We start from the raw sequence: 72,089 nt of genomic DNA, 5'->3' as shown, positions 1-72,089 counted from the left end.
TTTCAAATATTTGACGAGGCAGTGGTGAGTAAATTAGATTGTTTGCATGGTAATCTGAATCTGTCCATTCACATGTGTTATACCTGTTCTGTTATGCTTATGATTGGACTACAAGCTTGTTTCCGTTGCTATTTACTATCTCATGGCTATTCTTCTCAGTGGACTCAATTGCCATTAGTCCCGTTCGATAGAGGAAAGTCGAGTTCATTTGATTTTTTAGATTCGAGGACGAATCTTTTTGAGGAAGGGGGGAATGATACGAGTCACAAAAGCCCAAATTCTTGAAGGCGAGGCCCAATAAGCAAATTCCCAGCCCAATCAAGAAATCCATCCATACTTAGTTGAAAATCAGGCCAAATTGTCAAAGTGGCCCAAGTTGTAAAGTTTTATTTTTATTTTTATTTTTATTTATTTATTTACTTAGTTTAAATTTTTATGTCAATATTCAGTCCAAGAGTCCCAGATAAAATGACCTTTGACCGAATTTCCATATTAAAATAATTAGGAGTTTTTTTATTTTAGTTTTCTAATTAGATTAGGACTAGTTATAAGGCCTATTTAAAGGCATGGCTGTCCACCTTGTAAAACACTTATCATTATTATTAAAATTTCAGATTTGTTGAGAGCAGAATTTTCTTTGAGTTTTCTCCAAGATTTCTCTCTTGAGTTTTCTTTAGAAGTTGTTTTAACAATCTTGTGATTGTGGGAGCCATCTTCAACCTTCTTATTGCCATTGATATTCTTTGGAGGGGAGATTAGAGCCGTTTGAAGGGAGTTGTGAGATCTTTTGAGATTTCAAGGCTTCTTAGGACTTATCTTTTAATTTCTTACTGTCAATTCTTTCTTTATTTCTACTTGTGCTGAATCATTATCTAATCTATTTTCTGTTCTTATTGTGTTTTCAGCCTTTTTCTATCTTAAGGAATCATCCCAAAAATCCCCAATTTCTAGGGTTTTTCCATACTCTTTTTGGGTGAAATTAGATTGTCGAAATTTGGGGAAAACTATCTTGGTGTTCAATTGGGCAGAATCACAATCTCCTTGAGGGTTTCAAGAACCCTAACACTTATTTCTATTCTCAATTTGATTCTTTGCTGATTTGGGGATTTTATTTCAGATCTGAAAATTCAAAAATCTAATCTTTTAATTTTCTGTTTCGTTTCAGATCTAATTGTTTAGGGTTTTCGTAGGAGTTTCCCGTGACTTGGCAACTCGATCTTGGTCCGCGCGCAACCCCGTATCAGTGAAGCTCCCGAAACAATTGGAAGACCGATGCAAGTGGTTAGAGGAGAAGTTTAAAGTGATGGAAAGTGCTGACTATCACTGTGGGATCGATGGTAAAGATTTGAGCTTGGTTCCGGACCTGGTGCTTCCCCCCAAGTTCAAGACTCTTGAGTTTGAGAAGTATAACGGGACTAGCTGCCCCAAGGCTCATATTACCATGTTTTGTAGACGAATGACTGGGTACATCAATAATGATCAGCTATTGATTCACTGCTTCCAGGATAGTCTGGTTGGGGCGGCATCCAAATGGTACAACCAATTGAGCCGTACCAATATCAACTCGTAGAAGGACCTAGCTCAAGCTTTCATAAAACAATATAGTCACGTGACGAATATGACCCCTGATAGAATTACCTTGTGGAGAAGAAACCAAATGAGAGTTTCCGACAATATGTCCAAAGGTGTAGGAAAGTTGCCATACAAGTCCAACCACCTCTCCTAGAAAAAGAAACCATAATGCTATTCATCAATACCTTAAAAGCTCCATTCATCACTCATATGTTGGGGAGCGCCACTAAAAGCTTCTCAGATATAGTGATAACAAGTGAAATGATTGAGAACACAATAATGAGTGACAAAATAGATGCAAGGGAAAGCATCAAGAGGTCAGCCCCAAAGAAAAAAGAGAATGAGCTAAACAAAATGAGCACGTACAGCAAAGGTCATTCCAAGTCGTTTATAGTGAGCTAACCATCAGAGCACCCCAAGACAAGAATCCAATACGAGGACGAACACAGAAAGATTATAGTTCACGCCTGTACTTATGACATATAAGGAACTGTACCAGAGTTTATTCGATGCCCATGTAGTATCCCTATTCTATCTCAAACCCATGTAACCTCCATTCCCTAAATGGTATGACGCAAACGCTCAATGTGAATACCATGCAAGAATAACAGGGCACTTGATCAAGAACTGCACTACGTTCAAGAAGCTGATTGAAAGATTCATTAAGATGGGGATCATAAAATTCGACGACCAATCAGGGCCTAATGTAGCAGGAAATCCGTTGCCTAATCATTTTGATAAAGTGGTAAATGCGATAATCGAGAATGGGGGCAATAGAATCAAGGCTGACGTGGCGGAAGTGAAAACCCCACTAAAATGGGTTTGGAAATAAATGATAAATGAAGGTTTAATCACACAAGATTCGGAGGAAAGACCTAGAGGAATAAGAAAATACTGTGAGTTCCATGCCAAGGAGGATCATGACATCCAAGAATGTACGGAATTCAGGACCACAGTTTAAAATTTGATGGACAATAAAGAGATGGAATTTTATGAAGAGATCAAGGGATCAGAAGAAGGAGAGGTTTATGCCTCAGAGAAGGGATCATCAGAAGAGGTTCAGAAAGTTAACCACCCGGTAGTGATCATCTCACAACCAAAAAACGATGAAGCAGGAGTACAAATGGCGCCAAGAATCATAATCCAAAATCCTGTATCCTTTCCCTACAATGACAGCAAAAGGGTTCCTTGGAACTATGACTGCAACGTGACAATCCCGGGAGAGAAGAACCCAATTAATGCTTCAGAGGATGGTCAAAATGTGGGTTTTTACATGCGTAGTGGGAAATGCTACGATCCAACAAATTCAAGAGCGGAACCTGAAAAAGAAAAGGCCTTGACAGTAGAACGAGGAAAAGAAAATATAGTTACAGTTGAATTACCTGTTAATGAGCCAGTGACTGAAAAAGAGGCTAGAGAATTATTAAAATTCTTAAAGAACAGTGAGTACAGTGTTGTAGAATAATTATATAAGCAATTGGCTCGCATTTCAGTGCTAGCTTTACTTTTAAGTTCGGAGACACATCATAGCGCGTTGATGAAAGTACTAAACGAAACCTATGTCACGAACGATATCTCTGTCAACAAGCTGGAGCATCTTGTCAATAATATAAGTGCCGACAATTTCATATTTTTCAATGACGAAAAAATACCGCCAGGGGGAATGGGGTCTACAAAGGCTCTGCACATCACCACTTGCTGTAAGAGATATACATTACCGGGAGTATTGATCGATAGTGGATCTGCACTAAATGCCCTGCCCCTATCCACACTGAACAGGCTGTCTGTGGATAGCTCTCATATGAAAACATGTCAAAACATAGTGAGAGCATTCGATGGAACCGAAAAGAGGGTGATGGGGAGGATTGAAATACCCCTTTTGATCGGCCCAAGCACATATGAGGTGGATTTTTTGGTGATAGACATCAAGCCTTCTTACAATTGCTTATTGGAGAGGTATTGGATTCATTCAGCTAGGGCAGTACCATCATCACTGCATCAAAAGCTAAAGTTGGTAACTGAGGGTTGGCTGGTAACAATAAATACGAAAGAACACACCATCGCATCTGTAATATCCCGAATCAGGGCCTAATCGGAATAGTGGTTTCGTGACCATAAATTCGAGATAGAAATAATTATTTTATAATTATTTTGAGGTTTATGATATGATTTCATGATTGTGTGAAAATTTCGTGATTAAATTCTATGCCTAAAGTGCTTAAATTGAAAGTAGGGACTAAGTCGAATAAGTTGCAAAACTTGCATTCTAGAAGTTTTTAGTATGAAATTGCTTTGAAATATTTATTAGGAGGTCTTAAATAGCAATTTTACCAATTTTAAGTTCATGGACAAATTTAGGACATGGAAGGAATTTTTGGAAAGTTTAGTAGTAAGGGTATTTTGGTCATTTAGTTATTAAAATGAATTAAAAACAAAATTAAAAACCAATTTTTGTCCATCTTCTTCATTAGGCCGAAATTTCAAGGGTTCTCCATATCTAGGGTTTGTTTCAAGCTTCCAAGCTCCATAGTAAGTGATTCCAAGCCCCGTTTTTAATGATTTTTACGTTTTTGAGATCCCGGTAACTCGATAAAGCTTATGTTAGCAATAATTTAACCTAGGGTTTATATTTGGAAAAATACCCATAGGTGAAATTTGTGTATTTTGATGTTTTATGATAGAATATGAAGTTTTAAATTATGTTAGACAACTTGTACTACTCGATTTTAAGCAAAAACGAGTAAAATGCTTAATCGGTAAAAATACCTAATAGTCACAAGTACATGTTAGAGTGAGAATTTGATGTTGTCATAGAAGAGAAAAGTGATCAGCATGTTGTAAAACATAAGAATAAGGAATAAAGTTTAATCTCGAGCCTAGGGGCAAAAATGTAAATATGCAAAAGTTTAGGGGCAAAATTGTAATTTTGCCAAAATTTGAGTTAAGGATTAATTTGATAATGTGAGTATTAAATGAGCTAAATGTGTTATTTTAGATCAAGAAAGACGTGGAATCGACCTCAATCGAGGAAAAGAAAAGATTGTGGACTAAATTGCAAAATCTTTATATTTTGGTACCAAGGTAAGTTCATATGTAAATGTTGGTAACATAGTTATTATTTTAAATGTTTTAATGTTATTTAAATGATATGATAATTATTATGAAATATCATACTTGTGACAATTGTTTGATAATATGTCAAATTATGTGATATACTTGGAAAATGTGAAATACTACCGAGTATCGGTATCGGCATTCCGTAGAAGATGGTTGAGACACATGATTGGGTAAAAGGTCCTGTTGAACCTTAGGAATGGATTAGGATACAAGTGACATGTCACTAGGATGGTTGAGCATCCGAACTCGTTGAGTTGAGTCCGAGTTCATTTATGGATGCGAATGTTCGAACTCGTTGAGTTGAGTCCGAGTTCGTGAAATGTAACTAGGCATCCGAGCTCGTTGAGTTGAGTCCGAGTTCACTTATGGATGCGAATGCCCGAGCTCGTTGAGTTGAGTCCGAGTTCGCTTATGGGCGGGTTACATGATTGCTTGATTGCATATATGGCACTTATGTGCAAGTTATCCATGTATCCGAATTATATTCCGATGTGTTCAACGGGTAAAGTTCTACTCAAATGGAGGAATATTCGAGATGTAAAGAGACGTATTGGTAAGTGATGTGAAATGGATATTTTGGACAGGTATGTATTTAACCCTCGGGTTGAGTATTGATACAACCACGATAAGGTAATAAGATGATGAAAAATGATTAAAAAAGTGATATGTGTTTTAGTGATACATGCTAATGTTGATTGGTATGACTGTTTGTTATGTTACTTATTATTTGCATATGAGCTTACTAAACATTTATGCTTACTCCCTCCTTCTTACTCATTGTAGTTTTGGACAAGCCAGCTCAGGAGTCGGGATAGGTCGAAGGCTCAGTCACACTATCCGGAAGACTTTTGGTAATGGCTTGTAAATTTAAGTATGGCATGTATAGCAACATACCTTTTTTGTGTAAATGATCTTATGGTATGGTGATGGAATGGTTGAGGAAATGTTTGATAATGATAAATTATGAAAATAGTTAGTTTAGATTATATTTGATGTTAAGGAAAATTATTAAGATACTTAGTGCATAAAAACTCATAAAAAGGATGAAATTTACCATAAACAGAATATCGCAGCAACACTAACGCGAGTTTGAAAATTTACTAAAAATCATAGAAATTGAACTTGGTGATGTACTATATATCAAATTGAAGCTTATTATGTCTAGTTTCACATGAAACAAATGAAACAGGTAAAGGAATTATATGTTACAAGATATTTGAATTTTAGTGAAACAGGGTCATAGCAGTTTCTGAATCCCCTGTTCCAACTTTAGAAATTCACCATAAATTTTAAAGATATAATTAGGTAGTGTATTTTATATTATCAGAATCCTTATTGAGTCTAGTTTCAGGAGAAATAAACCTCATAGTCATATGGATTTTTTACAGAGAGAAATGTGGTTCGTAGTAAACAGAGGTCAGACCAGTCAAGTCCTGAAACAGGGGTAACTTTAACTAATAAACTGTACTAATTGGCCCAACGAAAAATTCTAGAAAAAAATTAGTAGATAGGTATATGAGTCTAGATTTAGGGAAAATTTACGGATCTTGATTTCGAGTTTTGTAACTCGAGATATGATTTTTCTTGTGACTGTGATGCAAGTAGCTTAAAAGCTGTGAATGTAGAAATAAATAATCCAAAGTTCTAAATATGTTAAATTAAGCTTAGTAACACCTCATACTCGACTCCGGCGACGGTTTCGGGCGTGGGGGCGTTACAGCATCTGTAACCAGCGACGCGCCTTATGTGGGAACAGACGATGAAGTGATAGAATGTTCTTTTCGATCGCTGGAATTTGTGAACGCAACCTTCATTTTCGAAGGGAACAAGATCCTGGTGCCAAAAATATCCAAAATTACAAGGATGAGCTTACAATTGACGGTGGGGAAGGAGCATTGCCTGGAAGAAGACTTGAAAAATGCTTACAAGGAAGAGTTGAGGCACCTATGCTAAAGGACAAATGAGACCGCTTTGGCTTAGGGTTCAAGCTAAATACGAGGCAAAGAAAGAAGGAGCTATAGAAAAAATAAGAGAGGAGGAGAGCATGCTTGAGCGGAGAGGAGATTAAATGGGGACCAATGATCTTCCTCCATATATCGAAGACTTTTGCATCAGGAGGAACTATTCATCTTGAACGAAAGACGAAAAGAAAAGAAACAACAGAAGAAATGTTGGGAAGTTTGAGCATTAATGCCATATCTGAAGAAGGAAGGGGAGAAGAAAACCTATTAGGCATTCGCCCTTGCGTACCAATGAGTGTTTTGAACAATTGGATGTAGATGAGATCCCTGTAATCTTTAAAATTAATTCAGAGTAATGTTCAAAACACGCTTATTGCTCTAAGCCTAAGAGTAATAAGAACCCTTTTGTGAAATAGGCTTATGCCCAACGATCTTTATTTTAATAAAATGCATCATTTGTCCCACTTTGAGCAAATATTCTTTTATTCTTTCATTCATAAGCATACCATACAAATATTTATTTTTGGATTCTTTTGTTCTTTGGATTTTTCCCTTGTTCCTATAGCAAGTCTCCAGATATTAATGATATGAGTGACGCTTCTAACAGCTCAGGATACCTTTTGAGCAAGACATGTGTCCAGAGGGAACCCAAAGTTTTGAGGATGGGCAAGAATATGGTCTATGTCTTGATTTGTTAAGGATGGTTGAACAAGATGAAAAACAGATCCTACCTTACAAAAAATCAGTGGAAGTTGTGAGTTTAGGGGAAGACAAAGAGGTGAAGATCGTAAATACAATCAATAATACAATAAAATAATTATTCAAACATACAAATATGTCATAAACACATTTACAATATGATACATTGTAACACCCCTCACCCGTATCCAACTCCGGGACAGGGTTCGAGGCGTTACCGGACTTAAACATTCACAAACATACAAAACTGTGTTACCAAATTTTGCCCAAAATTAAAAAATTTCAAACACATGCATATTGTCCCTTATACAGGCCTTCGAATCCTATAACATACATCGGGGTAGTTTGGGACTAAACCAAGAACTTTTGAAAGTCTTTGGGTAACTTAACAATTTTCTAACTTTGGAGAGTCACACGCCTGTGTGGGTTAGGCCGTGTGGTCACACACATCCGTGTGGCTTAGGACACGCCCGTGTCCTCAGCCCGTGTAACTCTCTGTTTATGACGTCAGCAATCATTTAAGGGCACACGGCCAAGGCACACACCCGTGGCCAGAGGCCATGTCCTCCACACGGCTGAGACACACGACCATGTCTCTACCCGTGTGGTCAAGACTTAGGCTAATTTCCAAGCCTTTTTGTCATCTTTACATATAAACATATACACGATTTCAATGGCATTCATCATGTACATATGCCATATACTTCTCATACATAGTGAACAAGAACAATCACATAACCACATCACAAGATATTAACACATATCATGAATATAAGACTTTCAAGTCAAAATCATTATAAGCCATATCTCATGGCTATAAAAAACAAACCAATATAAACCAATACCTTTGGCTAATCACAACAATAGTCATCATAGAAAAACTAAGTCCCTATACATGCCACTCATTTGAAAACATTTAACATACATATATCAATACTCCACGGATAATGGCTCGATAGTGTGATGCTGCCTCCGACTATCTCCAACCCCGAGCTGACCTGACAAAACTAAAAGAAATGGAAATGAGGGAGTAAGCTTTACGCTTAGTAAGCTCGCATGAAAATAATAAGCAATGCGATAACATACTATTTTCATTTTTTTTCTATTTATTCAAATTCCAGCTAAGCTATTTTCCCGAGTCACAGTCATTAAATTATTTATATCTAGAGCTACGAAAATTAAAATTAAAGATCTGTTAATTTTCCCGGAAACTAAACTCATATATCTTATTATCATAAAATTTTAAGAATTTTTGGTTTAGCCAATAAGTAAAGTTTATTATCCAAAGTCTCCCCTATTTCGCTGTTTGACAGCTTCGACCTTTCTTCACTAAAATTTATTTATCTCATAGTACAAGACTCGGATAATATTCTCATCTCTTTATGTGAAAGTAGACTCATTAAGGATTTCAATCATATAAATTTTAACTCATAATTATTTTTGTAAAATTTCTAGTGATTTTCCAAAGTTGAGACAGGAGAGTCTGGAATCACTCTAACTCTATCTCACAAGAATTCAAATATCTCATGATACAGAATTCTTTTGCTTTCACCATTTCCATTATGTGAAACTAGACTCATTAAGATTTAATTTCATAATTTATTAAGCTTTTAACTCAATTTCCACTATTTTTAGTGGATTTCAAAGTCGGACCAATGCTGCTGTCCAAATCTGTTTTGGTACAATATAATGATCACTATCATAAGATCATTTCCAACTATCATGAACTTACCATTTCATGGATCCCTTACTCATTTTTCCATAATAGAGCTCAATATAAAAGTTATTATTTCTCATGGGCACACTTAGTCATACATTTCAAGTATAGGATAATTCCCTATCACATGCACTCAATCATCAAATTTGTCTCATGACAATGCACCATGTAAATTTGTCTTAGAAGAGCTCATCATTTATCATTTCATTGATATACATCATATTAATCCCGTTGAGTTTCTAGGAAATTCCGATGGATTTTCTATTTACCGTCAATTCATAAGAATGATCATTTCATGTATGCACTCCCGCGAACCTCACATCTTATGGTGGGATTACCAGTCCAGGTTAAATCCCCCGTATCGTAAACTCATAAGGTGATGTTGGGATTACCAGTCCAGGCTAAATACCTTATTGCGACAAACACCCTTACTGGGTTTGGATTTGAATTGCCAGTCCAGGATAATTTCAGACCCTAATCGGATTACCCGTCCGGGCTAAATCCAATGCACATATATTTTTTAGGAGGCTCGATCATCCAAAGGAACACCCGTCCGGGCTAAATGCTTTTCATAATTGAGATCAACAGATTATCCGTCCGGGCTAAATCCTTTCTGCAACACATGCAGGATCTCAATTAGCTTGTAAATCATGGTTTATCCATTGAATTCCCTTTTTAACCTCAATCGAGATATTTTTCAACAAATCATTTTCAAAGATGCATTTCATGTAATTTCGTGCATCAATAAATGCACTTATCATGCACTCATAAATCATACAATTAGGCATGTTAGGAGTTTACTTTATGTTATTCGAACTTACTTGTCAAAATCTCGTCAAGTACAACCGTGTAGCAATTCATACAACCCAGGTAATAGTAATTTAACAGTCAATTCATGTAACAATAATTTGCCATTCAATTTCACATGACACAACAAGCATTACATTTTTCCATATCATACACACCATCCATCAACTTCTCTTAAACATATTAACCATACAATTTATGCCATATCAATAGAGAATTACAATTCATGCATGGTATTGTATTATTATTAACACACGAACTTACCTTGATCCAGAAATGACAATTTACCATTTCAGTCCATAACCTTGTATTTTCCTGATTTAAGCCCGAATCTCGATTTTCTTGATCTATAATATCACATTTAGCCTACTAATTAGTCAAATTATTCATATGGGTCCAAAAATTATATTTTTACAAATTTTAATTTTAACTCCTAAACTTTTGCATATTTGCACTTTTTCCCCAAGGCTCGAAAATTAAACTTCATCCTATTTTCTTATGTTTTATGACATGCTGATAATTTTTTCCTTCTATAGCAACATCAAATTCTCACTCTAACATGTACTTATGAACATTAGGTATTTTTACCGATTATGTCATTTTACTCGTTTTCACGTAAAATCGCTTAGCAAAAGTTGTTTAACACAATTTCAAGCTTCATATTCTACCATTAAACAACAAAATACATGCATATAATTCATGGTTAAATTTTTAAACACATACCCTAGCTCAAATAAATGGTAGAAATAGCTAGAATATGTTACCGGGACTTAAAAAATGTAAAGAACATTAAAAAGGGGCTCGGGATCACTTAAAAATGAGCTTGGAAAGCTTGAAAACCCTAGCCATGGTATTTTTCATGAGACATTCGGCCATGCGGAAGAAGATGAGCAAATTTGGCTTATTTTGGCATTTTTAATTCATTTAATTACCAATTTACTAAAATGCCCTTAATGAAAAACTTTTAAAAACCTATCATGCCATGTCCATTTTTGTCCAAAAACTTCAAAATGGTCTAATTACCATTTAAATACCTTTAATTTAAAAACTCATAACAATTAGACACTTCTAATATGTGGAACTCAACTTTTGCACTTTTTACAATTTAGTCATTTTGACCAAATTAAGTGCCCAAACGTCGAAATTTTCGATCGAAATTTTCACGAAATCATTCCGTGAAATCGTAGAACATAAAAATATAAAAAATAAAATTTTCCTCATCATATTTATGGTCTTGAAACCACTGTTCCGACTAGGCCCAAAATCTGGATGTTACATTTCCCCCTTTAGGGATTTTCATCCCCGAAAATCTTACCAGGAAAGTAGTTTTGGTTTTTCACTTGGATTCCTCAATCCTATAATCGATGTCAAAGAACTTTCACTCAAGCTAAGCTTTTACTGCCTATCTCTTTAAATTCTACATACAAAAATCATAAGTGGTATTCACTTTACAATACTTTCACCGAAACTTAATCTGCACCAGAAAGCTAATGTACTCAAAAGTCTGATCCATACCATCATGTTACATATACATTCGCACCCGAATCTTTTCGGATTCAAATAGCGAAATTAGTCAGTTCATCTCAGCCTCATACTCTTTATAATTCCACACAGTCCAATTCAACTCTTAGTTACCTTTCATTTCAAAGCCTCCTCTGGCTTTCCCAAGAAATCATGCTATGAATCCCGGATCTCAATCCGATTAGTGAATATTAAAATTCCATGATATCCAATATTTATAAAGACACGAAATCCTATGAATCTGGTGAGTAGACATTTGGGTATACCAGTATAATTTACACATCTCATAATGTTTAACAACACTACATATTACTTTCCTCTTTCAAGGACAGGAACGATCCAGACAAGAAAAACCATATTAACTTGGTTATAGGAAATGTCTTAGTTATCATATCTGCAAGCTTATCATGAGTATTAATTTTGCTCACAATAATATCACCATAAGCAATAATATCACAAATAAAATGATACTGAACATCAATATGCTTTGTTCTATCATGAAACATTTGATCCTATGTAAGAAAGATGACGATTTGACTGTCACAAAATATTGTACTGATTTAAAGGTCTTTATTGAGTATACTAAAGAGCCCATTTAACCAAATAGATTCTTTACAGGCCTCAGTAATCGCCATGTACTCAGCTTTAATGATAGACAAAACTGACAATAGTTTACAAAGTGGCTTTCAACTGATTGCACAACCCTCAATTGTAAAGACATAACCTGTGAGAGATCTTCTTTTATCAAGGTCTCCAGCAAAATCAGCACCAACATACCCAATGACTCCATCTCTATTTCTTCCAAACTGTAAGCAAACATTAGTAGTACCTCGTAAGTATCTCAAAATCCATTAAGCTACTTTCCAGTGTTCTTTACCGGGATTTGCCATGTATCTATTAACTATACTGACTGCATATGATAACTCTGGACGCGAGCAAACCATAACATACATGAGAAATCCCACTGTACTAGAATATGGAACATGTGACATGTAGTTAATCTCATCATCTAATTGTAGAGACAAAGCTGATGAAAGTCTAAAATAGGCTGCTAGAGTGCTAACTTAGCACTCTACATATTGAACCTGCAAAAAACTTTCTCAATGTACCTTTTCTGACTTAGGTACAATTTATTTGCTTTTCTATCTCTGAGAGTCTCCATACCAAATATCTTCTTTGTTGCTCCCAAATCATTCATCTCAATTTCTTCAATTTCTTTCATCGCTATCAACATGTCATCAACATAAAGGAGTAGATACACAAAAGAATCATCACTATTTTTCTTAAAATAAACACAACTGTCAAAGCTGCTTCTTTTGAAATCATGAGTAGTCATAAAAGAATCAAACCTCTTGTACTACTTGCCTTAGTGACTATTTCAAGCCATAAAGGGACTTTTTTAACAAGCAAACATAGTTCTCTTTTTCTGTGACTGTAAAGCACTCTGGTTGTTGCATGTAAATATCCTCCTCAAGTTCTCCATGTAAAAACACTATTTTTACATCTAATTATTCGAGCATCAAATCATACATGACCACAATACCAAGCAAGGCTTGAATCGAACTATACTTCACAACTGGAGAAAACACGTATGTGAAGTCTATACCAAGCAAGTCCCTTTTTTTTCCTTTTGAACACCCATTTACAACGAACAACCTTTTTACATTTAGAAAGCTTCACAAAATCCCATATTCTATTTTTGTGGAGCAATTCCATCTCTTCTTGCATGACAAACATCCACTTTTTTTTAGTCTTCATAGCTAACTGCCTTGGAATAAGTAGATGACTCTTGATTTGCATCTGTATCTTCAGCCATATTTAAAGCATAAGCAACTAGATCAGCCTCGGCATACTTCTTTGGATGTTTAATTTCTTTTCTAACTTTATTTTTCACAAAAGAATATTGTGGTAAAGAAGTGACTCTATTCTAAATTTCTGTACTAACTTGAAGATTTAACTCTGTTGTAGATCCTAGATCAATCTAAAACTCCACCTGCTTTTGCTATTCTTTATTGGAAGAGTCTTTAAGAGATAAGTTAGGTAGCATAACAGTTTCATAAAAATAACATCTTTGCTAATCACAATTTTTCTATTTTCAAGATACCATAACTTATACCATTTAACACCAGCCAACACATTTAATGGATCACTGTTCCAATTTCCCATTATCAACATGAGAATAAACAGGACACCCAAAAATTTTCAAATTAGAATAATCACAGGATTACCAGACCATACATTTTGTAGAGTCTTTTTTTCAATGGCAACGGATGAAGATCGGTTGATCAAAAAAATATAGTAGAGGCTATTTCATCCTAAAACAACTTCGATAAATTAGCATTTGACAATATACATCAAACCTTCTCTGCAATCATTCTATTTATTCGTTCTACAACGTCGTTCTGCTGTAAAGTATGGCAAACTATCAAGTGGTTTATAATCCCTTCTGATTTGCATAATTCGTTAAACTCATTAGAACAAAAGTTCAAACCATTATCTGTGCAGAGGTGTTTTATCTACTTTACTGTCTATTTTTCAACCATAGTTTTCCAAGACTTGAATGCAGAAAACACATCACTTTTCTACATCAGAAAGAACGTTTAAAGTTTTCTAGAAAAATCATCAATAATAGTTAGCATATAATTAGTTTCACCTCTCAAAAGCACTCTAGATGGTCCCCAAAGATCAGAATGAATATAATCTAACATTCCCTTTGTGTTATAGATTCTCCTGGTGAATCAAACTCTCTTTTGTTTCCCAAAAATGCAGTGCTCACAGAACTTTAGTTTGTAAATTCCTTACCTATCAAAAAGTCCTCTCTTGTTCAATTCTGCCATGCTGTTCTCACTCATATGCCCTAGACGCATATGCCAAAGTCTAGTAACATTATCATCTGACAAGGAAAAGGAAGCGACAACTGCATCACCAATAATAGTAGAACCTTGCAAAACATATAATTTGACAGTATTTCTCTACCCTTTCATCACAACAAGTGAACCTTTGCAGATCTTTAGAACCCCACTTTCAGCTGAATATTTGTACCCTTTTGAACCAAGAGTACTCAACAAAATAATATTCCTCTTTAACTCTGTACTTTCGAATGCCATTAATTTTTCTAATGACTTTATCGAACATCTTGATTTTTATCGTACCAACATTTGCGATTTTATATGAAGCATTATTTGTCATCAAAACGACACCTTTAGACATTATTTCATAAGTTGTAAATCAATCCTGATTAAGACTCTCATGGAAGGTACAACCAGAATCAAGAATCCACTCCTCCCTCACTTTAGAATTGTTGGCAGAAGCAACTAGAAGTTCACCATTGCTGTAGTCTTCTACAACATCAGCTTTACTGAATTTTTCTGGTTGTTTTCCCTCTTGATTCACAGCCTCCCTTTTGATCTTGTTCTGTAATTTATATCACTCAGATTTAATGTGCCCTTTCTTCTTACAAAAGTTATAAGTTTTACCTCTATTTAAAGATCTCAATCTACCCTTAGATTTATAGTGAGGATTTCGATCATTTGTCCTCCCACGATCATCATTGATATTTTATTCTTGTCTCTCACGAACAGTGAGACTGTAACAACCCATTTTTAGTAAAATTAGAATTGTGGTTTTGGGACCAAAAATCCGAGCTAGAAAGAAAATTTATTTTAATAGTATTGCATGGTTTGCATTATGATATGAATGTTATATGAAAAATTCTTATAAGAAAATTTTACCTATTATGTGTTAAATTAGGGAAAGAACCAAATTGCATAAAATACAAAAGTTCAATTCTAGTAGCTATAAGTATCAAACAGCTATAGAATTTAAAACTTAAGGTTCTTATATGGTAATTAGACCATTAAAGAAAAGTTAGTAGATATTTTTGATGAATCATCCATAGAAAAATTAAAAAAGGACAAGGACTAAATTGGAAACTAAAACAATTAAAAGATGATAATAGAAAAATATCATCATTTTATATCATCTTCCCCAAATTAAGACATGAAAACCCTAGGAAAGAGAAAAGTGTTCAAGCAAGCTTTGTTGGCTTTAATGGTGCTAGGAAGCTCGTAAAGGTTGGAGATCGGTCAGAGCATTATCACACTATCTACTAGCTCATTTTGGTATAAACAGTAAACTTATTTTGGTATAATGGCATGTATAGGTTAACTTAGCCAATTGTTGGCTTGTAATCTAGCCATTAGAATAGCTAGTGATAATTTGAATTGGTATATTTATAAGTTATATCATGGTAATTACATATGTGATTAGTATGGTTTGAGTGAGTTATGTTAAACATGAATGTTATAAAAGGTAAGATTATAAACATGTATACATGTAATGATATATCAAATTAGATGTTAGAGTTGGTTTGGTTATATTGCTTGAATTGGTTGGTATATGTTTGCAAGTATTGGTGTAAGTTGTTGGCAAATTTGGGTGAGAAATAAAGTTAGGAAATGACTTAATTTTGTCCACATAGGTAGACACACGAGCATGTGTCTTGACCGTGTATGACACACGGCATGGCACATGGGCATGTAGTTTGGTCGTGTGTCCCCTGCATCTTAAAATTGAGAAACAGAATACTCAAAATTAGGCACACAGTTAGAGACACTAGCGTGTGCCTCAGTCGTGTGTGACACATGGCCTAGAACATGGGCATGCTTCTTGGCCGTGTGAAACCTGCACATAATTTGTAAAAATTAAATTAGTCACACGGCCTAGCACACGGACGTGTGGCAAGCCGTGTGGAACAAGTTAGAGAGTTACACGAGTAAGGACATGGGCTAGGACATGACCGTGTGCCTCACATCGAATGCCCACACGGCCTGAGACATGGGTATGTCACTTGGTTGCGTGAGCCACATGGCCTACTCACACGGGTGTGACCCCTTTATATAAGAAAAAATTTAAAATTTTACGAAAAATTTTCTGAGATTCTGATTTAGTCTCGACTTATTTCTAATCCTTAAATTGGACTTTGAGGTTCCATTTAAGGGAGAATATGAATAGTTTCATATATGAACAGTAAATGACATAAATTATCTGTAATTGTTCTGTAAACTCTAGTAATGCTCTATAACCCTATTTCGGTGACAGATACGGGTAAGGGGTGTTATAGAGACTCTCTCTTTAAGAGTTGGATTCAACCGTAATATGTTTCATCTTATCATACAAGGTCAAAGAAGCATAGACCTTATCAACTGTGAGAGATTCACGGCTATACAAAATTGTATCTCTGAAGGTTAAATAAGACAGGAGCAACGAGTAAAATAGAATCAACCCTAAATTTTTTTATCATACCGAACCTCAATGGCCTCCAAATCCTAGAAAATTTCTTTAAACACATTTAAGTGTTCGTGCACAGATGTATCTTCCTCCAAACGATGAGTATAAATACATTGCTTCATATGTAACTTATTAGTCAATGTTTTCGACATGCATAGCTGCTATAATTTTGCCCATAATGCAGCGGTGGTCTTTTTCTTCATCACATCCTACAGAATTTCATTAGACAAATGCAGATGTAATTGTGTTAAAACTTTTTGATCTTTATGCTTCTTTTCTTCCCCCATCAACATCGGAGGCATCTTATCTATCCATAGCAGGGCATTCTACAAATCCATTTGCACAAGAACTACCTGCATCTTTATCTCTCACAACGTGAATCTGGTGTTATGATCCAACAGTGAAATATCAGACTTCAGTGACGCCATTTTCGTGATAGAGACAAGCAATCTAAAAAGCTATGATACCAATTTATAAAAAAATAGAATGTCGATAATGGCAATGTATCACAAAGAAAAAAGAAAATAAAAATAGAACACACAGAATTTTACATGGAAACTCTTTCGGAAAAAAAAATCACGGACAAAAGAGAAGTAAATTCACTATGTCGAATTCAAATAATATAAGAGGAGAGCCGAATACGTCTATTTATAGGTTTAAAAACCTTATTCTAATCAAAGTCTAATAAAAGTAATGCAGTAATGTTAAAACACCTTATTCTAATCAAAGTTTAAATCACAGCCTTTGCCCTCATAGATCTCCTTATCTTGCCACTTGTATTTTATTTTAACAAGAATTTGGGTCACACAACTCTAATAATACCATTTTAAGGTTCAATGTTTAATAAATTTAAGAAAAATTACTAAAGTATTGATACCCTTTCTAAGGCATCGATACTTAGAGCAAAAGTTTCAAAATCCACATTTTGGTACCTATTTCAAGTCAACCAAAACAATTGTTCATTTGGCGCTTATTTACCAAACTTGTACCTACACAAAACCATCCAAACATATACCAAAATATTCATTTAACCATTTGATTAACAACTATTCAATAAGCCACAATTTTGATCCAATTCAATATACTAATCCATGTTTTATAGCCATTCAAATTCATCATTTTACCATACCATTTGTAATAGCCCATTTTTAGTTGTACCAAAAATAGCAGTTTGGAAACCTCGTTTTCCTATGATAAAGTTATTAAATATTATTTATTAATAATTACGAGTCTATTATAGCGTTACATTAATTTTTGGTCTAGTAATTTGGTGATTGGATGGTTAATTAGGGTACAAGGACTAAATCATAAAACTTGTAAAAGTTAATCGGTATAGACTTTCATTAGTTAAAAGGTTTAATTAGTGTTTGTTTAAGGATTTATGTGGAAAATTACCCATTTTTAATTATTAAAGACGGTTGGCTCTTAGTTTTAAATATTTTTATGTTAAAATTTTAGTTAAAATAAATGCTAAGGTTAATTAAACATAAAATATGAAAAGAAAAACATCACCATCTTCCTCATTTGTTTATTCCCCACTGAAAAACCACCATTGAAGAAGAAAGAAAAAGCTTCAAGCATCATTAAACATTCAACCCTTGCATTTAAGTTGATTTTAAGCCCGTTTATCGTAAATTTTATGTTTTTGAGATTGTTGTAGCTTAATCTAGCTAACACGGGTACTAAATTGTAAAAAATTTAAATATTTTAAAATTTAAAATTGTTGTTTTTGAATCTTTTTGGATGTTAAATGGTAGAGTTTGAAGCTTTGTTATGAAATATGACTAATTTGCAAAGCGATAATAGTTAATTTTGAGTTTAGAGACTAAAATAGAAAAATATTAAAATTGGCATGAATTTTCTGTAAATATAGGCATTTAAGAGTTTTTTAAGTATAAGAGTTCAATCGGATTGAAAATTGGGGTTTAAATGTGTAAGTTATAGTTGTTTCGATTTTAGAGACTAACTTTAATAAACTACAAAATTTTAGAGTAACTGTAAAAAAATGGAATTAAGTTGTCATATGCATAGTATAATTGGTTTTAAGGTATTTGGAATTGAAATTTTGAAATGAATTATTATATAGACCAAGAGTTAAAACAACCAGAAAATAAACACAGAAAAGGAAAACTTGCAAAATAGTCTTTAGCGTTGTATTTGTTGCTGTTTTTGGTTAGGTAAGTTCATATAATACTTATTCTGATTTATACTTGTCATTGTAGTATGGTATGTATATAACTTGTAGTTGAATTGTTATGGAATGTAAGATATACCTGATGACTGTGATTGAATATGGGAATGTATATAGTTGAATTATATGTATATGGTGATGGTCAAATGGTTGAAATAACATGAATATGAATTGGGGTCCATACGAACTTAGTGAATGATTAGGATACAAATGACATGTTATTAGAGATTATAAGGTATCGAGTGTTGGTCTTGAATGTTTTACCGATGGTTAAGGTCCAGCATGTGTTGCAGATCCTTCACAGCTCGTGTGAGCAACATCGAGTAAAGTTATCATCACAACCCACAGCTCGTGTGAGCATACCCATTTTTATAACTCTTGTAAGCACTTATATTCATAGCTCGTGTGACATCTTTATCCCGAGTATCTGTGGTTATTTCACTATAGTTCTTTGGGTGAAAATATATTTTATGGTATGGAAATGGAAGAATGATCTAATTATGATATGAATGTTGCTACATGAAACAACTATATGTTGATGATACAATGGAATTGATTATGTTCTATGCTTAATTGTGAAGGTGAACCAACCTTGATGAATGGTGAAATTGCTTAGGTTGTTAAGGAATACCATGTCTTGTATTTATATAGATATATTCAATTCTTGAATTATGTTAATGCCGGGTAACTTGTGTAAAATTTTATGTACGAACTTACTAAGTATTAAGTAAGTTTACTTTTGTTCTATTTTTTTTCTTGTAGATTGTCAGAAACTGTGCAATCGGTTGGATCACATCGGAGCTTACACTATCCTCCTAATGACTTGGTAGACTTTTGATCGTTCTAGCTCGGTTATAAGTGACATGTAAATAGGTATAGTTGGATAGATGTTTACAAGAGATTTAGGGCTTTTGTTTTGGTCTCTTTGATGTGAATTTCGAGGTCAATCGAACTTTGTAAATATATATGTTATATGATGCTTTGAATATGCTTAAATGGTTAAGTGATGACTCTTTAATACGAAAATGGTATGGTAGTTGAATATGCTTTAATGTGATAGCATGAATGAGGTTTAAATTGGTTAGATTGAAATGGAAGTTTGAGTTGTGGATGTTTAGCATTTTGGTTAGTATTTGAAAGGTTTGAATGTTATATTTTGGGATGTTGAATTGGTGTATTCATAATGCTAAATTTTGGTACCAAAATATGTGCAATAGGTTCAAAAGCTTTTGTTGTGAAATGGTGCCATTGAGGCATATTAGTTAGTTGTTTAAGGCAATGGTTTAGGTGTGCTTTAGCATGTTTTGAAAGTAGCATTGGTACAAGTTTTGGAATGGTTGAAATAAGTATCTTGCATCTAAAGGCACATTTTGCTGCACATGGTCTAACACACGGTCGTATGTCTCTACACGGGCTGGTGACATGGTTGTGTGACCACTAAGGTAAGTTATTTTATGATATACATGGTTCCCGAATGTCAAGAGGCTGGCTACACGCTCGTGTGAGTTTCTGTAGATGTAATTTTAGTTTACACATAGTCTCTACTTGAGTTTTTGCATTTTGGCACACACGATCTCAGTGAGTTACATGCCTACCACATGGCTGTGCGACTCATTCTCTACATGACCATAGTTTTTCACACAGCCTAGGTACAAGGCCGTGTTACCCTTGTTTGCAGTTTTTTCATATTTTTTGCTAAGTTTTCAAATAAGTCATTATTTTTTCTCGGGTTGATTTAAGAGCTTTTGTAAGCTCGTTTGAGACTTGGTTTTGATTGTGAATGATTTGAAACATGAATGAACGAAATGTTTGCTATTTCTTTTTTTTAAGTTTAAGCTGATTATAAATGTGTTCATTATGTTAATTGCTATAGCATCTTGTAGCTCAGGTACAACAACTGGATCAGGTGAGGGACATTACACCATTCCATGTTCAATATACCATTTGAGTGCCATACCAAAATGTCACAACATGTTACCAAAACAAACATAGTTACATATATGCATTAGCCTTTTCAAAATAAAACATTAGATAAAATTCAAACTAAATTAACATTCCAAGCTAACACATATAAACACTTATGTACATACCATATAATCGGACTTTAGAGCATTTGAAAGACTGTTGAATTAATAATGAGATAGTGTGAGCTTCTCAACGATCCGCTTGACATGTTCTACAAGTCAACAATCTACAAGAAGAAAAAAAACAACAGGGTAAGCATATTGAATGCTTAATAAGTCATAGACATTAAACAACAACTTACCTCGATTTATAATTTAATACGATAAACTACTAGCTTGACAAGTTTGCCTAAACAAGACAACCATATATCAACAAGATGAGTTCAATATATATCGTATCATATAGTAATTTAAACATATAACATTCCAATTCACTTATAATAAACATTTTAGTATCATTCATATAATCAATCAACATTTAATCTATTCAATGTCAATTTCATGTTAATGTCCAAAGCGAATTGATTAATTTGTCACGTTCTCATATTAGTCCTTCAAACTTGTATATCTGATTTACATAATCTTTTGTATACTAATAAAATTCATATTTTTATAACTTTTCTTTTAAGCATTATTTCACAATATCAATTCAATTGACATACTATTATCAACTTTACATTTTATACCCCTACTAACACGACTCAGACTCAAACAGATATACGGATCCAACCAACACACCTATTTGGCACCTAGTGCCTTATCAAAACGTCCGAAATAAATAAATTGCGCCCAACACTTATTATTTTAACCAAAACAATAATTGTTCCCAATACTCGTAGGGACGTTCGAAAGAAAAACAATAATTGTTCCCAATACTCGTAGGGACGTTCGAAAGAAAAATGCGTCTAGCAGCTCATCGACATATAGATGAAATAACCTGTACTCAAACTATTCTATGGCACGTTAAACTATATCTAACTCTACCTGAACAATTAATAGGGTACCCAATAATCTAGTTTGATTTAAATTCGATTCCCATTCTATCGATTCAATATCATCAATTCATCAATCAATATATCATTTCATACATGGCATATCATGATTCATCTGGATTCTAAGCCAATTTCACCAAGTTATACTATTTTCAATTTAGTTCCCTATCTTGATAATTAATCAAATTCATACTAATATGATTCAATTAGTCATAATAAACTATAAGTTCATTAAATATCTCAAATTTCAATTCATCATACTCAATTTATAATTTCTTTGCGATTTAATCCATATATCACCTTTTGTACCAAATTGCAACAATTCAAATTAGAAAAGATGTAAACAATAAAAGTCTCTGAAAGGTATGTGCTTACAAGTGTTTAACTCTTTTAATAAATTGAAATGAGAATGATAAAAAAGATCTGACAATGAGTACTTAAAAGATATGTACAAAAGAAAATGAAGAATAAATAATTTGATGCTTTTCTCTTGCTTTCTATGTTTGGATATTCTTCTTTTCTGTCTTCAAGTGTTCTTGACTTGAATATATACCCTTTAATTGATTTTTGGATGTTTGGAGTCATTGGAGGGAATTTTTAGCCGTTGAGAGCATTTATTTCGAGCATTTAATGAATCCCTGCAACAGTGTGTTTCGAGATATAAATCCCTTATCTCGAGATAAGAAGAACAAAATATGACCGTTGGAGTTAGACGTCTCAAGACAATCTATCGTATGTCTTGAGACAAGGCTCCCTTGAAGCTTACCTTTGCTTCAATGTTGGTAGGTCTTCAAGAAACAAGATTAATTCGAAGCATTTTTAGCTTTGATGTTGGTTTGTCTCGAGTTAGACATGCTTATGTCTCGAGACAAGATTGAAAATCTTAAAAAATGTGGCTTAAAAACATTTTAAAGTATTTGGGGGTTCTAAATTTTTTTTGTAGAAAAATTAAGTCATTTAAGAACTTTATTTTGAGTTTGTAACACTTAAAAATATATCTAGATAAGATTAAAATAATTTATGCAAATTTAAATAAAATTTGTTACATCAAAACAATTGAAAATAAAAGCTAACAATAATTAATATAAATCAAGGACAAAATTATAATAGACACCCAAATTGGTTTTCGAAAAGTCAAAATTTTTAGTTTAATTTAAAAAGATAATTTGACAAAAATATTTAAATACTCGATAATAATTGAGACTTAAATCTTAAATTAATTTTTTTAAAAATATTCTTTACAATATTTTTAATAAATTAGGCGTAGAATAAAATGAGATAATAGTTAGAATAGAGGCGCAAAGCTGAATGAGGATAAGGGAATTCCAATTCACAACACTTGCCTTAAATTAATTGAGTTGTAGGAAGTCATCATTTATTGGAAATCAAGGCTGTAGGCTTTTGGCTGCCTGTAATGGGCTCTTTCTAGCCACTCAGAATTGGAAAATTTCCCTTCTTCTCACTCTATTTCTTATTTCCTTCAAATTCCAGATTTTGACCATCAAGTTTTTCTCCAAGTTTCTCCCAGGTTTATGAGAAAGCATTTAAATTACTTGTCATAAATATTTTTATTTTCAAAAATTTAATTATTTTACTTTATAAAATTTAAAATTTAGATTCAGTTATTAAAATTATTAAATTTTTTTGTTAAATTTATTGATGTGATAATTTGAAATAAAAAAATGACCTAATAATCATATAATTAAAAAATAATATTATAGTAAATATGAATTTAATAAAATAATTAACAATTTTAACCGTTAAACTTAAATAAATAGAAGGATTAATTTCTAAAAATAAAAATACAACATATCTTAACAGAATAAAAATTACAGACAATTTGATATAAGTTTGTAAGAATATTAACTATTTCTAAATGTTTTTGGGTAAAAAGATTAGAAAAAAAAGAGGTTATTTTTTGTAGGCCGGGAAAAACGCTTGCTTTTACTGCGGCCAATAAAATTAGTATATGACTGTAAATGTGTAGTAACCCATTTCACACTAAAATCTTCTTTGCTTAGCGTATAGCACTACTCTCAGAACACACAAAAAGAGAGAAGACAAAAAGAAAAATCGTAAATCATTGAGTGGGAGTGGGAGTGGGAATGGCGAAGAGGAAGCAAGGGTTGGGTTGGATCGAATGGTTGAGAGGATGGATGTACGTGATCTACGAGATGCTTTTCCAGAGAATAACGGCGAGTCACCTGCACAACCCATTAGAGTTGCCGCCCTTGAGCGACCTCACCTGCATCGTAACTGGCTCCACAAGCGGCATCGGGAGGGAAATTGCTAGGCAATTGGCTGAAGCTGGGGCACATATTGTAATGGCTGTCAGGAATCCTAAGGCAGCTCATTAGTTGATTAATCAATGGTCTGCCTCTTGGCATGGGCTCCCTTTGAACATTGAGGTCATGCAACTTGATCTTCTATCCTTGGATTCTGTAGTCACTTTTGCTAATGCCTGGAATGCTCGTCTCGCACCATTACATGTTCTTATTAATAATGCCGGAATTTTTTCAATCGGAGGTTCGTCATTTTTTTTGGATTTCATTAACTTTTGGAACCCAAAAAATGGAGATTTATATTTCAACTTGCTATATGCAGAACCCCAGAAGTTTTCAAAGGATGGGTTTGAGGAACATATGCAAGTCAATCATCTGGCTCCTGCACAGCTCTCAATATTGCTTTTGCCATCCCTTATTAGAGGATCTCCAAGTCGAATCATTAATGTCAATTCTGTTGTAAGTTCCACTCAGCTCATAACCCTTACTAGACTTTTACTCCCTCTTCTAGAAGAGGGAAAATGAGGAGACTGGCGGCAAAGATTCCGCTGCCCTGCTATCTTGATGCTAACCATTGCTTTCTTGTATCACTTCATGTGCAATTACTTTTGCTGGTGAAATGCACTCCCCATTTTGTTGGCTTATTGGAATGGGTATGTAGGAGGTGGTAAGTGATGCAGTAGTATTAGGGAATTCACTAAACATTATGCACTTTGTTCATTGCATTTGGTATGAGAAGAATCAAAGATGAAACTTCTGTAAGGGTCTGCAATTACATATGCGGTTGCTAAACCTCATGTTTTTTAGATTGGTTTTGTAACTTTGTTCCAATGACTGTGATTTTGTTGAGCATTATGTTCTTGAAATTGTGTTTTGTTTTGGTCAATGCTTGATTTGGCTCTTGCTGGAAGTTTGAATTTGACCATTTCTGTTGCTTTTATTTTCATGTGCAGTTTTCTTCTAAGCTTTCTTTGTATGGTAGAGTGCCTTATACTAATAATACTACTGATAGTTATCATAATCTTCATCGCCAGTATTGTGTGGAAGTTATTTCTTTCATGAAGTATTTGATGTTTCTCTTCTGTAGATGCATTATGTTGGCTTCGTTGATACAGAAGACATGAATGCTGTTTCTGGGAAAAGAAAATACTCAAGCCTGTTGGGATATACTAGCAGCAAGCTAGCACAGGTATAATCAGAAGTCACTTCAATTCCTTCTAACAGCCAGCTGGCTTTAAATTTTCATTGAATTATGATTTTTTACATCACATCTTCGGCTTCACCTGTGGACACCAAATAGGCAGCTTACCTTGTAGTGCTTTTCACATGATTAAACTTGGGTTACATGGGTAAGTTTAGCTGTCAAGCTAACCCCTTTCCTTCATTCTTTAGCAGGCTTTAAGTATACTTATTTTACAGCTTTGGCCCTTAACAATAAAATATCTAGAATTGTACATTCTTAAAACTGAAATTGCATAGAAAGAGTAAATAAGTCTTCAATGATTTCCTTGTCAAACATGTTCTTGTTCCCTGCCCTTGGTTCTTGCATCCCAGTCCCTCTTTCTGTAAACCTCATTCAGCTTTCCACTAGTTGAAATTGAGACCCCCGAATAAATGTTTCAATAGCAAATGATTGGGATGTTTCTTGGGGACAAAATCATTACAGTTAGGTCTGTAAATGATCCAATCCCAGCTGAGTTGAGTATAACTTGCTTACACCCAGCTCGACTAAATTTAGACAGGCCTGAACATGAATGAGCTCAAGCCAAATTGTTTGGACTGAGCTTGGTTGAGTTAACTGAGCATTTAACTAAACATTAGCTCATATCAAGCTCTCAATTGAAGCCACATTATAAAAACTTTTAACTCAAAAACAGACTCCAAAAATGTCATTTGCTAAAGATAGCTTCTAAAAAATAATATGGGTCCTATATGTGAAGCCATTTATGATTCCCTTGGAATAAAGGTGAGTGCATTAGGTCTAAGGATGGATTTATATCGCAGCACCACTTGCTCCTTCACGTTGCCAGTTGAATTTGACAACTCCATTTAAGGAGTGGATTTCTTCTCTTGCTCATGTTTCCAGATTTATCTTTTGTGTGTGTGTTTTTTGTGCCTAAAAAAAATAACTCTGCAATAATGTTTCACAAAATTTACAAATGAATTTCAATCTTTTTTATCCTACTTTCCAATAACATAAATGTTAAATCATAATTTGTTTGTGTAAGAAGATTTGGAATGATGAATGATAAGTTATTGTCAGACCTTTTACTTTGCTTGTTCACAAACACTTTATCAAGCTTGTTCGTGAACATAAACCAGTTAAGCTTACCCATGTTCACGTGTTGTCTTTCAAGCATGCCTAAAAAGGTTTTTTTGAACTTGTTTGTTAAGCTTTATAAATGAACATAAACAAGCTCTAACTGATCATGATCATGATCTGTTTTGTCAAGGTAATGTTACACTTACACTCCTTATTACAATTTTATTCTTAACTTCAATTCAGCGTAAAATTAAATTGGGAGGTCACTTTGTATAACAAATCCAAGGAGAGGTAATCCTCTCTCATTCGCAAACCCCTTTCTTCTTCTATTGAATTTGATACCTCCTAGTTAAAATTTTCAATTGCTAACAATTGGGATGTCTCCTTGCAACAATACAATTACAATTTTTTTCTCCCTTCTAAATTTAAATATGGAGAGAGATCACTTAGTTTAACAAGTAAGTTGGTCTTTCAACTCAATGCAACCTCTAGTGTTTTCTACAGCATACATTATTTTTCATCCTGTTGTAGTAACTGATCATCTAGAAATAAAAAGTTGGATATAAGCAAGATGTAAAGTAAAATATATTACATCGACAATGGCTTATGAAAGTGGTGCCTCTGCTTGCAGGTCATGTTTAGCAGTGTCCTCCACAAACGGCTACCTGTTGAAGCTGGTGTTAACGTTGTGTGTGTATCACCTGGAATTGTGCACACAAATGTTGTAAGTCTATTAGAGCATTTCAGTTATTAGAAAGGTCATCACTTGAATGTTTGTTATATTTAATTTATTTACCAACATGTCATCTATGTAGACCACATGGTATATGTCATTCTCTGTGAGTTTTCCTGTGGTTTGGAAAGTCGAAGTATTCATTGTGTTAAGGTAAATTGAAGGGTACATGCAACAGAGCCATAAAATACTGGGAGAGTACTATCTGCTTTCGGAAAGATTGATTGGACAACATCTTGATGGCTGCAGACCATGGTTATTGTTAACAACATGACCCTTGTCCTGTATAAAGTTGGACATGGAATCTTTTACTGATGTGCACTCAATTAGCTATTAGGCTCGAAGTATGAATGTGTTATTCTCATGGTTCCTCATGCATTTACATGCCCTATTTTTCTAACAAAAACCATTCTTGGAGAGAATATGTGTAAAGACAACAGGCTTTCTTGTCTATGTCTTGTAATAATAAAAGTGAAAAATTTATTATTCAAAACTTATGTTTTTGAACTACGGTAACCTATGTTGCTCGAACTCGGTGGCGATTGTCGGATAGATGTAGTGTCCCACACGAATATGTTCAATGTTTTCAAAGTTTCTCCTTATATTTTGAGTATCTTACCCCTATACACATGTTTGAGTTAGGGAAAATGAAAAGTCCTTACATAGATGGTAACTATTTTATTTATTTATTTTTGAAAAATTTGTTTGCTAAGGTAATCTAAATTATTTGATGCATGTGCCTCCATTTATTACAAACAATCTTTTGTTTTTCGTCATATCTCACTCAGCTGTGAGTTCTTATTTTCTGATTAATCATCCTTATCACATAATTGACAGTCTTTATGTTTCTGTCATTGACAATGTTGAACTTATTTTACTGTATCTTCTGTGTTTGAATGCAGGCTCGGGATCTTCCCAGAATTGTTCAAGCTGCATATCATTTAATACCCTATTTTATCTTCAGTGCTCAAGAGGGTAAGTATTCACCAATGTTAGTTCAGTTGTGTTTTCTTAATTTTTTTCTGTTAATGCATGTAGCACATTTCTTTTGGGAAGCATATCTATCGTTTGCCATATCTATCATCATCATATAAATAATTGTCACATCAAGGTAATATTTTAGGGTCGTTTTCAGAACTTTTTCCTTTCCTTTTTATTTTGTTAAAAATTTAAACTTTGTAAAACCTTTTTGCAATTTATATTCTTTTTGGCATGCCAAATGAATTCTTGGTCTATGATGTCATGCATCTTTAAGAAACTAAGATGAATCGTCATGTGCTAGTGGATTTACAGATCATCTAGAGAGGGATTGGTTAAGTTTTCTCCTTATCCGTACAAGCCTTTACTCCTAGCTACAAGTTTCATCCATGAAATCAATACCAACTGTTTAAGCAAGTTAATAGAAGGGAACCGACTCCACACACAAGAAATTGAAAATTTTCCCCATCAATAAATTCAGCTGAAGTAATCCATTCACTTTCCAAAAGCTATTTACAGTCAAAACCACTTTCAACACAAAATAATACAAGAAAGCTGTATCTCAAGCTTGCTAATCACATGCTTGTTACCCATCTTCAAGAAATTTTTTTATGATGGCATATGCTACTATGAACATACCAAGAACTTTCCTTTCCCTAGAAACATTTTGGAAGGACCCATACTCCCATAGTGGTGCCTGGTTTTTTAATCTCTTTGCTTAAAGAATACACATTAAATTTATGCACATTACTGACTAGGTTGACTGCTTTAAACTATTTTATATAGACAGTCCTAGACATTTTAGGAATAAAGGCTATTGGATAAATTGAAAATTCAACACTAAATAATTAATAATCATTTTCTTTTACAGCAGTATTGAAATAGTGCTCTACTAAAATAAAATATGAAACAGTTTTTTTTGTTGAGGTTTTTTGAAGCATTGTACAGTTAAAAGTTAAAAGTTAAAAATGTAAAATAAATAGTTAAAAATAGAGTATAATGTTAATGTAATTAGATCACAAATTTTCCTTAAATAAGAATGATTAAATTTATTACATTACATATGACTTTCAACACTTTTTTCTATATATGATTATCTCAAAAGTATATTATATTTTTTAATGACGCTTGTTTCTTAGTTTACATAGCATATGTATGTGTGAGTCTTTGGATAATAGTAGCTGGTGCATAGACTTCTTGGTATTCATATTACTATTTAGCATGTTTTAAACCATACTTAATGTTATGATTGAGTTTAAATCTTCAAAGTTATATATCTCAACCTTAAAAAGGTTGAAAAATACATTTATAATTGTATAATGAATGAGAAATACCTTTCCAAAATTTAACTTCCGAATAAAGAGGAAAAACAAGTTTATCATTGGAATTTTTTCTTACACAAGTCATTTAATTACAAGTCTTATTTTTTAAGTTTCAGTTCAGGCCTTTATGAGTGTGTATCAGATGGTCGTGGGTTGGCTTGTTTTAGATTCAGGTTATTTTGGGTTTGAGATACTCAAGTGTAGGTTCTCTCTAGTTCGGTTAGTTTCAAGTATAGGTTTATTTTGGTTTGACTGTTTAACTTTTCTGGTAATTTGGTATAGATCAAGTTGGATATCATCATTCCAGTTTTTAGGTTCAGGTATAATTTGCCACCTTTAGAAAGGAGACATTCTCTCCTTTTGGCTCCACAAGCTTTTCATAGAAACTACAAATAGCCTCTTCCAAATGCAACATTGTAGATCACCTTGCTTTGAATAGCATTTAGATATCTATGAGCATGAGCCATCAAACAATGTGTTTTTCTATCCCTATGAATCAAATTCCTTCTAACTCGTGTCTTTAAATGAGTTCTCTCCTACAGTCACATTTAAGATATCATTTGCAAGTGTCAGTATTTTGTTTCGTTCTTTGAAAGATAAGTCCCCTCATTATATGCTATCACATTCATTTTGCTTTAATGTCTTCTACCTTCGTTTTACACCTGTAAAATTCTGTTATTTTTGAGCCACAATAAGACTAGTGAAGCCAAACAACTTCCTTGAGAAGATCCATGTTAACCATTCTTAATTCGTTGGAACAGTTTTTCTTGATTGTGAGTGAGCGGAGGAGCTTTTGAAAATTTCTGAGTACTTTAGTTCATTCTTGCTCTAAATTTTTAGTGAGTGGGTGGAAGGTAAGGCTCCAAAAGGGACGAGAGAAGTTTTTTTTTCTTCAAAAGATCAATAAAAGTACGACTAATAAACTCAAATAACGATTTGGCCAAAAACACTCAAATAATGAAAAGAAAGAGAAGAAAAGGAAAGAAATGACGGGAGAAAAGAGAAGAAATTTTAATTATGACGGGAGAAAAGAGAAGAAATTTTAATTATTTTTAATAATGGTAAAAATAAGACATGATTTTAGTTGAAATGATAAAGTTAAGGCTTTGAAGACTAATTTCTTATGTTCACATCTTGTCATACATGGTATTTTTCTAGATATATTCTAGGTTTTACTTAAATTTATAGGTTTTATATAAAATATAAAAAGACAAAACTACCTTCATAGTAATATTTTTTTTTCTTTGTAAAAAGAATATGTTTTTAGTCATTTACCTACTAAATTGGTGTCTTGTTGACTTGTGAAAGAAAAAGTTAATACAAACTAGATTGTCACTCCCACAATATGAGTGAAAGAAAAAGTTAATATTAAAATTATATTTGTAAAAGGATTTTCAATAATTAAATCATAGGTGTAGTGATAAAGCAATTGCATATATGTATTCTTCAAGCATGGATTCAATCCTTAGAAATTGCGTTTTAGATTGTTTTATTTAAGCATTTCATATAAAAAGAAGAAGATGAAAACACGATTATAATAATATTCGATCCTTTACTAAAAATGGCTTTTAAGTAATTTTCCAACATTATTTAAGTATAAATTATATAACTATACTAAAAGACATTAGGACCCTTATAAGAATTCTTTTTAATTGTTTTAAAATTTAACTTTTTAATCTTTTTTTTAATTGAGCTGGTGTCACTTGACTCTGACATCAAACTTAGTCGGGAGATATATTAGAAAATTACCAAAATAGGAGTTGATCTTCAAGGCAATTGAACTTCTAATCCATTGTGCCAAAAGAATTTACTACTAAACTGTTATGGCTTTTTCTCTTTCCGTCTTAAATGTTCGCTTGATTTTCACTTTTCATCTTGAAGGTTTAATAGATTTTTAGTTATTATGAAATTGATGAATAAATATAACAAAAGTTAATATTTATGAATGAAAGAGATTTGAGCATAATTTAACGGGTTTACATTAGCAATATTTATTTGAATTAATCTTTTAATTTTTAGTTGGTTCATTTATGATCTTTTTATTTATAATAATTGAATCATATTTAATGTGTTTGTTAAAAAAAAATTTTAAAATTAAATTTCTTTAACAGCCATTTTTGTATATTTTGGTTATACCCTGTTGTTAAATTAATTTCGCAACTTGAGGATTGCTAGAAATTAACATTCACGTGAAATATAATTACTTTTTTTTTTTTGTGGAAGAAATATAAATACTTCTAAGTATCATAAAATATGTATAATTTTCGATGCTTTGATACTAACATGCAAAATATAAAAAAACTGTAACATTAATATTGAAATATATGAAATCTTCTTATTAAAGAAGAAAACCGTTTACTTTAGCATTGCTAGGTAATTTTCTTGCATGTTCTTAAAACAAAATGGTACGAGGCTTGACCTTGTACCAGCCACGACAAGCAAAATATGTTGGTGAATTGCTGGTGGACATGACAAAATACTTTAAATGACTTTTGAAAAATGCTCCTTCCTATCTATTGGTACAATGTCAAATTGACCCTTATGGAGGGGTGTTTGATGTCTAAGGGTGGACATGGAAAAATACTTTGAATAACTTTCGGAAAATTCTCCTTCCAATCTATTGACACAATATTTATTGATCCCTATAAAAAGGTGTTTGATGTAAGACCTATGTTACTTGAATTCGGGTACAAATGTCATACAAATATGTCTATCGTGGGTATATTTAATTTTTTTTCTAATTCTTTTTTAACTATTTAGAGGGTCTATAAAGGGTCATATTCCCGCATCCCTATCTAGATATGCATCTGACATTGGTGTCAAACAGAGGCATTTCTAGTAATGAAGAGTTGGAGCAACATATTGTAAGACAGCATTGAGGTTAGGGTTGATGGTGATTTTCTGCTATGATTTCTTGAGAAAACAAGGAGAAAGTTTGATAAGTTAAGAGAAAAGCTTCAAAGCTTTTTTAAGATTCATACCTAAGTTTGATTGCATAAGATAGATTACGGAAACAACAACACTAGAAATTTTCTGTGAATATTTTCTCATTAGAAAGAGTGCATTTATTTATAGAAAATCTGAACCTAAAAGAAATTCAAACTTGATTAGAAGTAGTATTTTTATTAGGCTTCTAATAAATAATTAGATTCTATAAAGAAAGTTCACAACTTAATATTATAACCCAATAAGATAATGAAAAACCTAAGTAAGATTCTAAAAATAAAATCTGCAATCTCCATTAAACCAGGAAATTATGACCAATACTATTGACACTTAAACATCAAGAAGAAGAAGAAGAAAAAAAAAAGATTTTAGCTTTCATTTTAGGGGTACAAGAACAACCTATGACTTTATTTCATTATTTCCATATACCTACTGATTAGTCCCTTGATTAGCTTAGGTTATAAAAGGTTCTACCATTGTGAAGAAAATAACCTAGGGTGTTACTTTAGCAAAGTTCAAAGCATTGTTCATACTTACATTCTCCGTGTCTGTGGAACTCTTTCATTGTATACACACTAGAGCATTTGGCTCAACAGTAAGTGCATTAGTTCCTTTCTTAAGCCTGGGTTCAAAGCTCCTTTCCCTCTCTAGAAAAAAAGCTCTTTTCGTATAGAGAATCCAGGGAACTAAATCTCCTCTTAACGACATAGAATTCAAGGACCCTCCCATAAAGTCTTCTAATAGATTAGCTAAAGGGGTACCTCTCTTTTCTCTTATCTATAAACTCTAATAAAAAACCATTCAAGGTCCTCCATGAAAAGAGCCTCCCATGAATGTCTAATTATCCATCTATCACCATCTATCAATTTCTTCCATCTTCCTCCCTTGCAGACAAATTACTGTTGCTTAAAAAAAGTCTATTATAATCTTTTGGAAGGATCATTCAAACTCCCAAACATTCTATTTCTAACGCAAAACTAAGAATGTAACCACTTATTGTAAACTGAAAAGGCTGAAAAGAGGTGCTAGAAATTGAAAAGAGAATTTCTGAATTTTTGTCTTATATTTTATGAGAAAAGTATGTACATTATAGTACATAATCTAGGTTACTTAGGGAAATAAATTAAATACATAATCAATAAAATATATTTAAAAAATTTGCTATATCTCCTAAAAATATGCTTCTAATCTCTCCTAAATCCAATCCATGATTACAAGGAATAAATTAGAGAGTAAATCCTTGAATTAAATCCTTGCTTTTAAATCGATTCAAGTTGTCAAGTAATAATCGGATACCAATTTCGGATTCGATTAATAATATGGTGGACAATATCTATTCTCAACTTGGAAATGAAGGTGGTACAAGCGGTCTTAGTTCAGTTAATAGGAAATTGGAAGCTAATATTGCTGGTCGACAGTGAAGGTCGGTAAACCTTGGCCTTTTATTTATTTATGGATCTGAATTTATCTGTTTTTTCTTGGAACTGTTAGGGGTCCGCGAGCAAAAAATTTCATCGTATTTTTCGGGAATATAATTCAGAATTTAGACCGGACATTGTTAGTCTTTTGGAGACAAGGGTTAGTGGTTTTAAAGCAGATGCTATTATTGATAATCTAGGGTTTCAATAGTCTTATCGGGTAGAAGCAGATGGTTTTTATGGTGTTATTTGGGTTGGTTGGAAAGAATCGGTTAGGGTGGAGGTAGTCTGTAACCATCCATAGGTTATTTTGGTTCAAGTTTGTAGCAGCTCTCAAGATCACTATATTTTTATAACTTTTGTTTATGCCAGTCCGGATAGAATGAAAAGGAAAATGCTTTGGAGAGAATTGAAGTCTGTCGTCCCTTTTGAGCCACATTCATGGATGGCAATTGAGGACTTTTATGCAATCCTTTCCACTAGCGAAAAACAAGGGGGGAGGGCACAAGGTAGGAGATGTCTCTCTTTTGGTGAGTTTGTTGAGTCAATTGCTTTGCAAGATTTGGGATTTAGAGAACCATCTTTTACTTGGCACAGAGGAGGAATTTTTGAAAGACTTATAGAGCTCTTGGAAATGATGCTTGGGTAAGGGCATTTCCGAACTGTTTGGTTACTAATCTTCCAAGACTTAAATCGGATCATAGGCCTCTTTGTCTTTCTCTAAGGCCAAAGATTAATTTTCCAAGAGGTCGGTCTTTTCTTTTCCTTGCTGGGTGGACTGAACATTCAAATTTTTTTGAGTTTGTCAAAGAGAAGTGAAAATTTAATGGTAGTATGTTTGATTCCCTTGCTCAGTTCTCTGCCAATATCAAATATTGGAACAAATCGATCTATGAGCACATTGGCACTCATAAAAGAAAATTGATTAGTACTTTATTTAGTATTAAAAAAAAGATGGAATATTTGGATTCTGATCACTTACTTTAATAGGAGATGGAGTTAAGAGAGGAATTAGAGTTTGTACTCATCAAGAAGAATTATTGTTGTAACAATATGAAAGATTTCGAGAGAGCTTTGAATAAAATTGTACTTCTCTTATTAACTAAAGAATTGAACTTAAATAGAGAAAAAAAAGTCCTAATCCTAATTGGGAAAATAGTTCCCTTATTCTAATAAACTACTAAAACATAAAAAGAAAATAGTTCCCTTATTCTAGTAAACTACTAAAAGATAAAATAAAAATATTTCTAGAATATGAATAAAACTTATCTATCCAAATAAAATTTATCTACCTAATTAAATTTAAAATATATACATATTTCAACACCCTCCCTCAAGTTGGTGCATATATATCAATCATGCCCAACTTGCTTACAAGAAAATCAAAGCTTGTCTTAGAGAGTCCTTTGGTGAGTATGTCAGCAATCTGTTGTTTTGAAGGAACAAACGGCATGCACACTTGTCCTTCTTCAATCTTTTCCTTGATAAAGTGTCTATCAATCTCAACATGTTTAGTTTTGTCATGTTGGACTGGGTTGTGAGCAATGCTAATGGCAACTTTGCTATCACAGTACAACTTCATTGGTGAAATTATTGGTTTCCTCAACTCTTCCATAATTCTTTTTAACCAAACCATTTCACAAATTCCTTGAGTCATTGATCTAAACTCAGCCTCTGCACTACTTCTTGCTACAACAGTTTGTTTTTTGCTTCGCCAAGTCACAAGGTTTCCCCAAACAAATGTACAGTATTCTGATGTAGATCTTCTGTCTGTTATTGAGCCTGCCCAATCTGCATCTGTATAAGTTGCAATTCCTCTTTGTTCGGATTTCTTGAAGAATAAGCCCTTTCCCGGTGAACTCTTCAAGTATCTTAGAATTCGAAACACTGTTTCTTCATGTTCCTCCATTGGGGAGTGCATAAATTGACTCACTAAGCTTACTGCAAAAGCTATGTCTGGCCTTGTATGTGATAAGTAAATTAACTTACCAACTAATCTTTGGTACTGCCCTTTATCAACTAATCGACCTTCTTTATTTTCAAATTTTACATTTGGATCAATTGGTGTGTCAGCTGGGCGGCAACCACTCATCCCAGCCTCTTTTAAAAGATCAATCACATATTTTTTCTGAGAGACCACAAGACCCTTCTTTATCGAGCAACTTCCATTCCAAGAAAGTATTTCAAAGGACCCAAGTCTTTGATCTCAAACTCCAATGCTAGATGCTCCTTGAGACGTCTTATTTCATCCACATCATCTCCTGTAATAATGATATCATCGACATAAACTATAATAACAGCCATTCTACCTTTTTGTGAATGTCGATAGAACATTGTGTGATTAGCTTGCCCTTGTGAGTAACCTTGTTTTTTAACAACTTGAGTGAATCGTTCAAACCAAGCTCGAGGAGACTGCTTCAGACCGTATAAAGATTTCTTGAGTTTACATACTCGAGTTCCAAATTTTTCTTCAAAACCTGGAGGAGGATCCATGTAAACTTCTTCTTCAAGTTTTCCATTTAGGAAAGCATTCTTCACATCTAGTTGCTGTAAAGACCAATCAAGATTAACAGCAATTGATAAAAGAACTCTGACGGAATTTAATTTGGCCACTGGAGCAAATGTTTCAAGATAATCTATCCCGTATGTTTGAGTGTACCCTTTTGCTACTAACCGGGCTTTGTATCTATCTAAAGATCCATCTGGTTTGAATTTGGTTGTGAACACCCATTTACAGCCCACTGTTTTTTTCCCTACAGGTAATTTCATTGTTTCCCATGTACCTGTTTTTTCAAGAGCACGCATCTCCTCTAAAATAGCCTCCTTCCACTCAGGAACCTGTAAAGCATCTTTCACATTTTTTGGTATTTGGACAGTATCAAGACACGAAACAAAGGTTGAGAATGTCGAAGATAAAGCTTTATAGGATACAAAGTTAGACATGGGATATTTGACAATATTTCTAACATCTTTTCTTTTGGCAATTGGAATATCTAAATCAAAAAATTCATTGGTTGAATTATGAGCTTTACCTGGGCTTTTGACAGGATCTTGCGGGTCAGATTCTTGGTGATGAATCTGGTGGATTCCACTTTCTTGATTTCGATTTCTTCTTGAGTAAACAATTAACTCCTTTGTTTGTTCTTTATTTTCATGATCAGACTCTACACCTTCATCCTCCTTTTCATTAACATTAACATCATTAATTTTTGTGTTAATTATAAATTCGCCTTCCCCATTATTAGAATCCCTATGTTGTATATTCCTAGTCTCTTCTTGATCAATTATAGAATCTTCTTTAGTATAATTCTCTCCCTGAAGATTAGAATGAAAATAAGATTTTGTTTCAACAAATGTGATATCCATGGTAACTATAATCTTCCTATCAATTGGATCATAACATTTGTAACCCTTTTTATTAGAAGCATAACCAACAAAGACATATTTTTTTGCTCTAGGATCTAGTTTACCTTGGTTGTGAAGATGAACAAAAACACTACACCCAAAAACTCGGAGGGATAAATCTGTAATCAATTTAGAGTTAGGAAAGTTATCTTTAAAGAGACAAATGAGTTCTATAATTTAGAATTTTACTGGGCATTCTATTAATAAGATATGTAGCTGTTAACAAGGCTTCGCCTCAAAGATAACGTGGTACTTGACTAGTGAACATCAAGGCTCCGGTTACTTCCAAAAGATGTCGGTTTTTTCTTTCTGCAATCCCATTTTGTTGTGGTGTATTTGTACAAGAACTTTGGTGGACTATTCCATGTTTGGTTAGGAAAATACCTAATTGGTCACTAAAAAATTCCCTACCATTGTCAGTTCGAAATACTTCTATTTTCACACCAAATTGTGTTTTCACCATAGCATAAAAAGACTGAAACACATTTTTAACTTCAGACTTATCTTTTAATAAAAACACCCAACAAAGTCGAGTATGATCATCAATAAATGTGAAACCAACGTTTTCCTGAAAAATTCGAGACTCTTGAAGGTCCCCAAACATCACTATGAATTAACGAAAAATGTTTGGAGGCTTTATATTTTTGAGGTGGAAAGAATGACCGATGATGTTTAGCCAATTCACAAAATTCACAATGATATGAAGGACTTTTATTTTTAAATAGATTAGGTAACAAATATCTTAAATAATAAAAATTAGGATGTCCAAGCCTATAATGCCAAATCATAACCTTATCAAAATCAGAAACAGAATTTAAACATAAAGTAGTTGTTGGTTGACTTAGATGGTCGTCTTCAAGAAAGTAAATTCTACTAAATTCTTTAGCATTGCCAATCATCCTCCCCGAGACCATGTCCTGAAACTTACACATAGAGGAGTCAAATATAACATGACAATTTGAGGACTGGGATAATTTACTGACCGATATGAGATTACAAGCTAGATTTGGCACATATAAAACATATGTAAAACCAAGGAAGATGAAATTTTAATAGTGCCTTTCCCGGCTATTGCCGAGAAGGACCCATCTGCTACTTTGATCTTTTTGTTTCCTGCGCAAGTTGTGTAAGTTGAAAAAAGAAAATGACTGCTAGTCATGTGATCACTAGCTCCAGAATCAACGATTCATGTGTTTGTTTTACAAGGCTTGACACTGAAAAAAACAGAAAAATCAGTACCTGATTGGGCAAAAGAGGAAGAAGGATTATTGGATGAGTTAGGAATAGAAGAATTCATCCGAAATTGTGGTGATTGAAAAAACTTGTGTAGATGCTCTAATTGTTCCTTAGTGAATGGAGACCCTTTCAGAGAACTTTGGCCCTCATAATTTCTATTAGTTATTTGGAAAGCTCTGCTATCCCCTGATTGTGAACCACGACCATTGCCATTCTTTTTCCTTCTATTTGTTAGTTTCCCATGGAGCTTCCAACTCGTTTCACGAGTGTGCCAATATTTTTTGCAGTGATCGCACCAAGGTTTTTTCTTTTTTTCACTATCATCATTATTTTTAATAGTTACAAGAGCAGAATTATCATCATTAGCTTCAAACCCTGGCTTTAACATTACTTTTCTCCTTGTCTCCTCTCTTCTAACCTCAGAAAAAATCTTACGAAGTTTTGGAAGCGATTTTTTCCCTAGGATCCGAGATCTCACTTCATCAAATTCTTTATTTAAACCAGCCAGAAACAAATAAGCTCTTTCATTCTCTTTTTTCATAGCTTTTACACCATCTCCGGGACACTTCCATTCATCATTATAACACTGATCCAGTTCTTGCCAAAGAGACATCATCTCATTATAATAAAGAGTAACTTCTTTTTCCCCTTTCCTAGCTTTTCACAGTTTTATTTTTAACTCAAAAATCTGTGAAGTGTTTTCTAAATCTGAATAGGTGTCTTTCACAGCGTCCCAAACATCTTTAGCAGTTGGGAGAAAAAGAAAAGGTTTACCTATGGAAGCTTCCATGGAATTAATAAGCCACGCAATTACCATAGAATTTTCTGACCTCCACTTGCTCATCTTTGGATCACCTACCTATGGTTGCTCAACTTCTCCATTTAAATGACCTAGCTTATCGCGCCCATCAATTGCTAATTTTACGGACTGCGACCATTTCAGATAATTCTTGCCATTCAACTTGTGAGATGTCAGTTGAACAGAAAGGTGAGACGCCTCTGTCCCTTGAGTCATTGTACTCTCGGTAGTTATTTCAACTGAAGAACATTTTTCCTCTGTTTGATTGCTGGATCTCTTATCTCCAGTGAAGGCTGTTTTAACCATGATGTTACTAGAGATTTTAACCTAGCTCTGATGCCATGAAAGATTTCAAGAGAGCTTTGAATAAAATTGTACTTCTCTTATTAACTAAAGAATTGAACTTAAATAGAGAAAAAAAAGTTCTAATCCTAATTGGGAAAATAGTTCCCTTATTCTAATAAACTACTAAAACATAAAAAGAAAATAGTTCCCTTATTCTAGTAAACTACTAAAAGATAAAATAAAAATATTTCTAGAATATGAATAAAACTTATCTATCCAAATAAGATTTATCTACCTAATTAAATTTAAAATATATACATATTTCAACACAAGAAACTTGATGTGACTAGCTTAGATTGGGAGATCAGAATACTAGATTTTTTCATAGCCATACGATTCAAAAGAAGAAGTTCAATTGAATTAATGTCTTTCGAAATCAAGTTGGAGAATGGATTTATGACCCAAAGGATAATTAGGATGAAACGGTTAATTACATCCTGAAGTTATATGGGGGAGTGTCAGTATCAATGAGAGGTTTACCACCTAGCTCATTCCCACAGCTTGATTAGTGTGACAGACTTTCTAAGTAAAAGTGTTTCGGATGAGAAAATAAGAATTACTGTAACACCCCGTACCCGAGTCCGTCACCGGAGTCGGACACGAGGGGTTTGCAGACTTAAATCACTTCTTTGCACAATCCATTTTAAATTTTCCAGGCAAGCTGGCTAACTGCGTCACTGTCACCTTAAAAATCATATCTTGAGTTTCACAACTCGAAAATCAGCTTCATGATTTTTCCCTGAAACTAGACTCATATATGCATCTACAAATTTTTTTCTAGAATTTTTGGTCGGGCCAATTAGTACAGTTTATTAGTCAAATTCTCTCATGTTACAGGGATCGACTACACTGACCTTTGCGCATTACGACTTGGATATCTCCCTGTACAGGGCTTCAATACTGATGTTTGTTTCTATAGAAACTAGACTCAAAAGGGAATCTATGCATATATGGCATGACTTCTAATTATCTCTGGTTAATTTATAATGAATTTCCAAAGTCGGAACAGGGAATCCAGAAACCGTTCTGGCCCTGTCTCACGAGAACTTGAATATCTCTTAACATACTGTCCATATGATCGTTTCGTTACTTTCCTATGAAAATAGATTCATCAAGGTTCGTTTACATAATTTATTCACTATTTAATTCCATTCCTACTATTTTTAGTGATTTTTCACATCCACATCACTGCTGCTGCCAGCATCTGTTTTTTTAAAGTAAACTTTACCTATTTCATGATCCTCCATGGATCAACTAGAGTTTGTCATACATATTCCAAAAGTGATCAAGAATAACCCTTCCCATGGCTAACCGTTACCAACATTTCCATACCTCTCGACGGACAACATACAAAACGATTATAATGCTATGATCAAAGTATATTTAAGCCATTTTCGCATGGCTATCCAAATTTACACAAAATCGAAGGGTACATGACCAACAACAAAAGGGTAGTCCTATACATGCCATTTCAAAGTTCAACCAAAATTGTACCAAAAGGGGGCTTTGATAGTGTGGGAGACTTCGACTTCCAAAAATCCCGAGTCCGATAGCTGACGAGCCAAAATCTATAAAACAGAGAAACAAAGAAACGGAGTAAGCAATTTATGCTTAGTAAGTTTTGAGCAAGGGATTCCAGTATAACAAAAGTATAGCATTCATATAGCTAAACAGATAATTTCATATGCACAAATTTTCAATATCATATTTACTTCACATTACTAACCCTTATGTTCATACACAAAAGATCAACTTAGCCAAGGGCCGGTAGCTCATTTATCGACTGAGCGAATACAGATTTGTAAGGGATCAACTAATTCAAAGCACACACGAAACATACCTCATCGCTGGGATTTTACGAGCGTATTAATTTAAATTTTTACAGCAAGATCGCTCGTTCCCAAATCAAGCATCTTCAGGGTTTAGCCGGATATAACCACTCGCACAAGGCCTTCGGGTCTTAACCCGGATATGGTCACTAGCATAAATGCCTTCGGGACTTAGTCCGGATATAGTCGCTAGCACAAATGCCTTCGGATCTTAGTCCGGATGTAGTCGCTTAGCACAAAAGCCTTCGGGACTTAGCTCGGATATCATTCGAGTAACCATGCACATATATCAATAAATCATGACACATTCATATTTCATTTTCATTACCAAAGCTCAAACACAAGACACTTATCACATTTACAATTTCGGCTCAATAGCCACATATAAGAGCATGATTTTGATTTACTTAAGACATAATCTAATCGAATCATAATTTAAGTCCCATTACTCGAAAACTTACCTCGGATGTTGTCGAACGATTCCGATGGCTATTCGACAACTTTTTCCTTCCCTTTATCAGATTTAGTTCCCCTTTGCTCTTGAGCTTAATTTAACAAATAAATTGATTTAATCATTTGAGCATCGAAAAGAGGAACTCAAGGTACTTGGCCCACATATATTCATTAGACATTAAAGTCACATATGTACGGAATCATGAATCAAACTCAACACATTAGTTAATACTCTCCTTAGCTGAATTTTCTAAGTCAAGATAAAGCCTTCAATATGCTTACCTATGGCCGAACAACACATCAACCTATGTACTCATTCATGTGGCCGATTATGCATGTCTATGTTGAGGCCAATTATATACTCAATACCACACACAAATGGCATACCTTTTACTAACTAATGCATTACATATTATAACTCAATACGCATCCATCATGTACTCCATAACCGAAACACCATCATATGTAAATATATACCTTGAGATATTGTATATGTCATACCAATACGTCATGTGCAAACATATATATATGTGCAAGAGCCGAATCTCAAAGTTGATTATAACTAAACATGAACATAAATCCAAAACACAAATCTTACTTACCATGCAATAAGCATAAATCATACTTATGGATATACCATGGCCGAATACATCACAACACCAAACCATTTCAATTTTGGTCATGGTTAAACAAAGAACTTAATGTCTCACTCAAAAATGCTAAAAAGAAAATCCAAGAGTCATCAATCCAACATCACATGTATCATTAACAAACTTCATATTTAGCATGCAATGGCATTAACACAAAATCCACCTAGGCCGAATATCATTCCCATGACATAGCAAAGATTTGAACCATGGGCTAATTAGAACTCAAGCTAGCAACTAAAAACATGCATGAATCTCATGGCACAACCTCAAACATACCTTAATCTAGATACAAGTATGGCCAAACCTCCTCCTAATCCTCTTCCAAACCAAACATGAAGCAAGAACTTCTTCCTCCTTCCTTAGAATTTTCGGCCAAAAGAAATGAATTCCTCCTTCCTTAGAATTTTCGGCCAAAAGAAATGAAAAAGGATGAACAAATTTTTTTTTCTTTTCTTTAACTCAAGGCAATGGGGGGGAACACTCACACACATTCTTTCTTTTTTTTTCCATTTCTTTATTACCCATACTCCTTATTTTATTTTTCCTAACATACCTCACTAACATAACATGTTTGTGACATGTTTCCACTCATAGCATGGTCGGCCACTACTAATTAGGGGGGGAAATTTGACATGCAAGTCCTCCCTTTTTATTACATGCACTATTAGATCCTTATAGATTAGCCTATCACATTTCAAAAGTGTCACACAAATCCTACTAACTGAATTCACATGCAATCGACTAAATCGAAGCTTGAAATTTTCACACATTCATAATTACATATTCTAGACAATAAATATCACATTCAAACATTTCGGTGACTCGGTTTAGCGGTCCCGAAACCACTTCCCGACTAGGGTCAATTTTGGGCTGTCACAACTACTCTCATCGATATGGCTCTTTTGAAGGCTCTGGGGAGTGATGGTTTTTATGTCTTATTTTTCCAACAGTGGGAAGTGGTTGGAAGCGCTATTTGTGATTGGGTGAAAAGGGTGTTTGATGGTGAAATTATTGATCCGGGGTTAAATAATACTCTTATTGTCCTTGTCCCTAAGGTCTCTAATCCAGAGAATCTTTCACAATTTTATCCTATAAGTCTTTGTTCTGTCTTATACAAGTTGATTATGAAAATTATAGCTAATCGTTTCAAAATGGTTTTTCTTAAAATAATTACACAAAAGCAAGTCGATTTTATAGCAGGAAGGAACATTTCAGATAACGCCATAATTGCGCAGGAGGTTTTCCACTCTATGAGAGGGAAACAGAATAAGAAATGATGGATGACTGTCAAAATCGATTTGGAGAAAGCATATGACAGGGTTTGCTAGAACTTCATTGATGTTTCCCAAAAATCGGTTGGTATACCGGATTATCTTAAAAAGATAATCATGTCGGCTATTTCTAATTCCACCATGCAGATTTTGTGGAATGGGATTCCTACGCAAAGGTTAAACCTGCTAGAGGGATTCGGCAAAGGTAACCTTTGTTTCCATACTTGTTTGTGCTTTGTATGGAATGGCTGAGTCATAGTATTCATTCGGCTATTTGTAGTGGTAGATGGTATCTCATTCGGCTATCTCGATATGGATCGGAGTTATCTCACATTTTCTTTATTGATGACCTGATTATTTTTTCTAAAATAGATTTGAAACAAGCTCGGGTCAACGCTTGCAAGACTAATATTTTCTTTTCTAGTGGTGTTGATAAGGAGCTAAGGGACAGGATTAGCTATATACTTGAATTTCAAAAGGTACAGAATTTCGGAACTTATTTGGGAGTGTTTTTATTTCATGATAAAGTGACGAGTAGTACTTTAAGGTTTGTGGTTGATATAACCGGGATGCCAGACAACTCTCTCTTGCAGGTAGAGTTACTTTAGCACAATCTGTACTCCTTTTTATACTTAATTATTTTATACAATCCATGATGTTACCCAAATGTATTTGTGCGAAAATCGAGAGTTTAGTCAGACAATTTATTTGGGGAGCATTGAATGGAAAGAAGAAGATGAATTTAGTCAACTGGGGTTCTGTGTGTCAACCTCATGCTTGTGGTGGTCTTGGATTTCAGCACTTGAGGACCAAAATGCTTCCTTTTTAATGAAGTTGGGTTTCAATATAGTCTCAAAAGATAATGCTTTATGGGTTCATATTCTTCATTCGAAGCATGGCATGATGGAGAAGATGCCAGACAGTATAGCGAGAGGGAGGTGTTCTTTCCTTTGGAGAGCTCTTGCTAAGATATGGCTTTTACTTTATGAAAATTTAGTGTGGTCTATAAGAGATGGCCGTTCTGTTTGGTGTTGGAAGCATTCTTGGATACCACACTTAGGGCCTTTGTTTAAACAAATATCTTCTCATGGTAATCTTGTACCAGACTGTCGACTTAATGAAATGATAACAAGAGAAAGCACATGAAATCTTGAACTATTTCGTGTATGGCTATCAGAGGAATCTATCAAAAGAATTGTGAGCATACCCTTTCCCCATCCTTCAGCGGGTCCGAATCACTTGGTTGAATACTCAAATAGGGTCATTCTTTGTTAAAAGTGCGTATCGGATTATTTGGAAGAATTCGTGGAACACTAGAAAGAGTAGGTGAAAAGTCCCTTGGATGTATAAAGGTCCATAATGTGTCCGGGTGTTCCTTTGGCTTGTTTTTAAACAACAAATTCTTACTAATGAGGAAAGAGTACGACAAGGAATTGGACAAGATCCCTCTTGCTTGTTTTGCCACAATGAGCTAAAAGATATTTTACATGTGCTTAGAGATTGCCCAACCGCTAAAGAGGTTTGGAGTCAGGTTGTGCCTAATAGCAAACAAGGTAATTTTTACTTCAAAAATTTAATTGAATGGTTGGCAAATAATTTAAACGATCATTTATGGATGCTTAATATGGGGATTAGTTGGTCTTGCTTAATTGGATTGATTGTTTGGCGTCTTTGGAAAAATAAAAACTTATTCATTTTTCAAGGAATATCTTGGAATTCTAGTGACATTGTAAAAGTTTTTGTTAGTTGGGCGAAACAATATGTCTTGGCTAATATGAAGAACTCATTTGGACAACATGTAACTGAAGTAGGCCATCCTTCTATAGGAAATTGGTGTCACTTACATACTGATGGTGTGGTTGAGCCAGGTGCTGGTTTTGCTTCGCAGGGAGAGTGGTGCGTGATCATAATGGAAGGTGGATCCTTGGATATAATCATTATTTGAGGGAGTGTTCAGTGTTAAAGGCTGAACTGTGGGGGATTTAGGAGGGTCAATTGCTCATTCATGGGCGAGGTCTTGATAAAGTGATAGTATGCACTGATAGCCTAGAGGTGGTCAAAGTTATTCAAGATGGGAATTGACAGTTTAGAATTCTTCCTTGGTGAGGAGAATGGAAGTTTTAGAGCATAGTTAGCTTACAAAGTTTGTTATCGTCTTGTAATGATATCGTTGGCTTAGTTTTTCGATTTAAGCGCTTGTTTCATTTTATTCACCAAAAAGAAAATAACTCTATAAAGAGCACCAAAAAATTCAGTGAATAAATGTCACAGGAAGCCAATTTGGCTCTAATACCATGTTGTGAACTGAAATGGATTAAGAAGATGTGTCACAAACTGAAAAGAGAAATTCTAATTCTGTCTTGTATGTACGGAGTTAAAAGAATGTACATATGCATTTTACAAAACCTAGGCTAATTAGGGAAACAAACTAAATACAGGATCAATAGTTTATCTCGAAAATATCTGCTGCTTATCTCTACTAAAGTCTCGCCTATATCCAATCCTTGATTACAAGGAATGAATAAGAGAATAAATTCCTGAATTTAATTCCTGCATTCTTTTTACAGTTTTCCCACACCACACCACACCACTCCATACATTATTTTGGTCCTTTTCATCCCTCTATCCCCCTTTTCACGTCATAACTAATTGTCAACTGGAGCTTTTTAGATACTTAAATATCTAAAAACTTAAGTATACTCCACAACATTTTCAGATACTTAAGTTTTGCACTGGAGGCCTTTATGTTCCATAAAAGCACTCGTCAATCCACCTAAGAAAACCATAAGAGTTTTTTTCAAACAATGATGTAAAGAACAACATCCTCTCTCTCAATCAAACAGTTAAATCTAACAGGCAATGCTAGCTTGATGAATGCCAGGATTTCTGGTTTTAAAATGTTAAGCGAATTTGATCACAGAACATTGTGAAACATGATTGTATATTTGTATTACATGGCTTAACACATAGGAGTCAATGAAATGATAACAATTTTACAGATTAGGGTAATAATGTAATCTTAGGATTTAAAATATTCAAATAAAGTTATTATCTTTTATCCTAGTTTTGAATTGTTTTAAATTGTTTTAAATTATTGTTTTATCTTATTTATATTTTAAATGTAATTTATGCTTACCTCTATAAGTATAGGTTTCTATTAATAAATCAAGTGGAGGCACTCCATAAGCATCCCATTACTTCCATTACTTCCATTACTTCCATATGGTATCTGAGCCTTTTGTCTAATGACATGGTTTCGATCTTGGCCTATATGCCTTTTTTTAATCCTTTCGCTCGACGAGCATATGCTTGCATTTTCATATAGCTCCAACTATTTACTTTTTTCGGCAGAAACAACACCAACTCTTATTCACCAAAACCAACCAATCAAGCCTTGCCTAATGGATGTCAAAATACATCTTAAATTCAGTTCTATGTTGTCGTAACTCACAACAAGAGTTCGTCATTTCAACGTCCTCAATTAAAAAATCCACCTTTTTTTACCATCAATCTTGCGGGGGCATAATAATGCAATCTTAGGATTTATTGTCATCACCAATCCAAGATTGTTACTCTACCGACCATCAATCTTGCGGGGTATAATCATCTATGCCTACCTCTATAAATAAAGGTTTCTGTTAATAAATCTGTTAATAAATCAAGTTGAGTCATTCCATAAGCCTTCCAAGTAATATACGGGTGTGAACTTCAATGTTCAGTATACATTTTCGCTGTTGTGCAGTAATTGGATTATTTGTTCTTGTCAATGGCCTTCGCAGTCTTTTGTATAACGAGAATTATTAGCTACTATATGTGGTTTATTCATTGTATGCAATTCAAGCTTGCTTTACATGTTCACTAATTGTTTCAACTTCTTCACCACCTGAATGATTGCAAAGATTATCACCATATATCAAGTCCCCTTGTGTTGGCCTTAATTCATAATGGTAAAATGATATAAATGATTTTTTTTCCCCACTAGCAAGACTTGCTATCAATAGGGTGTGTAACTGCCCAGCCTTTTAGGACGAGACACTTGCCATTGTACTGACAATATTTGATCAAATATTTCCCTTTGTCCATCTAGGCTTAAGAAGCATTGATGCACCTGAAATTAGTTTGTGGTATTAGCTGCTCCTTCAAATATTGAATCTTCTAAAACACTAACAATTTCACAAATCACCATGGGAACTGTTCTATAGGTTTCTTTCAAGTAGAACAACTACTTACTCTTGCAATGAATGTGGTGATATGCACAAGCCTTATAATTTATAAAGCTGAAGAAAACTGAATTGACTTGATCTTTAGACTGAAACTTGAGGCTTGACTGCACACCTGACACCATCAAGAGTTTATGTTTCCTTCAGTTTAAGATGTTGGCACAAACATTTTTCTATTGCACTAATAATAAATTTCTTTGCAATTTTCCTTCATAACAGTGAATAAGGTTTAGTTTTTATGTGAAACTTGCAATGTTCTATTTAAAAGTGATTAAAAAATGGTCAAAGTGGATAGATCGGAATGCAGTGGTTGAATAAATAACAAAACAGCATTCATTTGGAATAGTATCTATATACGATTTAATCATTCATTGTTCAACCTTGAAAATTGGCATAATTTTTTTTCGTGCCTATTTTAATTGTAAGTTCAAACTTTTTCAAGTTCTTTAAAAATTTGGATTCCCAATTTATTGAAGAATTTTCATGTATTAAAGGATTTTGCTGTGAGGCAAAGAAAATAGTTTCTGATAACATATTACTAGAATAGAGAAACTTTAATGGAAACACGAATAAGGGGAATTGGGAGCTAATTTTTCCGTCACTCAATATCAATGTAGGTTCTAGGAGTGCCCTTTTCTCGGCTACAGATCCCCAGATTCCAGAGTACTGTGAGTTGCTGAAAGCCGATGAGTGGCCCGTTTGTGCATTCATTTCCCAAGACTGTCGTCCTACAAATCCTTCTGAAGAAGCACACAGTGTCGAGACTTCATTCGAAGTGTGGGAGAAGACATTGGAGATGATTGGCCTTCCTTCAGATGCTGTGGAAAGACTCATCGAAGGTAAGGAAGTCAAATGTCGATACGGCACTCAAAATGACTAATTTCCACAGAAGAAAAAGTAGGTTTGCTACAGATCTTGGATGTTCATTTTTCTATATGAAGCCATTCTATTGGTGGCGAAAGGTTAGAGCTTACACCATATCATTTGGTTCCATTTTCGGGTACTATTATTGTTGTTATCATTATCAGGCTTGTCCTCATGAGGGTATGCTCCCCTAACGTATTCGATACACAGTGGACTGTTTGAGAATTATATGGGATTCAGTTGAACCTTGGATGTAACATTTTACACCAAGTTGTATTCTCCTAATAGACTAATTTATAAATGTAGACAAGATATCTGCAGCTGTTTCTGAATCTAACTCTTCACATGCTTCAGCTAGACCTGTCAATTTGTCTGCATGTTTCCTATTTTATTTTATTTTGTCAGTCTTATGCTTAAGAATTGTGGTAGTCTAATTAGTGGAGTTGGAAACTCTATATAATTTCTTTTAAATCTAAATCTAAATATATGCCAATTTTTAAAATAGAATCCGATACCTGCATTGAATATATTATGTTCATTGTGTTTAAACAACTCATTTTGTGGTTACTCTATATACAAGAAAATGTTTATTTTTCTTAATATCTTTATTTTTTATAAGTGTATTATTTTTTTAAAATAAAGTACATGCTAAACTTTTATAAAGCTTTTTGATGTTTATGAAATAAAGTGATTTAAAAATATTTTATAAAATAAAAGTATTCTCATAAAAATAAAACCAAATAAAAATTGGGATTAAAATAATATATTTGAAAAAAAATTAAAATTTGGGGTTTTTTCTTAAAATATATGTATCATTGAGATTTGAAAAAAAGAAGAAGATATTAGTTGAAAACAATGCTTATCATAATTGTAATTTTCTTTTTTGAGTAAGACCCAAAATAATTTGGTGGCTAATTAATTATACAAAATAATATTAAAAGTTGAATCCGGATGTATTAATAATAATGGCCGATACATTAATTAGCTGTGTAAGCGTTACATCGTAAACTGTCCCACGTTTTATATTAAATTAAAAAAGATAGAGCAAAGTCGTTCCCATTGTCACAAGACAAAACAGGTAAGCAAAAGAGCAAGGCATGATTGAAGGATTTCAATGAATAGTAGTAGTAAACCAAGAAAAAAACAGAAGCATCCTGGAAATCTTTTGAACAAAAGATGGGTATGTCTCAAGACAATCTAAGAGGGTTTATTTTGGCATTGTTGTCCAGTGTGTTTATTGGAGCAAGTTTTATCATTAAAAAGAAAGGTCTTAGAAGAGCTGCTGCTGTTTCTGGTGTTAGAGCTGGTTTGTCCTCCCTTTTTCTTTTTTGGGGGTTCAATCCTTTTCGTCTTAATTTGGGTTTTTCGTGTATGCGTTTGATTCTTTGGAGTTTTGCAGGTTATGGTGGATATGCATATCTTTTGGAGCCTTTATGGTGGTTGGGCATGGTCACAAGTATGTTGGGATCTTGTTTTCGTCTCTCTCTCTTTTTCTTGTTCTGAGTTATGATTTAAATGCCTGATATGTAATTTAATTTTCAAAGTACCTTTCTTTTTTGCTTTGTCGCTATCAAAATTTCTCATCCTTTTTGTTGATTATGTAAAATTTTCATGTCAAAGGTGAATGAATTTGTGTTGTTATAACTTTGTTGAATATTATTGCTTTGTATAATTTGATGTTTTAGGTCCTCGGGTAATTATTTCGGTTGCATAAAATGACAAATTATATATATACAGAGGTTGTTAGGTGGGATTTTGGGGTTAGAATTGTAGCAACAGATGCAATAATGCAGGAAATATCATGAAATTGGACAATTGTTCTGGTGATAAATAAATTGGTTGCGTTTTGTCCTTAAACTGATTCTTTGTAGAATACCCTTTTTTTGTGTATAATATTTTGATGCAGTGATTGTTGGAGAGGTTGCAAACTTTGTTGCTTATGCATTTGCTCCAGCAATTCTTGTTACTCCTCTTGGTGCATTAAGCATTATTGTAAGGTAATATCTTATATTGGTTAATGTTTTCTTTTCTTTTTCTTCATCCCTTGACTTTCAGAACTTTGAATTGTGTGCCTCAGTGCTATCTTGGCTCACTTCATGTTGAAGGAGAAGTTACATCAGCTAGGGGTTTTAGGTTGCATTATGTGTATCTCAGGTTCAGTCATAATAGTTATCCACGCACCACAAGAGAGCCCTATCACTTCTGTTCAGGAGATATGGGCTATGGCTACACAACCAGGTTAGTTGTCACTATCAACCATCTTTCTCGGTTGTCTCTTTTTCGTGTTAAATCATCAAATAATGCTTTTTCCTTTCCATTACAGCATTTTTACTCTATCTGGGCTCAGTTATTGTATTGGTCGTCCTTTTGATCTTACATTTTGCACCAAGATGTGGGCATACAAATGTGTTGGTTTTCACAGGCATTTGTTCATTAATGGGATCTCTCTCGGTATGTTATTTCAACTACTAATTGTTTCAAATTTATTTTGCTTCCGAAAAGAGAATTAATTACTTTTTTCCTGGCATAGCCAACTATGAATTGAGTAAAACTATAACTTCAAAAGCTGCCTGATTTATCTAAATTCAAAATAGGTGACATATAATCATTTTTTGGAATTTAAAAAGTTTTCAATAATGTGAAATATCTAAATCTTAAAATTTTGAATGTCCCCGAAATATTTCAGTTTCATAAGGCTTCGATCCTTCGATCAAGGTAAAGCCATCAGTTAATGTGATCATCCAAGAGTCAAGATATTCACTTTTCTATGACTAAAGAAGGGAGTTTTATAGCCGAATCTACCCTTTTAATAAATATATAGTACACCATGACTAAATTTGAGCTTCTGAGCTTTTCATTTACTGGTCTTCTTGATAATATCTTCTTCAAAAACCGAAACTAGGTCTTTATATTATTTTCTTTTTCAAAAAGTTATCAATGTGTTGTCTTATTTTTATGAATACAAATGCAGGTGATGAGTGTTAAAGCCCTTGGAACCGCACTCAAACTAACCTTTGAGGGAAAGAACCAACTAGTCTACCTGGAGACATGGTTCTTTATGTTCATTGTCGCTACATGTGTCATTATACAAATGAATTATCTCAACAAGGTAGAAATTTTGTTGTGTTTCGGGTAAAATATTTTCTTCCAAGTCATCTAGAATCCTTTCCACCACATTCACAGTTGAACACATTTGAGATAAGGTTATAAAGTTAAAAAATAATATCTAGAACCATTTGTGTCCCTTGGCTTTCCGTCTTTATGCATTGAGGAGATTTCCTTAAGGATATCTGGCTGGGGGAAGGTTTCAAGTATCTGGTTTTGCATATGTTTCTCTTGTTATCTAAAAGAAGGATATTTTTTTATGAAAAACTTTTTTGATATCTAACACCTAGTTGTTTAATTTGCCTTGGTCATGGCAGTCTTTCCATGTTCAGTATGGTGCTTTTAATATTTAACATATGCTAGCAGTAAACTATCATGTACAAGGAGGTTTTGGTTTCAAAAGCTGGCTCAAATAAGTCACGGATATGACTTTATGCCACCAACTCTTTTTAAATTTTCTGTAAATAGTTTCTGATCTGAAAAGTATTCTGATGTTTCAGGCCCTTGATACGTTCAACACTGCAGTTGTGTCCCCTATTTATTATGTCATGTTCACATCGCTTACAATCATTGCCAGTGTCATTATGTTCAAGGTATTGCATCATCAATTACTGATTACATCTTGCTAAAACTATTATCATCTTTGCCTTGTGAAGTTTCAGATGTGAGAAATTAAGGTCAAAGTGTCATGACTTAATGAATAGGCTGCAGCTGGCTTGGATAAAAAATAAACATATATTTTAGGTGCTCCAGTCCTCCCTCTGGAAGTCCTAGCCCATAAATTGAAGTTCGGCTGGACTGAGTTCAGAAGTAAAACTCATTTACTTTGCCCGAAAAAGAAATTAAAGATAAACTAAGGAAACTCTTCTAAACTCTTATGGAATACTGAAGTAGTTTCTGCAGCTTACCTATTTAAGCTGTTCCAAATTTAGGACAGCCTAGTACTGTATATCCTCTTTTGAACCAATATTCATATAAACATATTTTCATTCGAAGATCTTCTGCTTCAGGTAAATTATGAATCCAAAGTGTGTATAACACATAGATTCTATACATATTTCAGGATTGGGACAGTCAAAACACAGGAAGCATCATATCTGAACTATGTGGCTTCATTGCTGTGCTTTGTGGTACCATTCTGTTAAACTCAGCCAAAGACTCTGATAGAGGTTCTTCCTTCAGAGGTGTGTAAAAAACTTGTTTTCTGTTATCTCCAGTCTATCTGTCTTGGGGTTAAATACTTCAATCTCTCTATTGGAATATTATGTTATTTAAATAATTGCAGGTGAGCATGCACCTCTATCCCCTACATTGTCTACCGGACTCTTCAGTGGTAACCGTGAAACTCTGAAGCATGATGAAGAAAATGAGCTATTGCCTGATGATATTTGTTTGAGGAAGCAAGAACCGTACTAAGATGGCTAAATTAGTAAATTGGGAGTATAAACACATCTAACATTTTGTGTGCTATAAGTGCCAAGGTGAAATCCAAGTTTCAAGAATCCTTAGACGGTAACAGAGATGATTTTGCAAGCATGAGTCCTGGTTGCACTAGACAAGAAACAAAGTGACTGAAACTACTTAAACAGCTGGGCTTGGATTTCATTGTTAATCATGTGCAGTACCGGGATGCTACAAGCTTGGAGAGTGAATTGGTGGGTGATGGTGCTTGAAAGGGTGACATTTTCAACTGAAAAGCTCAGCAGATTTGGGTGCTGAAGGAGACCTCAGACCTGGATTTTGGCAAGGGAAGGTGGGTTTCTGTGATTGATAATGTTGAAAATTTGGGGTGCTTTTAATTAGGTAGGACAGCAGGAAGAAAGGTATGCTTGTAGAGTAAGATATGGATAAATCAAAGGTAGTGTCTAAGATTAATTGGATTTAAATTGTGGTTGCTGACTTGATTTAGTTGCAATGCAAACATAATGGATGTTATGTGGTAATTTTGTTGTTCATTTTACATCCTTCTTAAAATATATTTGTTGCAAGTATAATTATGAATTTATGGTTTGTTTTGATGGTTGAGTCAAGATCTTCCCATCAAATTTAATAATTAACCAAACCCCTGCACTTCTTCTATTAAGTAATGCGAAATAGATTTCAACATTGGATTTTAAACATTACTTTCAAGTGAGGTAATTTCAGTATCATCTATTTTTTAGATAATTTGACATTTTTAATGATTTTTATTCATCTTGTTTAAATCAAGATAAAACATTTATGTATTTATTATGAGCTGAAAAAATAATATTTAACCTATTATGTTACATTTCATTTATTACATTTTACTTCAAATATTACTTTTATTAAATTTTATCATTACTTTTTCTCGTTTTTTCCATTTTGGTTAAATTTATCTGTAAATCTTAATAAATATCATGTTTTAATAATAATAAAGCAATTTTTTTCACTTTAATTAAAAGAGAGTTCAATTTCAAGTTTATTTATTTGAGAAAAGAGATTAATTTAATAGAGAAATACATTCATTGATTAGAAAAATAAAATATTAAAAGCCTTAATAAACAAATTCTATGAGAATAATTTAATAAAATATGGTTTTAGATAAATTAGATTTGATTAAGCTAAAAAATTGAAAACAACAAAAGGTAAGATGAGGTGACCATAGGCTAAAGTCATTCAAGTTTTGCATTGGCGCAATATATGAATTCACTCCACCTTTTCACCACTGAGTGAGTGAAGTGAAAGGTCATAAATATTTATTCTCCACTAATCAACATCCATACTCCCTCCCTCTTCCATTCCTGACGTGCCACTCTTAAAAACCAAGTTTTCCTCTTTCAGATTTTTCTCTTTTTATTAAAATTAATTCTGAAAAAAAAATAAAAAGATTCATGTAAAAATCCAAAAATTTCCCTATAAAAGATAAAGAGTATGATAATATTGCCTAACCCTCTTTTTATGAAACCTCAACTTCCTTTTCTGTCTGCTTTACATAACTGTCATTTCCAGTTATCTAAAATGGATGGGATGTTTTATTCAAATTCAGAAATGCAAAAGAGAGCTTTCCCTTATACTTTGAACTGTTTTAACATGACTGACTGCCAGAATATAAGATTACTGCTACTAAGTAAGCAGTTTGTTTTTATTTTTTAAAGATTTTGTATAGATTGCTATACATTGTACATTTTAAAGAACAGCCCATGTTCCCCTTTTCTTGTAAATAGAATTATAATTATAGGTATTCTCTTTAATTATCGTATCTTGGAAGCATCAGCGGTTACCCGGCACAGTGCAACGGCAGTCTTGGAACCAGATTGCCGACCCAGATGGTTGCTGATGAATTCACCCGCCAACATGAGCTTTGCCAGATCCACATTCGTCTTCACACCAAGGCCGTTCAGCATATACACCACATCTTCCGTGGCAACATTCCCTGAAGCTCCCTTTGCATATGGACAACCACCCAACCCAGCAACTGATGAATCCACTGTGCTAATCCCCATCTGTTCATATAAACAACATTTTAATAATTGTTTTTATATGCTCATCTAGCAATAAATCTCAATGAAGCCTTGAAATCAATATTTTTTCACTTTTAGCCGATTATAGCAGTACTAACTACTTGAAACATGGACAGCTTCGGTATTTGGAAGGAATTCTGACCGCACTGTCAATCTTCTTGTCAGTGGCGGCAGGGGTCCAAAATCAGTGGCATGGAATGATGTGAGACAGTAACTATTTTAAAGGATCCCAGTCTCATCATCTTACTTTCAACTATCCATTACAGGTTTCTGAACCGTGTGCTACTCAATACCGTAAAAGAACTAATGACTCATTTGGTTACTAGTATAATAACATGAGTAAAAAACATATTTAACAGGTGTTCTAAAATAATTAAGACATAACATGCAATTAGAAAGATGAGTAAAAACTCTTGTAAAAAATAAAACTTCTTCAACATAAGCGGAAAATTTTCTTCTCTTTGCTACAAACAAGTAATGTGAGTGGCTAAAAATTACCAATTGTGATTAGCTTATAGTTAACCAATGACTATTAACATGTGTAAAAAATAATACTCCAACCAAAAGTACCATTAGTGTATTAATACAAGAAAAAGCGTGATTATTACAAAAGTATTAAACAATTTGCCATAACATAAAAATAATTAGTACAATTTTAAACTTGAAATTAGAACTCTAGTAAAAATTTTCAAAATAATTAAAAAAAATTCCTCCCCATGTTTAAAACAAGTCATGTGAGTGATAAAAAATTACCAAGTGAAATTAGTTTATTGATAACTCATGTACTAGAACGTCTTGAAAAAATAATACTCCTACCAAAAGAAGCATAATTATTATGTAATGATTTTATTTATCGCTAGACTTTGTTTGTTCTAAGGCTTACTTGGAGAGAAATTAAAATATTTGGAAGAGATTGTCCATAAGTGTCGTGGAAGTGGACAGCAAGCTTTTCAGCAGGAACAACGGCCATTACTGCTTCAAGCATGGGAATCACAGCACCTGTTCCAAAGAGAAATGGCTAAGGATTCCCAATGGCCAATGTTTGACTCACATATAATCCAAGAACAAGAACTTCAGAGAATTCTACATGCTTATTGCATTGGGGTTACAGATAACCATCAATTCTTCGAGAGCGATGTTAATCCCAAAATAAAACAGCAACTCCTATTTGGTTTTTACATTTCTTTTCATTGAAATGAAATCATAAATAATTATAAAGTATGCATGTATGGAAGAATATGTGCCAACAAGGATGGACGGATGGATGTGTATAGGCATGCATGTTTGTATAAATGGGGTGCATGCATACATGTTAATGTGATTGATGGCTGTATGCATGCATGGGATAGATGCAAGTATGAATGCATGCAGATGCGAACTTGTAAAACATATGAAATATAGAATAGGAAAAAAAGAATATAAAATAATAATTTGCAATATTCTATTTTCTAATTTATTTTGAATTGGAATAATGGGATATTGCAATTAGCTTTTTCATTTCATTTTTATTGCAATATTCATGTTTTCCAGTCCTCTTTTTTTCCCCTTTCTTTTTGTATTTTACCGCCACATGAACTAAAGTAATGCATAATTTTAAAGTTCTAAATGAGGAAAACAAAATAAAAAGCAGAAAATATTAACAAAAGAAAGCAAATGCAACAACAAAAAAACCTAATAGTGATTGCTTCCTACTCAACCAAGATACTTTAGTTTCTAGAAGGTGACAGTCTAGACTAGAGCATTACCAGGGGTCCCAACTCCAATTGTATCACCAAGGGATATTTCAAAACAACCCATATCGTAAAGTTCCTTTGCCACATAGGCCACTTTCGACGGAGGAATTGCTCCTTCCACTGGACATCCAACCACGCACGAAACATATCTGTAAGCATTTTTTAGCATCATGCAATTTAAGCACCGTACCAGCCAAAATGAATAAAGCACAAACAAAATACTCCAACTAGAGTTATATTGCATTTATTCTTTTTGATACATAGAATTATATTGCATTTGATTTTTTATAGAACAACGATTCAGATTTAGAAAGGCAGAAAAGATACTTGAATATTTTTAACTACAAACCAAATTCCAAAAATCTATTAACAATCTATAATTCAAATATCCACTCTGAAACAATTATTATACCAGCCAAACAAACTGAGGTAATTATCAAACCTTCTCATGGGAACAACTAGAAACGGAAAGGAAAAGATAAACAAAGAACAAAGTTTCAAAGGCAATAGACCTAAAATTTGCAAATTGACATTTTTAATGATTCATTACTAAGACAAAGTATATCACTACACATCTGAAAAATCTGCATTTCTGCCAAAGCATTTGCTACAGCATTCCTGATATGTGTGTGTGTTTGTGTAAAATTGACAGGAGAGCAAAATATAGGAGATATTACTCAGGGAACAAGATTCATTTTATTAATCCAAGTATAGAGAAGAAAACAGCAATAGTAGCTATCAGTCATGAAAATAATGACAATAAGGTTATAGAAGACATACCCACGTACAGGAACTGAATGCTCCTTAGCAGCAAGACAAACAGCACGGTAACGGGCAAGGCTTTCTTCAATGCTACAATTAATGTTTGACTTTGAAAAGGACTCGGAAGCAGATGCAAAGATTGCTACTTCTTTTGCACCTGCTGCAACAGCAGCTTCAAAGCCCTTGAATAATATGAACAGCAGATTAGGAAATTTATATGGCATCAACATGATGTTGATAACTCTTTTTAATTCGAAGGAAAGTTTCCAACCTTCACATTAGGAGTTAGAACAGGCAGTCTGGCATCCTCTATGTCGCAAACTGCTTTCATTACATCTTTTGCATCTGCTAGCTATATAAAAAGGTGAAGAATAAATCAAAAGCAGATTATCCAAATATTAGCACACGATAAGTAAAGTATCTCATTCATACTCAACAATAAGTGTCTTCCATGGGATAAATTTGTAAGCATGTATGGTTCTGAACTAAAATCAAATGCGTAGATAAATAAGCATACAAAATATATATATACATTTGTGTATATCATTGTTTTCTATAGAATAATTATGTCTCTTGCATGTATCTTGTGACCATACACACACAAATTTATGCAATTGCTAGCGAAATAAAAAAGGTAAAGAATGAATATAATGCAGGTTATCTCAAATATCAGCAAGAGACAAATCACATATCTCACTTGAATCCAACAATAACTGTTTCCCATGGAATAAATTTGTAAGCATGTAAGGTTCTGAATTGAAATACACACAAATGAAGTGCTAATATATGAATGCAAGATAAATACATACATTATGCAAACCCAACAAAGACAGCACAAAGAGGATAAAAACCTATCTGGCTACAAATGATAATCGAGAGAAGAACCTATGGCAGAAAGAATACACTAAGTCACCAGGAAAAAAAATTAGCATCAAACAATTCTACTTTGGTTATCAAGCCATGATACCTGAGGAACCCATTTAGGAGATACAAAACTTGTAGCTTCAACAACAGGCAACCCCGAAGACACCAATCTCCGAATCAATTCAACTTTCACAGACGTAGGTACAATATTCTTCTCATTCTGTAATCCATCCCTCGGACCAACTTCTACTATCTTCACAAACTTTGGAATCCCATTTAAAAACTGCATCACATGAATAAAAAGTATTAGATGAAGCAAGTCAAGAGCTTAAAAAATATTAGATAATGAATAATTAGAAGAAAAAACACATTCCACTAATAATCCAGGAGACAAATATTACAGAAAATCCTGATAGTCTCAAGGGAATGAAAAGTATACAATACTGTTCAGGTTACTTATTACCTTATTTGTTATGCCCCTTATGCCTCTTTCAGTGCACTTGGAGCTATAGTGCTGATCTGGCAAGTTCCTTGATTTACAAACATGTCCAAATTTCATCCTATTCTTGCTTAAGCTTTTAGCCCTTCGGTTGAAGGCTTCACCTTCAGATGCATCCCTTACATGTCTTCTCCATGGGAATGCCTCCCCTTTATATTCTTCATAATCCTCACTGGAAAATATACTTTTCAATAATTTCAATAAATTGATAACTGATATGTGCAGAATACAAACCATGCACATATTATGGTATAAAAAGCAACAGAAGAAGTGGAAGCATTGACAATTAAACATATAGATTATACACTAAATTTCATAGGCAAAACTAAAAGCACGCATTTCTGTTCTTTTGACATCCTAAAATTGATAACTGATATGTGCAGAATACAAACCATGCACATATTATGGTATAAAAAGCATCAGAAGAGGTGGAAGCATTGACAATTAACCATATAGATTATACATTAAATTTCATAGGCAAAACTAAAAGCACGCATTTCTGTTCTTTTGACATCCTAAAATCGATTTTAAAGAAAAAAGAGCTAATGCCCATCAAATGTTTCGAAGTTCCACCAAAGACAAAAGGAACCCAAAAGAAAAAGGTGCCAAGTACTTGATGAGTAAATAGAAAAGAAATCATTATCCCTGAGAACCGGGATGTATCCGATGTTTAGGTGCAGGTGTGACCAGGGAAGTGAATGACTCAAGTTTCCTGTAAACTACTCAACCTCAGCTCATTATAACTCAAGTTTTACTTATTCACTATTAACCAAAAATGAAGTTAAGTACTCAAGCAATAAGACAAGTTATAGTCTAGTTTAATGCTTGAATAAAGTGGTCCTGAAAACCTTTTTGAACCTTTTAACATTTCTAAATATAAAATAAAAATATAAATCAAGCATTGGTTTACATATTTAGAAATTTTATTTGAGTTTCATATTCAAGACTGAGTCCGTGAGAGAGTCAAGTTTCAAAACCAAATTAAGTTGAGCTTGAGTAGCTAGATTGTGATTTTGAGCTGTGCTTGAGTATAAGAATAAAGCTGGATCTTATTTTATCAATGGACAAACTGCCCAGGCAATAGTTAGGTTTTAAATTCTATTACTAAATTGACCCATTTAGCCTTTGACAGAAAGATCTACTTGAGTCAACCAAGACTGGTATAAAGTAACATCTTCAATTATGAGGAATAAACACAGATGTAAACAACAGATACTGTAAAATATAAGAAAGAGAGGAAATTGTCCCAAAATTGATACCATCACTTCTAAATTTTATTATTAACTTCTGCGAAACAAAAAGGAGAATATAAGTGCCCTTAGGAGACCACTCCTTCAGATAATAGTATCTGACTTACTCGCAGCTATTGGATGTGCTGCAACCCCTCCCTTCGATCCAGCAGTTTCCCATGCCCATATCATCTACCGTGGGCCGGCAAGCACCAGCTGAGAACCTCTGAATCCTATCTATAGTACTCATGCTAGGAAGCTTGTCAAAACCGAGTGGTTCCTCCAAACTTGACATAGTGAACAAAACCCAAAGGAGATACTGAAAAGTAAGCAGAACACAAATTAGAGCTTAACTGCAACAGTAAAATAAGGCCTTCCCACAAGAAGAGGAGATCAATGACAGAGAAAGTAAGGATCATTTGATTCATTTAAACATGTCATTCTTTAAGATATTTCAGCAGGTTAACAATTGCTTAATGACGTATACGCATAGGCACTTCCCACATCTGACTAAATTTTTGTCAAATTATCAGGAAATAAGAGGAAAATATTCTGCAGCACATGTGAAGAATCAATTCAAAAAGAAAAAGCCCCAACCAACATGATATAAACAACAAAAGCTAATAAAACAGCAGTAAGAACAAAATTATAGCTAAAGTATGAGATGTTGCTGCCCACTAATATCATAATAAATAAATAGAGAGTTTCAAAATCCCATAAGGTAAACTAGGTATGACACTAAACAATTTTTAAGAGATCACGAACTGAAAAGTCAAAAAACTAATACTGTTTGATTTACCCTTTTTTTGCCTTACCAAAGTGCTTAAAAGGTGCAAAAATCTTCTACCATGAGAAAACATAGGAAGTTTTAGTTTTTCTTAAATAAAACTATTAAGAAATAGGGAGATTGGGTTGAATAGTTAGACAAGAATCCAACTCATCAGAAAAGTTTATATGAGAAGAGACAGAAAAGGAAGATATGTCCTTAATAGACTAGTATAGATAAATCAACAGAGCCAGTTTCAACCAAGCAACCATGCTTTACTTTGATTCTCCAGTTTCTTCTCTCCTATTTCATAGCTTCTACAATAAAGGTTGGTGTCAGCTATTTCTCCAGCACACCACCTTGTTTTATTATTCTCTACTTCTATGGAAATTGCTGCTATTGTCACAGTAGCTGGCATAAATCTTTCCACCCATTATAACAGATATATATATTCTTTCAGAATAACAAGCATTCTTATTTCCTGTTCATATTAGTCCAAGTTGACTATAACCTGCACTTCAAACTGACTCATTCAAGGGAAAATAAGCATTTTAAAGTGGACAGGTAATATCCCAAATGTGAACTAAAGAACTTTCCTTAACTGAATAATTAGTTGCTAGCAGGTGAAGGTTTGTTTTGTCCTTCAAGAAGCAAAGGAAAATATGCTGATAAATCACACTTGTAACAAATTGCATTTAGTTTATTCAAACATAAAAGCAAGTCAGATCATATTTATGGCAAAAAACTAAGACTAAAGTTGTGTATCAAATACTTTATCTCATAACAGGTTAATCTAAAGTTTAGGTCCTATCAAATAGACACTAATCTATACACCCAGCTATGGTTTGATTTTATAGATCATCATACAGTAAAAACTTATCAAACTGAAACAAAACATCAAAGCAATTAGTTTTCTGTTGTTCCAACATAGAGATCAGACAACTACAACATAACATCAAAGTACTAGATTTCATCTGATATTCTCACTCAACAGCAATTATCAACATTTTCTTCTCTACATTCTTCAAGCAAAAACACAGATGGACATCTCTAAAGCTTCAAAAAAAGTTTTTCATTTTCCAGGACACACGTCCTGATAAATACCCTAGGCAGTACAACTGCACTGCACCTGAAGTAAAAAGCTCTAGTCTAGATAATTGAACTCTTGGAGTCTTCCAGGTCTCAGCCATAAAATTGAGAAATAGTTGCCTAATTTCAAAGAGAAAAAAATGCCGGCATTTACTCTCAGAAAGAAGAAATGTTTCAAAATGAAGATATTTCAAATTCCCAAGCAATAAATGTAAGCTATTCTATGCCCTTATTATTTGCAGAGGATGCAATGTAATATCTAACTGTGGATTTTATATTGAACTCTGAATTTTTACATTCTTCTTTTTTAGTCCTTTAAGATGACATCTATATACTTCGATAAGCCTTCTAAACAGTTAGCGTTCCTTTAAATTTTCTAGGCAACCAAACAGCAGAACAACCTGAGATAAAATCTTCCACCAGAATCCAAACCTCTCAAAATCCTAAACTCTCTGTTTCAATTTCTAAGGGAAAGAGAAATGATTTTGTTTCTAAGCTCGGACATTTTCCTGCTGGCTTTTTCCTTTTCCATATAAAAGCAAAAAAAAAAAGATAAAAATAAAAAACAATTGAACCACTCCATAGAACTTTCCAACCAAAACAGAACACGCAACATTCAAATTCTCATTTCTTTTCCTTACTCGTTTAGCTACTAGATTTCTCAGCGTAAAAAAAACAATTAATGAAGAAATCAAAGAGAAAGAATAAAAGAACCTGAATGAAGAGGGAAAAAAAAGTAGAGGGAGAGAATTACCGAAATAGGATTTCGGATAAAAGAGAAAAGAAAGAGAAACCCTAGAATTTGGGGGTTTAGAAGAATCTGGAGAGGTTTTATTCTTTTTTTTCCTTCTTCCAAAAGGAGGGGGAATTAAATAAAAGAGGAGGAAGAAGAAGAAGAAGAAGAAGAGCAGGTAACGCAACGTGCAGGACGGAGTTGTTCACAATGCATTTCTTGTTCGAGTTTGGTGGGACAATTTTAAATTCATTTAATTAATTAATTTCAACCTTCACTTTTTTTTTTCTAAAAAAAATATCTTTCGCTGAAGCCTGGAGGGCTGAATTGGGTATAAATTTATCAAAATATTAAATACACATTTATTATTATCTGTCTGAACAAAAGAAATTAAAACTATACAAAGACATAAATATCCTTATAATTTCAAAAAATAAAAATTACATAAATATCCTTATAACTATTTTTTTGTATAATTTTTTTGTCGGTGATATCAAATTCAAAAAATATATATAATTTTATAATGCTTTTTTATTAATATTTTTGTATAGAAACTAACATTTTTTTAAAAAAAACCAATAAAATGGGTGTGTCGGCTTGTAGTTTAATTTGATATTTTAAGTAAAATAAAATACACTTATTTAATTACATAAAATAAAATTATGATTTTTTGGGGGGAAAAAACTGCTTATTGTTAAACTAACAATTCCACGTTAAAAACAAAAACAACACACTTTTCACCGACCAAAAAAACCTTCCAAAGTGTAATTTTTTTAATTTTTTTTCTATTGAATTATATAGATTACACGTGTTAATGAGACACCAACTTAATTAAAATTTTTTTAAAAATTAATAAATATTATTTTATAAATAATTTTTAATTATAAATTATATATATATATTTTCACTAATATTGTGAATGATGCACTTATGAGTTATAAATATATATATTTTTCATTTTTATATTTTATCACAACAAAACATTTTTTTATATATTTACTGATAGTGCGTCAAATATTAATTATAAATTGTATAATTAAATTTAATTTTATGAATAAATCATTTTAATAATAAATAATTCATATATTTCAATTTTTTTATAATAAACATTTTAAAAGAATAACTACCTATTTTAAGAAGAAACTATAAATTTAAAAATATAATATTATTTTTCCTCTTTCAACTATTTTCTTTCCACATAAAATATGTTTATTCAAATAATAAATGTGAAATTATTCTGTGTATAAATTGGAGTAAAAGTGAAGGATGGCGAATGGTGGTAGGCAGTTTTCAGTTGGAAGTTTGGTCATTTTCTTGTCAGTATATATTTCTTCTTTTTTTATTTAAGGGTAAATTATCAAAATTCTTACTTTTTTGTCTCATGTTATATTTTAATTACTCATGCTTGAAATGTTACGTTTTAGTCACTTACATTATCATATTCTAACATTTTAGTTACTAAACCATTAATTGTTGTTAACTGTGTAACGATAAGCTGACGTGGCATGTTAAAGCATCATTTCAAACAAAAATTTTATGTTAAATTCTACAATTGATCCTATTTTTTTATTTTAAGCAATTTAATTTTTTTCTTTTATATTCTTTTAACTTTCTTTTTTTTTCTTTTTTTTTTCATTCTCTTCAGCTTCTCTCTCTGTTTTCCTCCCTTCTTCATTTCTTTTAACATAATTTTTTTATGGTTTTTAGTTGTTAAAACTAGTCCACAAGCTCGTCTCACTTAAAAAAATTAAATTGTTTAAAAAATAAAAGTATAGGGATTAGTTTTAACAAATGGAAAACATAAAAAAACTATGTTAAAAGAAATAGAGAAAGGAGGAAAACAGAAGAAGAATGAAAAATAAAGAAAAAAGAAAAGTTAAAATAACATAAAAGAAAAAATTAAATTACACAAAACAAAAAAATATGAGGACTTATTGTATAAATTAACCTAAATTTTTTGTTTGAAATAATAATTTAAAGTGTCATGTCAGCTTAACATTACATCATTAACAGTAATTAATGGCTCAGTGATTAAAATGTTACAAATATGATAACATAAGTGATTAAAACGTAACATTTTAAACATAAATAATTAAAATATAATATGAGATAAATAAAAATAACTATTTTCATTATTTACCCTTTCTTTAATAACAGCGGCCTAATTACATCATCACCGTCCATTTTCTTCATCAAATTTGCTTCTTCTTTTTTTAAATTAGCAATGCAATTAAAGTAGTTGACAGAAACAGTTTTATGTTCCACGACTTATTCATGCTTCAAAAACTTGAAAATGTCAACACTAAAATCAAAACTTGAAAAATTGTCAATGTCCCTAAAATCAATATAACTACACTACATACTCCCATTAAGTTGGGCGTTCAAGTAATTAATTAAAATAAAGTTTTAATTATAAAATATCTTTTTTAAATTGTCAGAAATAAATTAGCAAAATCTGAAATAATTTGAGAGTAAAAATATGATGTGATAAAATTAAAAATATGTCACATTGTTCAATGTACGAACTAATCACTTCATAATATAATTAAAAAATAAAATAATAAATAAAGTGGTAAAATATATTTATATATATGCAATTACTATATAAATTGGATCATGACAAATTATACAAAAAAATATAGATAAACTGATGCAAAAAATATTTTATGAGTTACAAAATGACATGAACAAATAAAATATTTTCTAAATAAAGTCATAATAAGAAAGATAAACTACATCGTAGATTACCTAGCATAGTGTCGTCTCTATTTTGGTCATTCTAAATATATTTTTTTAATTTAGCCACTGTAATTAAGATAATTACTCGAATTAGTCAATGCTATTAAAAATTCATTAATCTGCTAACAGATTGCTGATGTTGATTTTTTTACTTTTGACTAAAGTTGGCTACTTCTTTGTAATTAGACCAAAACATTTTTTTTTTGGTTTATTTGCAACATAATACTAAAGCTTGTAAGTTTTCTCTTTTTCCTTCTTGTTGTTTGTTTCCTAGAAAAAGTAATAAAAGAAAATGAGAATAGTTTTAACTTATCTAAAATACCCCATGTTTTAGTTTCTTATTTAGATAACCTTATCACTTTTTTTTCTTTCTTTAATTGATTTTTTCTTGACATTTTTAACAGAAAATATGCACAAGAGAAAATAAAGAAAAATCTCAAAAATTCCTTTAAAAACCTTAAAATCTTCTCTCAAGTACCCTTAAATCATCATTTCATTATTAACGTTCAATACTCAGTAACAATAACATAATTACTATGAAAAAGAAAATGACAATAAATATTTATATAAGAAAAAGAAAACATTGTTTGGGAATCATTGTTTTTCATTAGAAAAGTTGACCACCCAACAAAACCAAGCAAACACACAAAGAAATAGATCACAACCCAATTCTGGAAATTTAAGAATCAAGGGGAAAAATCTAAACTTTTCTTTAAAAAATAAAAAGAAAAATTTATCGTACTAAGATCAAACCTTGAAGAAATTGCAAAGGATCTCCGAGAAGCAAATAGCCATATCCAAGCACAAATTAAATGTGTACAAATAAACACTATGAACATAGTAATCACTGTAAAACCTATAAGTCAAAACTATTCTCATTTTTCTCCGTTACTTTTCCTAGGAAACAAACAAGAAGAAGAAAAAAAAAAGAACTTACAAGCTTTAGTCATATGTTGCAAATAAACTAAAAGAAAGTGTTTTGAACTAATTACAGAGAGGTCATTAACTTTAATCAAAAGTCTAAAAAATGTCACGTCAATAATCCGTTAGTAGAGGGTTTTTTACTAATATGGGTTTAAAAATTTTATTATATACCAAAATAGGTTGTAGATAGATTATTTACGAAAATAGGTTATTTTTTTTAGTCGCGCCTGTCAGAGAGGCGCGACATAATATTTTAATAATAAAATTTTTTAATATTATTATTATTATTATTATTATTATATTTAAAAAAATTCGGGTAAAAAATAGGTCGTGCCTGACCCGTAGGCCCCATATGTGACACCTGCTGCAGGGGCGCTACACCCTGCAGTCCCATCACACTCCAGGAGCAAAGAGAGAAAAAGAAAAAAGAAGAAGAAAAAATTAGTAATTTTTTATAATTATTTTAAAATTAAATTGTTAGTAATTTAGAATTATTTGATAAATTTTTGTGTTTGTAATTATTTTAAAAATAATTTATTAGTAATTTAAGATTATATATTCTAAATTATTTTGTTTAGTTTAATAATGTTAAATTTATTTTGTTAAATATTTTGTTATAAATAATTTGCAACTGTAAAGAAAATAATTTAGAAATTTTTAGAAGTCTAGAGACTAAAAAATCGAAAGTAAAAGAGATTGAGAATAAAAATTAGAAAAGACGGACGAAATTGAATGGAAAAAGATGATATGGTGAAAGGTTTATATAGTATTAGAGTTTGAGGGCAATAAAATTTGTAAATGTTGGTGCAATAAAATTAATTTCTAAAATGGTTGTGCAATAAAATTATTTTTTAGTAATATATTAGTGTATTGTGATTTTTTGATAATGTATTTTAAAAAATTATTTTTATAACTATTTTATTAGTAATTTATGATTTGGTTATATAAATTGTTAGTGTTTAGTGGTTTTACGGGTATTTTACCTATTTCGTATAAAAAATTTATTATATACGAAAATACAATAAAATACGAATTGAGCCTCCTGAGTAGGCACGACATGTCGCGCTAGGGGCAACATGTGGTGCCTCCTCGTTAGGCGCAACCCATTTCCCTTATATATACCCCCTCCCTGGAAACCATGAGCAAAAAAACTAGTAAAAAAATTAGCAGAAGGAAAAAGAGAGAAAGAAAAAGGGAAGAAAGGAAAAGAAGAAGAAAAAAATAAGGTATTTTAATTTATTTATTTTTAAATAGAATGTAGAAACTTGTTAAAAATTTTATTATTTAATATTATTTTGTTGGATAAATAATTTTGTTTGTTAGGTTCTGGATGAAAAAGTTTTGCATAAAAATTTTTGAAAATTTTGAGAATTTTGAACTTTTTTTAACAGATCTAGTATTGAAGATGGAGAACAAATTTTTCGTATGTGTTTATTTTGATGGAGAAATTTTGACAACAAGCGTCGGATGTATTTTTGAATGCCTCAAACAAGTTGCAATGAGATTTAATAGAAATATCTCGTTTGATGATATGAAGGAAAAAATTAGTGAAAAAATTTATAAACGTTGTGGGAGAAGGATCTCGAAAATTTTCTACAAGTTTCCAGTTTCGATGGATCCCATAAAATTCACCGAAATGGAACTTGTAGACGATGAAGATGTGGAAACAATGGTCGCTCTTTACTGCCATAGCAACCAAAATGCACCGATTCACTTATTTGCTAAGTTAGCTGTTGTGGAGTCAACAGAAGATCCAACTCCATTAGGTGAAGAAGATGGACCTCAAGAGCCGTGTATGGTGGTTCTGATATCATACGTTGGTAGTCAATCAACTACACATGGGATCGACATAGATCTTAATGCTACACCCGAGATTGATGTGGGTGGTGATGATGTATACCAAAGTAGTGATCCTTCTGATTATGAAGTCGATATTGATAGTGATCCCGACGTGGATGATGTCCCAGATGATATTGACGATGAAGGCGTGAACGAGGATGGAAACATTAATGCGTCTTTATTCGGGAACCAGATCCGTCGTATTGTGATACACAATAATCCTGGGGCACACATGTCTCGGATAGACCCCGATGCGGCACATGCAGCCGAGTTTCCGGAGTACCCTGAGATACTACCTGCTCACCAGATGGCCATATATTCTGATCCTGAGGAGTTGTTCGTGGGCCAGAGATTCGAAAGTAAGGAAGAGTGCGTATTTGCCATTAAGCGGTATAGTATGAATATATCAGTGGACTACAAAGTCGTCGAGTCTAAACCGACATTATATATTGGAGAGTGTTGGAAGTCGGCAGAAGGCTGCAATTGGAGGATACGAGCTGCATTTATCCAGAAGTCTCAGATGTGGGAGATACGAAAATTTGTTGGGCCTCACACATATACTTCAACACGAATGACAGAAGATCATCGAAAACTTGATTCGAAAACTATCTGTACATGCATCATGCCAATGGTTGAAAACATGCAGACTATTAAAGTTTCGGTATTAATTGCCGAAATGTAGGTACGATTCTAGTATCGAGTATCATACCGAAAGGCATGGATAGCTAAACAGATGGCAATGGAGCAATTGTACGGAAATTTCGATGCATCGTACAATGAGTTACAGGGATGGATTGCAGCAATGAGGGAGTACGTACCGGGGACTGTCATTGAGTTGCAGACACGACCTTATTATGGCCCGGATGAGCAACGACAATCTGGTAAAAGAATATTCCAATGGATGTTTTAGACATTTGATCCATGTGTGCGTGCATTTCCCCACTGTAAGCCATTTATGCAAGTAGATGGGACATGGCTATATGGTAAATATACACAAATCTTACTTATTGCGATTGCTCAAGACGGGAACAGGAACGTGCTACCGATAAGAAAACATGGAGTCATGAGAATTATTTCTTACAAATCTGCGGAGGTATGTAATTAGTAATGATAATATTTGCATCGTCTCCAATAGAGGGAAAGGATTAATTGCCGCCATTAGGCATTCTGGTGCGCCATGGAGATCAGTTTACTGCATACGGTACATTGCGGCTAACTTTCATCGAGATTATAAGAATGCAGATTGGAAGAGACAATTTGTGAAAATGGGTAAAGAATAACCTTATCATTTCAATATATAACATACATTTTTTTTGTGGCGAGACTGTAACTTAACTTATATCTTCTTAATACATACACAGCTTACGAGCTAGAACCACACATTTTTCGGCAGAGGATGACTCAACTTGAGAGTGACATGGAAGGTCAAACGAACACATCTTTCCGACAATGGTTGGGTAGCATGGAGCCATGGCAATGGGCTCAAAGTTTTGATGAGGGCTTTCGTTATGGTCAAATGACCACAAACTTGGTTGAGGGTATCAACGCTGTGTTGTTCAAAATGCGACATCTTCTGACTTCATCTGTATTCGCAGCTACATTTTACAGGTTGGCTACCTTGATGCCAAGAATGGGTCAGCAACAAGTCAACCAGATGGAGGCAGGACACATTTTTGTCGAACATGTTAGGGATACAATGGTTGCAAACCGTCGGATGGCGAGGTCGATAAATGTAGAAGTATATTCATGATGTAATGAAACGTTTCGCATTATAGAGACCATCGGCCGTTGACCCGGTATACCACCTAGGTCCTACGGAGTTGATCTCCGAAATAGACGCTGCGATTGCAGGAGGTTCCAGACACTTCATTATCCTTGTGCACATGTCGTGGCAGCTTGTGCTAAAGTCTCGCTTAATATAGATCAATTTATCGATGAAGTGTACACCCTTGAACACACATTGCGTGTATGAGAGAATGAATTTCTCGTGCTTCCTGACTTATCTACTTAGGAGGTTCCTCGGATGAACTTTGAGCTTATCCCAAACAAAGGGTTGCGTAAGAACCCGAAAGGTCGTCCGCAATCATCCAGAATCCGTAACGAAATAGACATTAGAGAGAAATCCGACGGAAAGCTGTGTGGATTATACAGAGTAGCCGGTCATAGTCGGAGTAAATGCCCGCTCCGAAACTACCACACTGGACAATCATCGCGATCGGATAGAAATTGAGATATTGTTCATTACAAGTTTCTCATTACAAGTTGTTCATTGCATAATGAAAGAAAAAGTCTTGTCTCTTTAATTTTTAAGTATTTTAAAATTGATTACTTTTTAATACTACTATTTTTTTTCTTATTATATACTTTAACCAAGTAATTCCAAAATTCACCCTCAAATTCATAAATAAAATGCCAAATAAAATTCATTACATAAATATGAAGTTATTTATATTACAAAACCCCTTAAAATTGATGGTTTGATGGTGTCGTTCTAGGGGTATATCTTTGTGGAGCTCGACGTTTACGTTGCAGACGATTACGACAATCAACATTCTCTTCATCCATATCAAATGTAATCGATGAACTCGAGTTGGGGGGAATAGAGAACGACGGTAGATACGACTCTGGAGGAGTAGAGTATGGTGGTGGATACAAGCCGGGAGGAGTAGAGAATGTCGATAGATACGAGCCAGAAGGAGCGGAGTACGGTGGTGGATACGAGCTAGAAGGAGCGGAGTACGGTGGTGGATACGAGCTAGAAGGAGCGGAGTATGGTGGTGGATACGAGCTGGAAGAAGCAGAGTACTGTAGTGGATACGAGCCAGAAGGAGCAGAGTACGATGGTGGGCTGAAGATATCAAACTCTGAATGATATCCGTGGGATGAAGAGCCCGGGAAATAGTTATCGCCTCCCAAATCTGGATGATAAGAACTATTCCCGAAGTGTAGTTCCGGCTCTGGCTCCGGCTCCGGCTCCGGCTCCGGCTCTGGTGCATGATGCGGATGTGGTAAATGCTGCCCAATTCGTGTCGTATGCGGGGGGACTACCATCGACCGCCCACCAAATAAAAATGGTTTCCCCTTCTCATAATACCACTATAGGTACTGTGGCGATGGCTGCAGATCCAAACAACGATCCATCTGATTGGTGCTCCATCTATGAAAACAAATTGCTAGAACAATATAATCTGAAAAAAGAGACAATTAATTGCTGTAACGCGTAAAGATTCATCACCTATTAACGAGTGGAAATGTATATGATTGGTGACTAATGGATGCCAAGAATGGCATCCGATAAAGCGCCCACGACTGCAGCAGTATGAGACATCCACCTATGTCCACCGTAGAAGGATCTGTCGTCCGACAAAGTTCGCGGTACAAAATGGCTAACACTGCAGACCCCCAACTGTATGAACGCGTGTTATGCAAATCGGATAGTAGCGGTAAGTACATCAAGTGGACGTCACTGCCGTGTGTATCC

The 72,089-nt window shown here is 33.5% G+C and overlaps 4 protein-coding genes across 7 annotated transcripts in view; 2 read left to right on the top strand and 2 right to left on the bottom strand.

The window, feature by feature from the left end:
- Nucleotides 1–23,820: 23,820 nt before the first annotated feature.
- Nucleotides 23,821–49,176, top strand: LOC107942771 (dehydrogenase/reductase SDR family member FEY). The gene is made up of 6 exons (XM_041117821.1): nt 23,821–24,356; nt 24,435–24,571; nt 25,200–25,301; nt 27,007–27,099; nt 28,011–28,083; nt 48,598–49,176. Exons 1-6 carry the CDS (start codon nt 24,242–24,244, stop codon nt 48,858–48,860), a joined length of 783 nt encoding a protein of 260 aa, XP_040973755.1. The 5' UTR covers nt 23,821–24,241; the 3' UTR covers nt 48,861–49,176.
- Nucleotides 49,177–49,833: 657 nt separating this feature from the next.
- Nucleotides 49,834–53,892, top strand: LOC107942774 (probable magnesium transporter NIPA3). Of its 3 annotated transcripts, none has more exons than XM_016876493.2 (9): nt 49,834–50,150; nt 50,244–50,300; nt 50,751–50,841; nt 50,922–51,082; nt 51,168–51,295; nt 51,816–51,953; nt 52,450–52,542; nt 53,013–53,133; nt 53,235–53,892. In XM_016876493.2, the coding sequence occupies exons 1-9, from the start codon at nt 50,021–50,023 to the stop codon at nt 53,363–53,365; spliced, it is 1,050 nt and encodes a 349-aa protein (XP_016731982.1). In that variant the 5' UTR covers nt 49,834–50,020; the 3' UTR covers nt 53,366–53,892. The 3 variants fall into 3 exon arrangements, with proteins under 3 accessions (XP_016731982.1, XP_016731983.1, XP_040973753.1); XM_041117819.1 differs by having other exon boundaries at nt 49,896–50,024; XM_016876494.2 differs by lacking the exon at nt 53,013–53,133 and having other exon boundaries at nt 49,839–50,150.
- Nucleotides 53,893–54,959: 1,067 nt separating this feature from the next.
- LOC107942773 (hydroxymethylglutaryl-CoA lyase, mitochondrial) lies at nt 54,960–63,146 on the bottom strand. 2 transcript variants are annotated; one of them, XM_016876492.2, is made up of 9 exons: nt 63,128–63,146; nt 60,647–60,837; nt 59,254–59,461; nt 58,894–59,073; nt 58,198–58,278; nt 57,945–58,108; nt 57,177–57,313; nt 56,315–56,430; nt 54,960–55,413 (listed from the first exon to the last, which is right to left on the bottom strand). In XM_016876492.2, exons 2-9 carry the CDS (start codon nt 60,811–60,813, stop codon nt 55,162–55,164), a joined length of 1,305 nt encoding a protein of 434 aa, XP_016731981.1. In that variant the 5' UTR covers nt 60,814–60,837; nt 63,128–63,146; the 3' UTR covers nt 54,960–55,161. The 2 variants fall into 2 exon arrangements, with proteins under 2 accessions (XP_016731981.1, XP_016731980.1); XM_016876491.2 differs by lacking the exon at nt 63,128–63,146 and having other exon boundaries at nt 59,254–59,473.
- An 8,693-nt stretch (nt 63,147–71,839) lies between these two features.
- The window catches only part of LOC107942772 (protein MAINTENANCE OF MERISTEMS-like), a 2,076-nt gene continuing 1,826 nt past the window's right edge, over nt 71,840–72,089 (bottom strand). The window contains exon 2 of the mRNA XM_041074121.1: nt 71,840–72,089. This exon is cut by the window's right edge and continues 464 nt beyond it. Coding sequence (XP_040930055.1) covers nt 71,840–72,089 — 250 coding nt within the window.

This window comes from Gossypium hirsutum, chromosome A07 (assembly GCF_007990345.1).
Source record: "Gossypium hirsutum isolate 1008001.06 chromosome A07, Gossypium_hirsutum_v2.1, whole genome shotgun sequence".
Lineage (NCBI taxonomy): Eukaryota > Viridiplantae > Streptophyta > Magnoliopsida > Malvales > Malvaceae > Gossypium > Gossypium hirsutum.
Note: the sequence above shows the minus strand (reverse complement) of the source record. Positions and strands in the feature narration are given on the sequence as shown.

What these genes read in the sequence shown, in the direction of transcription:
- LOC107942771 (XM_041117821.1), top strand. Translation starts at nt 24,242, where the DNA reads ATGCAACTTGATCTTCTATCCTTGGATTCTGTAGTCACTTTTGCTAAT. An exon ending in CGGAATTTTTTCAATCGGAG is followed by an intron (nt 24,357 to 24,434) that starts GTTCGTCATTTT and finishes TGCTATATGCAG; the next exon opens with AACCCCAGAAGTTTTCAAAG. An exon ending in TCATTAATGTCAATTCTGTT is followed by an intron (nt 24,572 to 25,199) that starts GTAAGTTCCACT and finishes TCTCTTCTGTAG; the next exon opens with ATGCATTATGTTGGCTTCGT.
- LOC107942774 (XM_016876493.2), top strand. Translation starts at nt 50,021, where the DNA reads ATGGGTATGTCTCAAGACAATCTAAGAGGGTTTATTTTGGCATTGTTG. An exon ending in GCATTAAGCATTATTGTAAG is followed by an intron (nt 50,842 to 50,921) that starts GTAATATCTTAT and finishes TGTGTGCCTCAG; the next exon opens with TGCTATCTTGGCTCACTTCA. An exon ending in AAATGAATTATCTCAACAAG is followed by an intron (nt 51,954 to 52,449) that starts GTAGAAATTTTG and finishes CTGATGTTTCAG; the next exon opens with GCCCTTGATACGTTCAACAC.
- LOC107942773 (XM_016876491.2), bottom strand. Translation starts at nt 60,813, where the DNA reads ATGTCAAGTTTGGAGGAACCACTCGGTTTTGACAAGCTTCCTAGCATG. An exon ending in AGCACATCCAATAGCTGCGA is followed by an intron (nt 59,474 to 60,646) that starts GTAAGTCAGATA and finishes ATTATTGAAAAG; the next exon opens with TATATTTTCCAGTGAGGATT. An exon ending in AATTGGAGTTGGGACCCCTG is followed by an intron (nt 56,431 to 57,176) that starts GTAATGCTCTAG and finishes TCTTTGGAACAG; the next exon opens with GTGCTGTGATTCCCATGCTT.